Source organism: Nicotiana sylvestris, chromosome 3 (genome assembly GCF_000393655.2).
Source record: "Nicotiana sylvestris chromosome 3, ASM39365v2, whole genome shotgun sequence".
In the NCBI taxonomy this organism is placed as follows: Eukaryota; Viridiplantae; Streptophyta; class Magnoliopsida; order Solanales; family Solanaceae; genus Nicotiana; species Nicotiana sylvestris.
This window is the reverse complement of record NC_091059.1, coordinates 113,425,175-113,497,263: the sequence shown is the minus strand read 5'-3', so window position 1 is coordinate 113,497,263 and position 72,089 is coordinate 113,425,175. Positions and strand designations below refer to the sequence as shown.

The 72,089-nt window shown below is 38.0% G+C and overlaps 2 protein-coding genes across 3 annotated transcripts; one reads left to right on the top strand and one right to left on the bottom strand.

The window, feature by feature from the left end:
- The first annotated feature begins 19,407 nt into the window (after nucleotides 1-19,407).
- LOC104222066 (protein ORANGE, chloroplastic) lies at nucleotides 19,408-27,087 on the top strand. 2 transcript variants are annotated; one of them, XM_009773246.2, is made up of 8 exons: nucleotides 19,408-19,745; nucleotides 19,875-19,989; nucleotides 20,781-20,897; nucleotides 21,059-21,145; nucleotides 21,331-21,407; nucleotides 25,579-25,706; nucleotides 26,144-26,280; nucleotides 26,834-27,087. In XM_009773246.2, the coding sequence occupies exons 1-8, from the start codon at nucleotides 19,549-19,551 to the stop codon at nucleotides 26,909-26,911; spliced, it is 936 nt and encodes a 311-aa protein (XP_009771548.1). In that variant the 5' UTR covers nucleotides 19,408-19,548; the 3' UTR covers nucleotides 26,912-27,087. The 2 variants fall into 2 exon arrangements, with proteins under 2 accessions (XP_009771548.1, XP_070027051.1); XM_070170950.1 differs by having other exon boundaries at nucleotides 19,420-19,561; nucleotides 19,889-19,989.
- A 114-nt stretch (nucleotides 27,088-27,201) lies between these two features.
- On the bottom strand, nucleotides 27,202-43,375 carry LOC104222067 (ATP-dependent DNA helicase SRS2-like protein At4g25120). Its single transcript, XM_009773247.2, has 29 exons — nucleotides 43,114-43,375; nucleotides 41,489-42,365; nucleotides 41,367-41,408; nucleotides 41,071-41,234; nucleotides 38,949-39,135; nucleotides 38,419-38,472; nucleotides 38,239-38,344; nucleotides 38,011-38,144; nucleotides 37,811-37,885; nucleotides 37,581-37,706; nucleotides 37,371-37,502; nucleotides 37,190-37,273; nucleotides 36,993-37,106; nucleotides 36,799-36,899; nucleotides 36,357-36,423; nucleotides 35,928-35,978; nucleotides 35,381-35,458; nucleotides 34,978-35,187; nucleotides 34,823-34,861; nucleotides 34,534-34,605; nucleotides 34,342-34,428; nucleotides 34,209-34,265; nucleotides 31,291-31,472; nucleotides 30,299-30,392; nucleotides 30,025-30,075; nucleotides 29,112-29,174; nucleotides 28,561-28,620; nucleotides 28,063-28,125; nucleotides 27,202-27,481 (listed from the first exon to the last, which is right to left on the bottom strand). The coding sequence occupies exons 1-29, from the start codon at nucleotides 43,278-43,280 to the stop codon at nucleotides 27,392-27,394; spliced, it is 3,627 nt and encodes a 1,208-aa protein (XP_009771549.1). The 5' UTR covers nucleotides 43,281-43,375; the 3' UTR covers nucleotides 27,202-27,391.
- Between the last annotated feature and the right edge of the window lie 28,714 nt (nucleotides 43,376-72,089).

Genomic DNA, 72,089 nt, shown 5'->3' with positions numbered 1-72,089 from the left:
GTCTTATAATTTGTTATGTCATATGGCTCTTTTTGAGCATTTGCCTCCATATTATGATCTCCTAGATCATTTGCTCCTTTTTCGCTTTCGAGGATTTTTATCTTTGGAACCAATTGGTCTACCACATTTCAAGCGTGGACTAGACTCATTTGCATTTATAGATTGTCCAACCGGGACATCAATTTGAATAGGAGCATTAGCAACTGGAATATGTGACTTAGCCACTCTTGGTAGGTTAGTAAATGCATCTGACAGTTGATTTGCAATGTTTTGCAAATAAATTATCTTTTGAACCTCGTGTTCACATTGATTTGTTCGAGGATCTAAATGAGATAGTGATAATGCATTCCAATCTATCTCCTTTTGCAGCTGCTTATATTCTCCCCCTAATATTGGGTATAATGATTCATCAAAATGACAATCAGCAAATTTTACGGTAAATAAATCTCCAGTTATAGGTTCCAAATATTTTATAATAGAAAGAGATTCATACCCAACATATATCCCCAATCTTCTTTGGGGTTCCATCTTTGTGTGTTGTGGTGGAGTAATTGGAACATATACTGCACATCCAAATATTCTAAGATGGAAAATATTTGGCCCCTGACCAAAAACCAATTGTATTTGGGTGACTTTATGATAACTCGTGGGTCTGATCCGCACAAGAGCTGTTGCATGCAAAATAGCATGGCCACATGCCGAAATGAGAAATTTTGTTCTCATAAGCATTGGTCTAGCAATTAATTGGAGGCGCTTGATCAATGATTCCGCTAGGCGATTTTGAGTATGAACATGAGCAACTGGATGCTCAATTGTTATCCTAGTTGATATGCAATAATTATTAAAGGCCTGGGACGTAAATTCACCAACATTATCAAGACGAAGTGTCTTAATAGCATAATCTAAAAACTATGCTCTTAATCTTATTAATTGAGCTAGTAACCTCGCAAAGGCCAAATTGCGGGTTGATAACAAACACACATGTGACCATCTTGTAGATACATCTATCAAAATCATATAATATCTGAATGGTTCACATGGAGGGCGTATGGGCCCACATATATCACCCTGTATACGTTCCAAAAATGTAGGAGATTCAACTCCAACTTTAATTACTGACGGTCTAATAATCAGTTTTTCTTGAGAACATGCAACATAAGAGAATTTTTTAGTTTGAATAATCTTCTGGTTCTTCAATGAATGACCATATGAATTCTCAATTATTTTGCGTATCATATTATAACCAGGATGGACCAACCGGTCTGCCAAATAATAAAATCATTAGTAAACTCCTTGTTTACTATGGCATGTGATTCAACTACACTAATATTAGTGTAGTATAATTATTACGACCCCGGTTCGCCCTCCGTAAACCATCGTGACAGCACCTAGTCTCTACGACTAAGTAAGCCTAACTTTGCGGAAGATAACCAAACTTGCGGAAGTAAAACAATTTAAAAACAGAAATAAAGCAATAACAGTGTGTAAATGTGCCGCTCGACATACACCATGTTTAACTCTCAACACCAAACATAAATCCAAGACCTGGAAACCCATGAATCACAAGCTAAGAAAGAAATACTACATAGCTCTAACTCTGGAATTTCTAATAAAGAACAGAAAAGTACAGAAGGGCTAAATACTAAAGGTAGGAATAGAATGGGACTCCTTGGTTTACGGACGTGACATATGTACCTCGGAGTCTCTACGCAATCGCCTCCCTCAATGATAGTAGGCCTGATCAGCGGTACCTGGGTCTGCACATGAAAAACATGCGCAGAAGAGGCATGAGTACACCACAGCGGTACTAAGTAAGTGCGAAGACTAACCTCGGTTGGGTAGTGACGAGGAAGGTCAGTGCCCTACTGAGATTAAATAAAATGTAAAGGTTAACAATATAGAACGGAACAATATAATGAGTACAACAGTAAAATAACACAAGGTGACCAGAACAACAACAACTATACAGAATCAGGTAAGCATGGAAAGGAAATACAACTCAGCACCGATAGTAGCAATCGGGGACCTACTAGGATACCGTCTTGTAGTCTCATCTTTACATATCCAGTGGATCTCCCGGGATATCGTCCCGTAGTCCATCATATAAATATATATATATATATATATCCGAAGGATCTCCCAGAATACCGTCCCGTAGTCCAACTTATAGTGCACGGGGATTTACCGGAATCCCGTTCCGTAGTCCCAAATGTAAATACCCAGTACTAGGGGAATCTACCGGGTGCATTCTCGTAGTTCCATAAAACTGTGCAGAGGGATCTACCGGGAATCTAACCCGTAGTACCAAAGTAAATATGTAGGGGGATCTACCGGGAATCTAACCCATAGTCCCAAAGTAAATATGCAGGGGGATCTATCGGGAATTTAACCCGTAGACCCAAAATAAATACACAGCAACAACAAGAAGATATACAGAAATGGCAAGATTTTATATTAAGGCAACAAGTGATTCTAGCGTAGCATGCTGCACAGAATCCAAGTAAGGCAGGTTAAATCAAATAAAGCAAATTAAGTCACTTAGACATGCTTTCCTAAACAGGCTCAATAGTGCAAGAAATAGAAACAGGAAGAAACATACTAGTAATTACATAAGAAAAAATGGATTTCCAGCAATTAGCTCAAGTACGCACTCGTCACCTCACATACAAGGCATTTCAATTACCAAGTATACCAATCCTAAGGGGAAGGTCCCCCACACAAGGTTAGACAAGCCACTTACCTTGAACCGGCTCAAAATCAACTTGAAACCACACCTTTGCCACAAGTATCCGACTTCAAATGGCTCAAATCTATTCAATTCAATTGCATATTGTAAATAACACTTCACGTAACTGATTCTACAATTAAATTCTAAGCTAATACGCGAAATCATGTAAAATGACCAAAACGCCCCTCAGGCCAACGTCTCAGAATCGGGTGAAATTTATATTTTCAGAAACCTCGTATTCTCACGAGTCCATACATAACAAGAACACTAAAATCGGAGTCCAAATGGCCCCTCAAATCCTCAATTAAAGGTCTCTTAAACTCAAGCCCTAATTAACCATCTTTCCCAAATTTCTCACCATTAATTAGGTCTTTAATCACATAGAAACGAGTTGTGAAGTCGAGGACATTACCTCCAAGTGATTTCCCTTTGATTTCCTCAAAAACCCTCTTAGAAGCTTCAAACCCGGACAAAAATGGTGGAAGAATAGCCAATTTTCGCAAAGGCAACTATTTATATGTTCTGCCCAGGCATTCTCGCATTTGCGGCTATGGGACCGCATCTGCGGTCCCGCTTTTGTGGATCACTTGTCGCATCTGCGACTTTCATTAAACAACCCAGGAGCCACATCTGCGATACTTCTTTCGCATATGCGAAAAACCGCATCTGCGGTGAACCTTCTGCATCTGCGGAACCTGAAGGAGAATCGAGAATCCGCTTCTGCGGCTCATACGCCGCTTCTGCGGCTCCGCACCTGCAGATCTCAACCGCAGGTGCGGTTATGACAGACACCAGCAATTTTTTCTGAAATCTCTAACTTCAAAATCTTTCCGTCAACCATCCAAAATTATCCCAAGACCCCCGGGGCCTCAACCAAAAACACCAACGTCACCTAATACCTTATTCAAACTTGTACCAATCCTTAAAACACCTAAAACAACATCGGAAACTCGAATTAATCAAGGATTTAAGACTAAGAACTCCAAATTTCCTCAAATATACGCTTTCGATAAAAAACCCAACCAAACCACGTTCGAATGACCTGAAATTTTGCACACACATTCAAAATGACTTAACAGAACTACTGCAACTCTCGGAATTCCATTCCGACCCTCGGATCAAAATCTCACTATCGAACCGGAAACTTCTAAAATTCAACTTTCGGCATTTCAAGCCTAATTTAGCTACGGACCTCCAAGACACAATTCTAACACGCTCCTAACCCTAAAATCACCCAATGGAGCTAACAGAACCATCGGATTTCCATTACGAGGCCGTCTTCACATTGTTCCGACTATGGTCAATTTTCCAACACTTAAGCTCTCATTTAGGGTCTAAGTGTCCCAAAACTCTCCGAAACTCACAACCGAACATCCCGGCGAATCAAATTAGCAGAATTAAACTTGGGGAAAGTAGTTAATAGGGGATCGGGGCGTTACTTCTTAAGACGACCGGCCGGGTCATCACATCCTCCTACACTTAAACATTCGTTCGTCCTCGAACGAGCATAGAGACATACCTGAAGTAGTGAAAAGGTGGGGGTAGCAGTTGCGCATATCTTGCTCAGTCTCCCAGGTCGCCTCCTTGGCCGGCTGGCCCCGCCACTGAACCTTTACTAACGCAATGTTCTTTGACCTCAGTTTTCTGACCTGCCTATCCAATATCGCCACTGGCTCCTCAACATAAGATAGATCCTTGTCAAACTGGACTGAACTGAAATCCAACACGTGCGACGGGTCGCCATGATACCTCCAGAGCATCGAAACATGAAATACCGGATGAACTCTTGCCAAGATGGGAGGTAAGGCCAGCTCATAAGCAACCTCCCCAACACGTCTCAATATCTCAAAAGGGCCAATAAACCTCGGACTCAACTTCCCTTTCTTCCTGAATCTCATAACGCCCTTCATAGGTGAAACCCGAAGCAGAACTCGCTCTTCAACCATATAGGAAGCATCACGAACCTTCCGATCCGCGTAACTCTTCTGTCTGGATTGGGTTGTGCGGAGTCTATCCTGAATCACCTTAACCTTCTCCAAAGCATCCTGAACTAAGTCTGTGCCCAATAGTCTGGCCTCACCCAGCTCAAACCAACCTACCAGAGATCTGCACCACCTACCATATAAAGCCTAATACGGTCCATCTGAATGCTAGACTGATAGCTATTGTTGTAAGCAAACTCTGCCAATGGAAAGAACTGATCCCAAGACCCTCCAAACTCAATCACACACGCACAGAGCATACCCTCAAGAATCTGAATAGTGCTCTCGGACTGTCCGTCCGTCTGAGGGTGAAATGTCATGCTCAACTCCACCCGAGTGCCTAACTCTTGCTGAACGACCCTCCAGAACCGTGATGTGAACTGGGTACCTCTATCTGAAATGATGGAAACTGGAATACCATGCAGACGAACAATCTCCCGGATATAAATCTCTGCCAACCGCTCCGAAGAATAAGTAGTACACACCGGAATGAAATGAGTGGACTTGGTCAGCCGATCCACAATCACCCAAATAGCATCAAACTTCTTCAAAATCCATGGGAGCCCAACTACAAAGTCCATGGTGATCCACTCCTACTTCCACTCCGGAATCTCTATCTGCTGAAGCAACCCACCCGGTCTCTGGTGCTTATACTTCACCTGCTGGCAGTTGAGACACCGAGCTACGAATCCAACTATGTCTTTTTTCATCCGCCTCCACCAATAGTGTTGCCTCAAATCCTGATACATCTTCGCGGCACCCGGATGAATGGAATACCGCGAGCTATGTGCCTCCTCTAGAATCAACTCCCGCAACCTATAAACATTGGGTACACAAATCCGACCTTGCATCCTCAATACCCCATCATCTCCAATAGTCACATCTTTGGCATCACTGTGATAAACCTTGTCCTTGAGGACAAGCAAACAAGGGTCATCATACTGCCATTCCCTGATACGATCAAATAAGAAAGACCGAGAAACCACGCAAGTTAGAACCCGACTGGGCTCCGAAAGATCCAATCTCACAAACTAACCGGCTAAGGCCTGAACATCCATCGCTATAGGCCTCTCTGATGTTGGTAAATATGCCAAACTCCCCAAACTCTCCGCCCGGCGACTCAAGGCATCAGCCACTACATTGGCCTTGCCCGGGTGATACAAAATAGTGATGTCATAGTCCTTCAGCAACTCTAAGTACCTTCTCTGGCTCAAATTTAGGTCCTTTTGTTTGAACAAATGCTGCAAGCTCCGATGATCAGTATAAATATCACAGGGAACCCCGTATAAATAATGGCGCCAAATCTTCAGGGCGTGAACGATGGCAGCTAACTCAAGGTCGTGAACATGGTAGTTCTTCTCATGTATCTTCAACTGTCTAGATGCGTAGGCAATCACCCTACCGTCCTGCATCAACACTACTCTGAGGCCAACCCTCGAGGTATCACAATAGACTATATAAGACCATGAACCAGTAGGCAATATCAAAACTGGGGCTGTAGTCAAAGCTATCTTGAGCTTCTGAAAGCTTGCCTCATACTCCTTTGTCCACTAAAATGGAGCACCCTTCTGGGTCAATCTAGTCATAGGGGCTGCAATCGATGAAAATCCCTCCACAAAATGACGATAGTAGCCAGCCAAACCAAGGAAATTGCGGATCTCGGTAGCTGAGGATGGTCTGGGCCAACTCTGCACAACCTCTATCTTCTTCGGATCTACCTGAATACCCTCACTCGATACCACGTGGCCTAAGAATGCCACTGAATCCAACCAAAACTCACATTTCGAGAATTTAACATATAACTTCTTCTCTCTCAGAGTCTAAAGCATAGTCCTCAGGTGCTGCTCATGATCTTCCCAACTTCGGGAATACACCAGAATATCATCAATAAAGACAATGACGAATGAGTCAAGATACGGCTAAAACACATTGTGCATCAAATGCATAAAGGTTGCTGGGGCATTGGTCAGCCCAAATGACATAACAAGGAACTCGTAATGACCATACCGAGTCCTGAAAGCAGTCTTCGGGATATCTGGCTCCCGAATCTTTAACTGATGGTAACCTGGGCACAAATCAATCTTAGAAAACACCTGTGCGCCCTGAAGCTGGTCAAACAGATCATCAATACGCGGCAAAAGATAATAGTTCTTCACTGTAACCTTGTTCAACTGTCGATAATCAATACACATACGCATAGAACCATCCTTTTTCTTCACAAACAAGATAGGAGCACCCCAAGGTGATACACTGGGCCGAATAAAACCCCTATCAAGCAATTCCTACAATTGATCCTTCAACTCCTTCAACTCAGGAGGAGCCATACGATACGGAGGAATAGAAATGGGCTGGGTGCCCGGCAACAGATCAATGCCAAAATCAATATCTCTATCAGGCGGCATGCCTGGAAGGTCAGATGGGAACACATCGGGATAATCCCGTACTACAGGGACTGAATCAACAGAAGGGGTATCAACTCTGACATCTCGCACATAAGCTAAATACGCGTCACACCCCTTCTCAACCATATGCGAAGCTTTAAGAAAATAAATAACTCTACTGGGGGTGTAATCTAAGGTACCTCTCCACTCAACACGCGGTACACCTGGCATAGCCAGCGTCACGGTTTTGGCGTGACAATCAAGAATAGCATAATGGGGCGACAACCAATCCATGCCCAAGATAATATCAAAATCAACCATACTGAGTAACAATAAATTGGCTCTAGTCTCAAAACCACTGAGAGCAACCAAACACGACCGATAAACACGGTCCACAACTAGAGAATCTCTCACAGGAGTAGAAACATAAATAGGGGAAACTCAAAGAATCCCGAGGTACACCCAAATGCGGAGCAAAATAAGAAGATACATAAGAGTAGGTAGAGCCTAGATCGAATAGAACCGATGCATCTCTGTGACAAACTAATATAATACTTGTAATGATAGAATCGGAGGCAACAACCTCGGTACGGGTAGGAAGGGCATAGTATCTGGCCTGGCCTCCTCTTCTAGGGTGACCTCTACCTCCCCGACCTCCACCTATAGCTGGCTCAGCAGGTGGGGTAGCAACTAGAGCTGTAACCATAGCCTGAGAACTCTGCGGGGCACGATGTGGCTGAGAAGTCTATGGAGGTGCACCCCTCCCAAGTCTGGGGAAATCCCTCACCATATGGCGTGTGTCACCATACTCAAAACAAGCTCTGGGAAGACGTGGTGGCTGTGACTAACTCGGGCCAGGTCGGCTGGACTAACCTTTAAAAGCACCCCGCGTAGGAGGCGCGCTAGACACCGGTGGTGCATAATAAGGCTCATGAGGTCTAGGAGGAGCTGGAATACCACTGGCTGCTGGAAGAGCTGAATGAACAGGGCGACTCATATAACCCCTACCATAACGACCTGCAGCTAGGGTAGATCACCAAAGTAATGGCCCGACTCTCGAGACCTCTTGGCCTCTCTCTCCCTAGCATGCATACCCACAATCCTCCTAGTGATGCTCAACACATGCTGATAAGAAATATCCATCTCCAACTCATGAGCCATGCTAGATCTGATGGGAGGAATAAGCCCCTCAATAAATCGGCGAACTCTCTCGCGAACAGTAGCAACCAAGGTTGGTGCATGCCTAGCCAAACTGGTGTAACGGACAACATACTCTGAAATAGTCATAGCACCTTGGCGTAAATGCTCAAACTCTACACGCCATGCGTCCCTAAGGCTCTGAGGAACATACTCCCTCAGGAACAGATCTGAAAACCGAGTCCAAGTTAGTGAAGCAGCCTCATCTGGACTGTCTAGCTCATAGGTATGCCACCACTCATAAGCGGCTCCTCAAAGCTGGAAGGCGATGAAAGAAACCCCACTCAATCTTGAGACACCCATGGTGTGGAGAATGTAGTAACACTCATCAAGGAACCCCAGAGCATCCTCTGATGCTAAACCGCTAAATACAGGAGGCTTGTACTTCTTGAACCTCTCAAGCCTCAATTGCTCATCCTCGGAAGCAGCTGCCCTATCCTCGGGCTGAGCTGGCACTGCAGGCGGTACAAGAATAATCTCAAGGACTTGCTCGACATGCACTCGCTGCTCAGGAGTATGGGCGGCGGGAGTCTGTGCTCCTCCCCCCGCCTAGGATGTAGCTGCAGCAAGGGGAAGCAACCTTGCCTGAGCCAGAGTGGTGTACATGCTCATAAACTGTGCCGGAGTCTCCTGAAGTGCTGGCGTGGTAGTAGTAGTAGGTGTGTCAGGTGCCTGGACTCCGGTTGGATCTGCTGGTGGTACCTTGGCGGCAGCTCGCACAGGTGCTCTAGCTGCACCACGTGCGCATCCTCGGCCTCTACCTCGGCCCCGGCCTCTGACGGCTACAGTAGGGTGTGCGGGTGCCTGATCATCTTGGGTAGCACGTGTCCTCACCATCTGTGAGAGAATAGAAGACAAAAGTTTAGAATGGTGATCTCAAAATATCATACGACAAGGAAACCAAATGAAGTAGAATTTTCCTAATAGTTACATAGCCTCTCGTAGATAAGTAGAGACGTCTCCGTACCGATCAATGAGACTCTAATAAACCAGCTTGTGATCCATGACTCCTATGAACCTAGAGCTCTGATACCAACTTGTCACAACCCCGGTTCACCCTCCGTAAACCATCGTGATGGCACCTAGTCTCTACGACTAGGTAAGCCTAACTTTGCGAAAGATAACCAAACTTGCGGAAGTAAAACAATTTAAAAACAGAAATAAAGCAATAACAATGTGTAAATGTGTTGCTCGGTATACACCATGTTTAACTCTCAACACCAAACATAAATCCAAGACCCGAAAACCCATGAATCACAAGCTAAGAAAGAAATACTACATAGCTTTAACTCCGGAATTTCTAATAAAGAATAGAAAAGTACAGAAGGGCTAAATACTAAAGGCAAGAATAGAAAGGGACTCCTTGGTCTGCGGACGCGGCAGATGTACCTCGGAGTCTCTACGCAATCGCCTCCCTCAACGATAGTAGGCCTGATCAGCGGTACCTGGGTCTACTCAGGAAAAACATGCGCAGAAGAGGCATGAGTACACCACAACGGTACTCAGTAAGTGCCAAGCCTAACCTTGGTTGGGTAGTGACGAGGAAGGTCAGGGCCTTATTGAGATTAAATAAAATGTAAAGGTTAACAGTATAGAACAAAACAGTATAATGAGTACAACAGTAAAATAACACAGGGTGAACAGAACAACAACAACAACTATACAGAACCAGGTAAGCATGGAAAGGAAATACAACTCAGCACCGATAGTAACAATCGGGGACCTACCAGGATACTGTCCTGTAGTCCCATCTTTACATATCCAGTGGATCTCCCGGGATGCCGTCCCGTAGTCCATCATATATATATATATTCAACGGATCTCTCGGGATACCGTCCCGTAGTCCAACTCATAGTGTGCGGGGATCTACCGAAATCCCGTTCCGTAGTCCCAAATGTAAATACCCAGTACTGGAGAATCTACCGGGTGCATTCCCGTAGTTCCATATAACTGTGCAAGGGGATCTGCCGGAAATCTAACTCGTAGTCCAAAAGTAAATATGCAGGGGGATCTACCGGGAATCTAACCCATAGTCCCAAAGTAAATATGCAGGGAGATCTACCGGGAATCTAACCCGTAGTCCCAAAATAAATACACAACAACAACAGGAAGATATACAGAAATGGCAAGATTTCATATTAAGGCAACAAGTGATTCTAGCGTAGCATGCTGCACAGAATCCAAGTAAGGCAGGTTAAATCAAATAAATCAAATTAAGTCACTTAGACATGCTTTTCTAAGCTAACAACAGACTCTATAGTGCAAGAAATAGAAACGGGAACAGAAACATACTAGTAATTACTTAAGAAAAACTGAATTTCCAATAATTAGCTCAAGTACACACTCGTCACCTCACGTACAAGGCATTTCAATTACCAAGTATACCAATCTTAAGGGGAAGGTCCCCTACACAAGGTTAGACAAGCCACTTACCTCGAACCGGCTCAAAATCAACTTGAAACCACACTTTTTTCACGAGTATCCGACTTCAAGTGGCCCAAATCTATTCAATTTAATTGCATATTGTAAATAACACTTCAAGTAACTGATTCTACAATTAAATTCTAAGTTAATACGCGAAATCATGTAAAATGACCAAAATGCCCCTCAAGCCAACGTCTCAGAATCGGGTGAAATTTATATTTTCAGAAACCTCATACTCTCACGAGTCTATACATAACAAGAACACCAAAATCGGAGTCCAAATGACCCCTCAAATCCTCAATTAAAGGTCTCTTAAACTCAAACCCTAATTAACCATCTTTCCCAAAATTTTCACCATTAATTAGGTCTTTAATCACATAGAAATGCGTTATGAAGTCGAGGACATTACCTCCAAGTGATTTTACTTTGATTTCCTCAAAAACCCCTCTTAGAAGCTTCAAACCCGGACAAAAATGGTGGAAGAATAGCCAATTTTCGCAAAGGCAACTATTTATATGTTGTGCCCAGACATTCTCGCATTTGCGGCTATAGGACCGCATCTGCGGTCCCGCTTCTGCAGATCACTTGTAGTATCTGTGACTTTCATTAAACAACCCAGGAGCCGCATCTGCGATACTTCTTGTCACACCTCCATTTTACCTGCGCCCGCAGGGGCGTAAGGGGTAAGTGGAGTTTTTCCAATTGAAGGACAATCGAAACGGGATTTATTATTTAAGAATTAGAGTCGCCACTTGGGAGATTTATGGTGTCCCAAGTCACCGGTTTTAATCCCGAATCGAGGAAAAGAATGACTCTGTATTACAGTCCGCGAACCAGAAATCCGGATAATGAATTATGTTAACCCGGGAGAAGGTGTTAGGCATTCCCGAAATCCGTGGTTCTAGCACGGTCGCTCAACTGTCGTATTTAGCTTAATTATCTCATTTTAACAATTATGAACTTATGTGCCAATTTTAACTTTGAATCGCTTTTATTATTTATTTTTTTTAAAAAAAAACTTACAACGTCGTGAAAACGGGTCTCGAACCACGTCACATCAATGCACCCGTGGTTATTGACACGTTTCGACGACGTTGAGATTTGGATTTGGGCCACATAAATGTGCACCCGAATTTAGGGAGATAACATTATTAAAATACGCGCCTAAAGAGACTAACACATTGTTATTTTTGGGAAAAGCCGTGAAATTCAGTAAGTGGCCGATCCCGAAGTCTATACAATTATTAACCAATTATTGAGGGCCCCGCAGCTCATGCGTTTTATTTGGTGAGGCTCATCTCGTTTATTTTAAAAGGATAATCCTAAAGTGACTACATTTTTTCTATTTAAGTTAGTCTCTAAAAAAGAGAAAAATCCTAGTTAGTTACATGCTTGAAAAGGCCGCTACTTATTTATCGGATTAAGACAAATGCAAACTGAAAATTGCAATCGAGACAAAGGGAGATTGTTTCATGTCTTATTCTATAATTGAATATTACTAAAATTGAAATTATAAATAGAATACAGAATTTACAAATAATATTACCAAAATAAACTAATTATCCTCTAACTAATTTAAACCCACATTGTTAGATGAATTGAACCGTTGGAATTAATTGTTTACAACTATTTGAAACTAGAATTAACCTTAATCACTAATGTTTATTCGAAAGTTTGTTAAACTTAATCGTTAACTCGTCTTGTTTGAACTCAACTCATGCCTATTGGATTAATGATCTTAGCAATTACTACTACGATCCTAACTTAAAATATAGTGGGCCTACTGATTCTACGAAATTACTGGCCATTTTTGATTCTGCCTAATATTTACAGATCTCCATTACTAACACGATTTAAAATTCACAAGCTTTGACTCATTTCTATTCCAGTTTGCATGAATTCAGAATTATACTTCACTAATTAAACTAAATCAAATAATTTCCAGTAATGACTATCTATCAATTCATGTACCCATAGGCATATAGAAAATAGTTCAAACTACTTAGAATAGTTCTAGGTACAGTCCAATTTTTAGTATAGTTGTACATTGTAAATACATATCTAAGACGAGCATAAACATATACAATATTTCCTAATGTACATTCTAATACATTAATTGAACACACTTTAATAGGCAATCTGTTAAGCATTTTAATTCAGCATTTTTGCAGTTTGAAGTCACATCAGAACTAATCTCAGAAATGTGTACCTGGAAAGGGACCACAAGGAAAAGGAAGAAAAGGATCAGCAGGAGCAGTAGCAACAACAACAGTAACGGAAATAGAACAGCCCAGTAACAGTGTTTAATAAAACTAGCAGAATTCCAGCAACACCCCAATGAAACAATAACAAATAACCAACCAAACTCAAGGAACAAACCAAATGAAAGCCTAGAAACACCAACAACAATCAACGGGCAGAAACAAAGTGAACCAGAAATGCAATAGGACAATCGATTTCTGACTCTCTGTCTTTCAGACTCTTAAGGAAAGAAACTCATAACTTCAATTCAACAAAAAAACCAACACTAATTCTGATTTTTTAGTAGTCAAAGCAAAACCTCACTCTTTCAGTTTTTAGTTCTTAAATTACTCACCTTTTTTAGATTGAAAGACCAGTTAGTGTTTAACCCTTAAATTCTGACTCCCCTCCCTTCAAGTCTATCTCTGTCCCCTTTTTATGGTCGAATGTCTAACCCCCCCTTTTTTTATTCTCTAAGTCTTTCAATCCTCTTATCTTTGCAGAATCTTTAGGCTCTGATGGATAGTCAAAACTTAAAAAGTGGTCTTCCACTATTAGTGGTCTATTAACTATTCAATCCCACTTGAAATTGTCCCCTCTCTTTTTTATATCCACTAACTTTTTTCTCAATTAAGCCCTTAGCAGCCTGTCTATTGATTATTGAGGGTCCCACATTCCTAAATTACTCCTTAAATTATGCCTGAAACTACTACCCATCAGTTGTACCAACTCACCTAAGGAGGAAAGCTAAGCATTGACTAAACTAATTCCCAGATGATCACCTAAATTACTACAGCTATAAACCAATTCCAGCTAGTAATTTAAGACAGAAAAATACATCAAATACAAGAGTTTCAGTAATTCAGAACAATGCTTATAATCAAACAAAATCTTAATTAATCAGACAACTAACAATTGAAAAACTATAAACGACAGAATGCCAAATGATTCAAACTATACGAACGACCTAATCAACGAAGCTTAATTAATCGATTACATATTACAATTGACACTAAACAATCAGAAATAAAGAATCAGGCAATTCACGGGTAATTTCAGTGGTATTGACAGAAACAGGGACTAACAAGAAACTAATTGTCGACGGAACTTATTAATCGATTATACATACACAATTGGTAACAACAAACACAATCAAACATACAAACAGGGTGATTCATGGCTTTGGACAAAATAGGGGACTTATGAAACTAATTATTCGACGACATTAATCAAATCGAATGTGTAGTTTATAACAGGTACAATTAATCAACAAACAGAAAAATCGACCAAATAAAAAGGTTACTGGGGATGAGAAGATGAATTGATAAAGAATGGAAAAATCAACAAAACTAAACTAAACAGATACACAGATAAAAAAAACATGAACACAGAATAAGGGAAAAAGAAAAATACCTCAGAACATCAGAACTATACGGACCCAGGCTCGAACTCGGACTCGGACACTTTGAGGTCGAACAGACCTTAGAGAACACTTCGATTAAGGTCGATTAGACCCCAAATCCTCACTTAATTTGGACGGATTCCATGATTTGGAATTTCTAGGGTTCCTGGTTTTCGATTTAGGGTTCGAACGTTTCTAGGCAGATTTGAACGGAACCAAAGTCATTTATGGTATGAGGGAGGTCTGGGGGTTGCCTGGTATGAATTTGGAGTGGATTGGGGTAGGTTCATGTTTGGCTCGAATCTTCAAATGAAGATTCGAGGAGTTTCAGGAAGATTCGAGCCAGATTGTTAACATATTTGGAGCGAGGGTGGTCTGATGGTCTTATGGTGTTGATTTGGTGACCGGCGGCGTTGTTGCCGCCATGTTTTAGGCGGTGGGGTGTCATGGCGGCTAGGGTTTCGGTGAGGGGTGTTTGGTTCAGTCTCTGAGTTGAGACGATGAACAGGAAGACGAGGGAGGGTGTTTGGTTAGGGGGCTGGGGTAGGAGGTTGAGTTTATATAGGGGCGGGGTTGTTTGATCCTGGCCGTTCGATCAAGCACGATCGACGGCCTGGATCGTTTCATTTAATGGCACGACGCCATTTGGTCTCTATACGAAATTGGGCCGACCTTGGGTGAAAATGGGTCGGGTATAGAGGAGGCCTTGAGGCCGTTGGATCAAGATAGATGAACGGCTCAGATCTGATCACCTAAAACGGCGTCGTTTCAATTATGCAGGGGCTGAACTGGACCGTTTGATTGAAACAAATCAACGGCGCAGATTTGAGACTCAGAAACGACGTCGTTCGAGTCTTCTGAGGGACTGGCTGAAATGGACCGGGTCTTTTGAATGTTTGGGCCTGATTTTTGGTCTAAAATTTTGGCCCAAATCCGATTTGCCTTATATTTTCAACTCTTTTCATTTTCTTCTTTTAATTAATAATTAACAAAAATTCTAAAAATAAATTGTAAAACCAAAATTAAACTACAAAATATTAATTAACTCTTAACAACAATTAGCACACAAGTTAAAACATTTAATTAAAATAAAATCACACAATGACACACTTTAAATGACATAAAATAGACTAAATGCATATTTTTGTGATTTTCTTCTTTTAAAACCAAATTATGGTTCGATTAGTTCCTAAATGCACAATCAAATCCTAAATATGCATGCAACATATTTTTGTTTTTGTATTTTAATTAATTAAAACAGGATAAACATTCACAGATAAAAACACAAATAATTATCCAAAAATACCACGCAAATTCTAAAAATTGTACACCAAGGAAATTTGTTTTAATTTCGATTTCTTTTGGAGTAGTTTTTCGTGAAGCAAAAATCACGTGCTCACACTTCTTTCACATATGCGAAACCGTATCTGCGGAACCTGAAGGAGAATCGAGAATCCGCTTCTACGGCTCATACACCGCTTCTGCGGCTCCGCACCTGCGGAACCCAAACCGCAGGTGCGGTTATGACAGACACCAGCAATTTTTTCTGAAATCTCTAACTTCAAAATCTTTCCGTCAACCATCCAAAATCATCCTAAGGCCTCCGGGACCTCAACCAAAAACACCAACGTCACATAATACCTTGTTCAAACTTGTACCAATCCTTAAAACACCTAAAACAACATCGAAAACTCGAATTAATCAAGGATTTAAGCCTAAGAACTCCAAATTTCCTCAAATATACGCTTTCGATCAAAAACCCAACCAAACCACCTCCAAATGACCTGAAATTTTGCACACACATCCAAAATGAATTAATGGAACTACTGCAACTCTCGGAATTCCATTCCGACCCTCGGATCAAAATCTCACTATCGAACCGGAAACTTCCAAAATTCAACTTTCAGCATTTCAAGCCTAATTTAGCTACGGACCTCCAAAACACAATCCGAACACGCTCCTAACCCCAAAATCACCCAATGGAGCTAACGGAACCATCAGATTTCCATTATGAGGCCGTCTTCACACTGTTCCGGCTACGGTCAATTTTCCAACACTTAAGCTCTCATTCAGGGGCTAAGTGTCCCAAAACTCTCCGAAACTCACAACTGAACATCCCAACAAATCAAATTAGCAGAATTAAACTTGGGGAAAACAGTTAATAGGGGATCGGGGTGTTACTTCTTAAGACGACCGGCCTGGTCGTCACAATAATCCGGAGGAAAATGCGGTAAGCTTTTCAAGCACATACTTATTTTTCGCTTTTATTATAGTAATATAAAGGTATTCAACCTTTCCTATGGTGGTCTCAATATGATAGCTATTTTGGCGAATATCTTTGAAACTCAACAAGTTTCTTTAAGGCCTACTATAATATAATGCATCATTAACAACCAATATAGTTTCTCCTGGTAGTAATACAGTCGCTCTTCCAGAGCCCTCAATTAATTTTGTACTACCAAATATTGTTATGATATTGGCTTCCTTCATAATCAAATAAGAGAAATATCTCTTATCTTTTAATATGATGTGTGTCGTAGCACTATCCAGAAGACATATTTCTTCTTTATTATTCATACGGCCAACTGAAGACCGGGAAGTTTTCATATTCTTCAAGAAGAAGAAAAAATACATCATAAGTAATATTGAAAAATTTAAGAACAAAAGAAACTACATTTATGAAATTAAATACTGACAACATAAAAAGTTTTATTCAAAATATGAACTTCATAAAAAAAATACATTTATTCTTATAATTTTTCCCAATAATAAGTCTTCAATTATGATGCTCAAAGAAGTCTCCATTTTCTAAATGAGTAATATATGCAAGGCCTTCAAAAATATCATTTTTATAGGCAAGGTTTGCTTCAACTTTATCATGATTATTCATAGGGCCCGCCTCAACTTAATTTTGAAAAGTCAAGTGAGTCTCAACTTTATTTTGTTTCCTTTTTATAGATGCTTGATAAAGTTTGATAAAATGTTCAAGTGTACGACAAATTCGTGCCCAATAATTTTTCATACCACATCGGTGACAAACATCACCTTTGCCTTTTGAAGAATTTTTCTGAGAACCCTTTCTTGTTTATAACAACCACTACTATGACGATTATTATTTCGCCCCTTGCCACGCCCATGTATATTTATACGGTCACGATAATTATTTTGTCTTTTTTTAGTGGATCTATCGTTCCCAGATTCGCTTCTGGAAATGGAGCTGATCTAGTGGGGCGGGATTCATGATTTTTTATTAAAAGGGCATTATGTTGTTCAGCCACCAAAAGGCATGAAATTAACTCAGAATATTTCTTAAAGTCCTTTTCACGGTATTGCTGCTGTAACACCATATTTGAGGCATGAAAAATGGAAAGAGTCTTTTCCAGCATGTCCTCATCATTCATAGGTTCCCCACATAATTTTAGTTGGGAAATTATTATATATACAACAGAATTATATTCACTTATGGTCTTATAATCTTATAGCCGTAAGTGCATCCACTCACGACGAGCTCTTGGCAATACCGTGGCCTTTAGGTGGTCATATCGTTCCTTCAAACTAGTCCATAATTGAAATGGATCTTTCAAGGTTAAATATTCACTTTTTAACCCTTCATCGATATGATGGCGAAGGAAAATCATGGCTTTCGCCTTATCCTGACTTGATGCTTCATTTCCTTCTTTAATAGTGTCACCAAGACCTTTAGCGTCAAGGTGAATTTCAGCATCAAGTACCTATGGCAAATAGTTATTTCCAGAGATGTCAAGTGCCATAAGTTCAAGTTTTGACAAATTCGACATAGTGAAACTATCATAGAAATAAGTGAATTAGAATGACAAGAATTATTATCAATGAAAAATTCAGTGCAGTACATAATCGTGTATTAATATTCTATATGTATAATTATCAAACAAACAATTATGTGCAGTGCGATGATAAATTAATGTTTAATATTACCCACAAAAACTTTAGGCATGTAAGTATATTTTTATAGAATAAATAAGTTGAATTAATATGTACTAGTATAATTTTGTTCTACTTAGAATACGTTTCAATAAGCTAAGTAGGCATAAAACTAGATGATATCAATTCTGACAAGTTTTAACATTCAACACGATTCATCTAATAGTTAAGTCGTTAAAGTCATTAATTAGTTTGTACACTTAGGTGATAAATTTATTGAAGACACATTTAAATCTTTTGAAAATTTTGCAAGAATTCCTTCTAAATGCATATTCTTTAGAATATTTGGATGTGGGCTTAATTACTCTAATTATTGTAATTCAATTTTAATACTTATTTATTTATGTGTCGGATTAAACATCTTCGTAGTTTATATAATGAAAATAATTTAACTGAAACTTATTACTTTCATACCAATGCAATTATTATAATCATATTCAAAACAAGTTATGCATATGGTAATTAAATTGCAGGTTAAAGAAGATCCTAATAGAAATGTTATAAATATATGAATGTATACCTGAATCGGAAAAGAAACTGACTACCTCTTTTTGGAAGAAGATAAAATTCGGATGAAGCAGATAACCTCAGTTGGTTAGAACCTCGTGCTGATAACGTGTTAAGAAATGAGAGCAAAATAGAACAATATAGTAATAGAGACAAGATGTATAGGAGGAGAATGTACAAGTTATCTTATTCAAATGTGTTTCTTGTATGTTCTTTCATAGACAAAGAATATACTATTTATACCATACAAGATACACTCAAAACTCACTAGATACATCCTAGAAATTAATAGATGCATCTATCCAAATAGTACATTATATAGAATGTATGGATGGATTAAATGAACATCCATATACATTCACTTTATTTATAACAAAAAGAAAAAGAGTTACAACTAGCTATTTTTCGCCATAAATTATCCAAACAATAGAAATTTCCAGAAAAGAACAAAAAACAAAAATTATCTAATCCATCCCATTAATAACGTGGGTCCAGCATAACAAAAACAAGAATGACCCAGTGACACGTATAACCACCCAAATTTGTGTTATATAATTTCTTTTCCTTGTTTACGTTTTTTGGGTATATAACAAAAAAAAATACCTACCACTGGAGCATACACTCTCTTTTGTTTTGCTCAGCTTCTTCCTATGAGCTAGCCGGCCATTAGCTCCCTCTTCGCTAATCACAAAGAATTCATGATCTGATTTTTATCGAGTCTCAGAAATGGTGTGTTCAGGTAGGATACTGTGTTTATCTTGCTCAACGACGCCGTTTTGTCCTTCTACTTCCAGATATCTCTATAGAAGGAACCTTAGAAATAATACTAATAATATTAAATGGCGATCCATGGCCTCCGATGCTGATGCCTCTGCATTTACTACTTCTTTTGATTCTGAATCCTCCGATATAACTGCCCCCGGGTAATTCATCTTCTAATTTCAGGAATCAATTTGTTCTTTGAATATTTTGATGTTTTGAAGGGACTTATGAGTAACTATTAGAAAGTTATAAAGGAAGACAATTGATCGTTTTGGGATTTATTTTGACAGGTTTTGTATAATAGAAGGGCCAGAGACAGTAGAGGACTTTGCCAAAATGGAGTTGCAAGAAATTCGAGATAATATTAGAAGTCGGAGAAACAAGATATTTTTGCATATGGAGGAGGTCTGTTTTTCTCCCTCTGTTATTTATTTATTCAATTTAATGTTTCAAAGAATAGCTCTATATTAAGCTATAGTCTATAGAACATAGCAAACATTTTCTATGATAATTATTCTCTTTGGATGACGGTGGTGTTCAAGTCAGCTTGCGCGCACCTTTTGTATCATAATTATTGATCGGACGTAATTCATATTATTGACTGGAGAAATAGAAGGTCAATCATAATGTTTATAATTGACATAAAGGGCAGCCCGGTGCACTAAGCTCTCGCTATGCCTGGGGTCCGGGAAAGGGCTGAATCACAAGGGTCTATTGTACGCAGCCTTACCCTGCATTTCTGCATCTCTATTATATAATAGAAAGGAAAAAAAACTTATAGACATCCGGTGTTTGCATAAAACTGAAGAATGGAAGACGTGTCAATAATATAAACTTTTATCACTTAGCTACGACTAAGGTTAAATTACTTGATTTGGTACCTGTATTTTTCAAATAGAAATTGATGATGTGGGAGACATGTCAGTGCATGACATTTATGACCTCGGGAAATTGACATGTATAGCAGAGAAGCTGGTTTGTTGATTAACTCTCATTTTCACTTTTGCCTAAAATATTGGAGTATCTTCTTATTAACTTTTGCTGATATGAAGCACAATATGCCTTTGAATGTTGTCCTCATTATTTCTTGTTATGGTTGAGATACATAGGGGTTTGATTGCTATAGTTGCATAATTAGATGTTCATATTCTTCCAGTGTCAAAATTGTTATTCCTCGTATCTTCAAACTCGAGCAGGTACGGCGGCTAAGAATACAACAAAGGCTAAAAAGTGCTGAGCTTGGGATACTAACGGATGAACAAGAAAATGAGCTTCCTAATTTCCCATCATTTATTCCCTTTTTGCCTCCCCTTGTAAGTATTCTTGGCTGTTGCAGAATGTTTATGTAGTGATTAGACTCTTATAATAACCTAAAGTTCCAGTTCTCGTAAAGTAAGGAGATCCTTTCTTTTTCTTTTGCATTGAAGGATATGCAGTATTTTGAATGACATTTTTATGTTTTTTTTTTTTGCAGACATCAGCAAATCTTAAGCAATATTATGCTACCTGTTTCTCACTCATTGCCGGAATTATGCTTTTTGGTGGACTTCTAGCGCCTACTGTAAGTTTTTCTTTTAATGTTTTTATTTTTCTTATTATTGTTGTCATTTGGCCAATTGACTTTAGGTGAAACTGTGATTAATTTCTGAGAAATCCTCAGATGCTAACAATCAGTTCAAACTCCTATATATGCCTTGTGAGGCCTACTATTCTTAACATCCAAAGCCTGTTCATTTATTGCTATAGTTGGAGCTGAAATTGGGATTAGGAGGCACATCGTATGCTGATTTCATCCAAAGCATGCATCTCCCAATGCAACTGAGGTACGTACATGATATAGTAAATTTTTATTCTATAAGGTTAAGTACTTTATTGATGATTAGTACCAAGAAGGTACTTCAAAAGTACAAAGATAGCAACGAGTTCATTGCTATAGTTACAGCATATTAGACTTCAAAAACTCCAAGAGAAGCGTTCAATTTTCCAGTAGACTACTCCTACACCATAAATATAGTATCTGTGAACTTTTATGTTTTGCAAAAGATAAATCCAATTTCTTTCCTTCAAAGCGTCTATTATTTCTATCCAACCATAGTGTCCGGATGATGCATATTGGGGCAGTCTTCCAAGTCCTTCTTCCTCTTTTCAATCCTGTCCTTGTCAGTAAGATAATAGGCATCGTCGTCCTGGGGCATCAACTGACTCCAAAAATGCTAATCATACATGACTATATCGGCTAGGGGAATTTACAGTGAAGTAGAAGATGATTGTTTGTATGAGGCTTCACATAAAAGCATCTACTGCAGAGAGATAGGCCTCTTTTTTTGAGAGCAGCTTGAGTTAGACAAGCCTCTTTTGCAGCTAATCCATCGGGGTGCACTTGTTCTCCAAAGCATTTTCCAAAGCCATTGAATTCCCAGTTCTCTCCTTGCTGCTGTAGAAGGGTGTAGTAACTCTTTGTTACATTCTCAGAAAAAAAGGGTGTAGTAACTCTTCACTGCGAAGTATTCGTTCTTGTTAGTTTGCCAAACGTGTGAGTCCTTTATGTTAACATCAAGGGAAATAGGTTGCAGAAAAATTAAAAAAATGAGTAATTCACCTAGCTCCCGGTCATTGGAAGAGAATATCTTCTGAATTGTATAAGCCATCTGAAGGATTGCATATAGATGTTCGTAACACGCAGCGGAAGACAATAACAATCCTAGGCAGATCTTTTCGTGTTTAAAATTTATTTACATGTCAAAGATCGGATCTGAGACGTACCTGGTGCAAAGAGTCTCGTTTCAAAATTTCTTCGATAATGCGAAGACTCTATGCGTATCCACACCGAGACCGATCCTTGCTATCAACTCTTTGATCAGTGAAACCCGCGAACAAATTGAATGAAAAATTACTATGCTGAAATTTTCTCAAAACCTTCAGCTAATAACAAGAAAATATCTCCCTTCGTTTGTGGCTCCTTTTAAGAGAATTGTCTCATAACCCCGTTATTTGTTTGTTATATGTATATATATAATAAACACCAATTCTTTCCCTATTTGGTTATGGAAAACCAAAGGCGGTGATTTATGAGACCAATTCTCAAGTGAACCTTTCCATAAATTGTTTATTTAAAAACATAAATCCTATTCTCAATAGGATGAGGCGGCAGACATGTCCTTTAAGGACTTCCCTGATGATCCAATTTTGGATCTTTACAAACGAATCTTTGTTAATATTTACATATATCTTTATATAAATAAATATATTAATTATAAGCACCAAATATATATATCACATATACATATTTCAAACCAAGAGATATATTCATTCTATTCTAAATAGAAAACTTCAATTTATTCACAATATTAATTATATTCCTTGTGCTAGCAAAGAGTATAATAATATTTCATTTGGACTAATAACTAAATTTATTTGACTAATTGAATTCTTTAATTTAATTATCAAATAATAAAGTAATTAATCCTTTAGCAAAGACCAGAACACTCGTTAGTGTGCGACCCCATAGGTTCAATACTAAACCGGTAGTAAATTGACCACATCAATATACTAATCAAGGGTGGCGTCTAGCAACAATCCTTAATGACCGGATAGCATGAAGTATACAATTTACTCTCAAGAACCAGTAGAAGAATAATGTAGTAATTACTTCTGTCCTTATAGTTCTGGGTCACCCTAGGATATGGTTCAACTGTCAAATCCAAATAGGTGACCAACTATGTGTTCATGTCAAATATAATCGACCATTGAATGACCTAAGAAACTCATTTCTTCTTTCATTCAATTGCCCTGGCCAAGGTCTTAATTTGGGCGTTTAGAATTCATTACAACATGGAGCTTAAACTCATTACCAAGAGTTGACAGATTCTATCTTGATCAATCACTAATTCTACAATTATTCAATCATACCCAATATCCTTTCAACTATCGCCATAGGGCCATAGGTGTCTAGTATTAAAACACAACAAATAACTTGTCAATTACTATGACGATCTCAGGTCAAAGGAAAATCTTACATCACATTCTTCAAGAGAATATCCTATTGACAGTTTATGGTAATTCTAACTTAGGAATTATCCAATGAGTCGGTTCAATGATCACTATATGCATCATCTATCTATGTGATTTAGTTAATGAGATCAACTAATCTTTATCCCATAAAGAAGATCACATAAATATTGATCTAACCGGATTACTAATGTCCAAATTAATAATCTTACGATCAAGAACAAATTTAGATTACATTATAAGAAACTTTACTCTCATTATCATGATCTCCATCACGATGACAAGTCTCAAAATTTAATCAAGGACCTTATCAAGTTAATCAAACAATTAAAAATAACTATGATAAAAGAATATCAAATGCCATATATTTTTATATCAAATAACGTTCACAAAAATATGTTCAAATCATCAAATATGATATTGGATCTAGGGCATATCTACTATATGTGTGTCTGTAAAGCAATCAGCCACCATGATTTCTTTGTTCAAGCACATATTCAATAAGGTGGGAAAGATACTCATCAGTCTTCCATTGTCATGCATTTAATGCTTCTCCCATTTCCCAGCTTAAGTGTGGCATTCTTTTGAAAGTCCAACCATAGAGTCCGCATGATGCAGATTGAGGCAGTCTTCCAAGTCTTCTTCTTCCTCTTTCCAATTCCCTGTCCTTTCCAGCAAGATAATATGCTTCTCATATGATAATTTGTGTTTGCTTTGGAATGAAGTATATTCACTTCTGACACCAACAGCAATGGCTTCATAACACTAAGGTTCACCAAAACAGAAGGTCCAAAACCATAGGTGAAAAAGTTATGTTCTCACTGCTAGTAATCCGTATAGGTGTCTGTTGTTGAATTTAGGTCACTTATGTTAAAAGTCACGTAATATAGGATGCTAAAATGACAATTTAAAAGGTGCTTATATTTGTGCAAAACATAGTATTCCTGTTGGTTTAGCAGATTAGCCAAGGTACCTACTTCATAAGCACAATTTTAAATTGCTAGAATTCTTGATAATTTTTTTTATTTTTTTGAACAAATTTGCCACCCTCTTCACAACCATAGTTACCCTACAAAGACTTTTTTCTTTTAGTAATGAGTTGTAATAGTACGTGGAAGCACTTATGATATATGAAGACATTATCTATGATAGAAATTACATGCTTGTTGAGTTTTTCCTAAAATAACTTCCAGTGAAGAACAGAAAGAAGTAGTTTTTTATTGGAAAATTTCTTCCTCCACTCTAAAGGAAAAACTCAAAAATCTTCAAAAAAAAAAGCTATACAAACATGTTAGCACACACTTTTTTCTCCCAAAACTTTCTCAAAGAAAATTTTCCAATAATTGTCCCAATAAAATTTCACAGGAGCACATTAAATGCTTCTCAAACTTTTGGTGTGCAATTGACTAATTATTGAGAAACTCATCTTATCTCAAAAAGAAGTCAGAAGTTCTCTTTGAACTCTTTCATACAAGTCGCCTGTGCAAAGAAACAAAAAAACTAAACAAAAAAAAAAAGAGTTGCATCCTTTGAAAACCATTCTCCAACACAGGAGACAAATAGGAAATGGATCAAGTAATTATGCAATATCTGCAGCTTTTTCTTCCTTCATTTTTGCTTCTACTGTTTGTTGAGGGAAGACATATGTAAGATATTAAGATCAGCAGTTCTGGGAGCAAAGCAAATGCTGGACTAAACTTCAGTGATCCATTATTAGCCATTATTAGAGAACCCTGTACAAGTCATTGCTCACTAGTTTTTTAATTTATGTCGGATAGATGTGGAACGTGATGACACTTGCTAATCACTTTGAAACAGAAAATGATATTAAGTCAATGAACTCATCATTTTTAAGTACTACTATCAAAATTTCAGTTTTTTGGGTTATATATCATATACTTGAAAGATCTAATTCTTTGATAGGGTAATGCTATGTGGGTCTATCTGTTTGCAACAACTTCATAGTTACTTGAATGTACTTTGCAGTCAGGTTGATCCAATTGTGGCATCATTCTCTGGGGGTGCGGTTGGGGTGATCTCTGCATTGATGGTTGTTGAAATCAATAATGTGAAACAGCAGGAGCATAAGAGATGCAAGTACTGTCTTGGAACTGGTATGTAATCGGTTAATAATTCGAAACTTAAAAGTCTATTTACTTTGGAAATTGGTTCAACCTATTAGAAGTAGTTCTACAACATTTTGAGGAGATCACGATGTTGTCATACTCAAGTCCTATGCTCCTGGTGACTTTTTTTTCCCTTTTTAAATACTTCTTTTTCAAGTTATTTGTAATTGAGTTCTTCAAACAGTTCAGCCATCACAGAAAGTGCTGCGACTTTCTTGCTACCATTAATCGCCACTAATTGGGAATATGTAAAGTTAGGGTTCTGGAAGTAACTTTGTTTTGACTCTTTGGATTCTGGAAGGAATTTCTTTTTAGCTTTTCGAAGGGTGTAACACTAAATAGAAGTCTAGTGCATTCAACTGGCGAGAAATTAGAATGCAGGTGATTCTTATGATTATTGCTTCTGCTGGAAAATGTATATGCAGGATACCTTGCTTGTGCTCGATGTTCTAGCACTGGAGCTCTTGTTCTTATCGAGCCTGTTTCAAAATTTAATGGAGCGGACAAGCCTCTGTCACCACCTAATACAGAAAGGTGTCCCAACTGTTCAGGCGCAGGAAAGGTAAGTGTAACACAACATTTCGAATTTATTGGCTCCAAATTGTCCACTCTCTGCGGTAACAAATCAATTAGACTGGGTAAACTGAATTTCTCTACTTTCCTGCCCAATTGTCAAGTGACGTGGTCCACCAATTTAATATGATATGGATATCTTTGCAGAATGTCATGAAATTTTAAATATTGTGATCCGGAAGGGGAAGGGGTAGGGGATAGTTCTAAACAATTGACATCACTGTCAGGTTAGATTATAAATTGACCTTGGTTAAGGTTGGCTTCTTTTCCTCTTTCATCAGCGCTCAAGTTTTTATGCCTTGAAAATGGAAAGAAAACATGACCGTGAGGGGGGTTGACTTCTATGATTGGCCGTTCGTGGACAATGGAAACATCACTTTTCTACTAACTAGCCAATGTTATATCATATAGATCTCCTATCAATATTGCAACACTTAGCAATTTTTTTTGTTTTGCTGGATTTATCATTCTTTAGATTTTCAGCTCTAATTTATGAGTTTATCGAATTACATGAAATTAAGATGAGCTTCCATTATTGGCAGGTCATGTGTCCAACGTGTCTTTGTACTGGGATGGCTATGGCAAGTGAACATGATCCACGTATTGATCCCTTCGATTAAATAGCAGATAGATTTCCTTACTTGAACTTTTAACTTTGAAGCTGTAAAGTTTAGATGAAGCATCATCAGTAAACGAACTACACCTATTTAAAAAGAGTCAGTTTATGAGAAAATCCTAGTCATCGTAAGGACGAATGATGCTAAACCTCTAAATACATGATTTGCTTTTTATGCAAGTCTAGTCACCATCTCCACTAATCTAGGGTTTGAAAATTTGTATATACAAGTATCTTCCAGATCTTAAAAGTAACCTGGAATAAATAGATTTCACTCATTCAAACAACCCCCCCGCAAAAAAAAAAAAAAAACAAGTAAAACTCTAACAAGGCTCTAAAAAACTTCGAGATAACAGCACAGCACTCTAATAACCCGTAGGCATGGAACCTTGATTCCCTGCCAACCTGCTGATGATGGTGCTACCAACGATGACACTGCTGTAGTATCTCAGGAAGGAATTTTCTCTTCAAGTCTCAATCTCATTTACAGCGATTTATATTCCTCAATCAGTCGGGACGCATGGAGACGGGATGTAGGAACCATAGTGCATCCTAGACTCTGAAGATATGCGAGCTGCCACAAGGTAACAAAGCAACTGAATGAGCTATCCCGAGCTCCAAGAATATGTCATTAGTTACAGGCAGTATTGCTGTGTGCATGTGTACTGTCTATAGTTAAAACTCGTGGCCATTATAAAATCTGAAGCAGCAGATTATTGCGTGATTATGATCTTTTACCAAGTATTTAATCTATAAGATCAAACCGAAACAAGTGAACTCCAGCCTTCAAGTCTTACCTATTATAAATTCCTAAAAAAGTCCAAAGAGATGGTTCGAATGCCCAAGATATAAGATGATTATATAGAACTAGCAACAATATGTGGCGAATAAGTACTTTAAACAGTACGTAGCAAAGATATTTAAACTGTGCCACATTATTTGATACAAACTTATGGCTGGCCTGCAAAGTCCACATTTGCCCACTAGGTGTTAAAAGAGAACATACAGCACTGCTTACGGATCTTCAGATTAGGTTCATCTATTTATCTCTTTGAAAATGTGGTTAAAGTCGGTTAAACTTGCAACTCCTTTATTTTTCCAGTAAATGCAAAGAGTAGAACACAGAACAAGAAGGGAACAACAAATTATGCTTACCTGTTTGGGAGTTGGTTCTGATGAACCCATTGCACTTTCAATCCGCAGTTTCTGAAAGTACTCCTACAACAGAAAAGGTCCAATTAATAAGTAAAGAAGAATAATAATCTTCCGGAAACAGGACGAATTGCATACTAAACTTTTTTCTTTTTTCACTCCTGAGCTTCTTTAGATGCTATCTCAGTCTCCTACAAATAACTTCATATGTGAAAGTGTACAATGAATAGGGAAAGGATCATAAACAGGAAATAAAAAAGGAAAGGGATGAATTGTTGATTGCGTCATCCATCCGCATTGTGCTTATGAAATCAGAATAACTCTCGAACTTAACTACTATTTCATATGCCTGAAGCACTTTAATAGCGGAATGACCATAATCCAAGAGGTAATGTGCAAATATGTCCACCACAAATTTCCAGGTCCCGGCGTGGCCTTTCACTTGTTCATGTATTTGATACTTGTATGAGAACTAAAAAGATATTGGGTTTAGGATGATACCTGTTTCTCTCTCATCAAGTAAGCACGCTTCTCAGCAGGAATTTTCTCCCAGTTCAACACCTAACCGAACAAGAAATATTTGATCATTATGACTAGAATGAATCAGAGTTATCAAAGGCGAAAGCGCAAAAACACCTGTTGGGGCTTTAAGCGCAAATAAAGCGTGGGCTTTAATGAAGAAAGGCGCAACTGGAGAAAAAGCTACAAATATGTAATTATGGATGCGTAGTCCAAGACTAATATCTTTATACATGAATACCAAATATATGGACAAAGAAATTGAAGAAAATTTACGATAGAGTGAAATATCAATTGTTTAGTATCGCCTCTTCCGGATTACACTTATTAGCAAGGAAAAGTATGCCTTAGAGCCTTGATGACATTACTGAAGCGCCCGCTAAGCGAAACGAAGCACTCAACATGCTTTGAACCTCACTTCAGGGCTTAAGCGCGCCTTTGATAAAACAGGAATGAATAGTAATTGTTGGGGTTCTTTAGAATAAATTTATGGTTGAAGTACTTAAAAACTACGGATAGAGATGCTAACTTACAGATTCAGCATAATGTAGAGCTTCCTCACAAGTTAATGAGGACTTTAAGGCACGTAAAACATCCTGGAAAATCGTCAAAAGACATGTCAGGACATTCAACACGTTGAAATAAATTTTACAGTATTAGAGGTATGACTTAATTATAAATATTCTTTAACTAGTAATGGCCTGCTTCACTTCCTGAAATTCTATCATTACTAACCATGCTAGCCTAACTACAAGTCAGTTTTAGTTTCTTCCTTTTCTGCACCAATAGCACTTGACGAAGAACAAGCATGTATGAGTAAGGGGCTAGTGCAGCTGTGCTTTCGTCTAGGATTGTCGTTTTAGGCGTGGAATGTGATGATAGAACCCTTAAGGTGGCAGATACTTAAGTTTCTCTGACGAAGCTGTTTTGTTTAAAGGTGGCAGATATTCTTTTTCATATGTTTATTGATTTCTCTGAAGATAGAGATTTGAAAAGAGGAGAAATGGAGAGTTTGGTACCAAAGGAAACAGAAAACATCATGCTTCTGGGGACTGGAGGTACCAGTTTTTCTTTATCCTTCCAATAGCCCACCTCCAGCCCCAGCGACTAGTAGATGGCAAAGGATGGAAGAAGGATGGAGGCACAAGGTGGCTACTGATGTCAAAGACGGGAAGAATTTGGTGGAGAAGAGGTGCAACTGGTGGTGGGATTCCTAAAACGAGAAATAGACCATGAGCTTTGGTTATCTAGTTTTACTTTGGCATTTAGGTCACTTTGGTGCTGGCACCAGATATAAGCTTTGGGCAAGGGCATGTGCTGCCCAAAAATAAAAATAAAATAAATATTAGGGAATGAATTACCATAATGTTGAGTCATGTAATTAATTTATCAGAACTAATGCATTCAAATTGAGATGAAGAAATGGGAGAAAACCAGGGCCAAGACCTTGTGAGTGCTCTTCTTGACTCTAAGGCGCTCATCAATGACAAAACCTACCTGAAGATACCAAAAACAGCTACATTAAGATCCAACCTTTTGTTAAAGAACAAACTGTTTTTAGAAATTCAATCTGGCATGATTCTCGCCATCCAGAAGCAGGTTTTTGCCTGTTTTGGCTAAAGGATACATTGAATACATGAAGTTAAACATTAATTGCTCTGCTTACCTAAGAAATATACCCCAATCATAAAGAAAATAAAACAGATAAACAAACTTTTACCTTCTTAAGCAACCTCTGTGGTTCCTGAAATGCAGGCTTTTTGGCCCATTGATGGAACAAATGAGATACAACTGCTCGGTCTTCCGCATTAAATCTGGGTAGATCAGTTCAGAAAGTTAATCAAAGTTACGCTCGAAAGGATGGAAACAGGAGTATCTTATATCTCTTTGTCCAATCATAAGTGTCCTAATTTACGCGTATTAAGACAAAATAATTCCATGTTACATTTCTCTTTTTTGATGACGATCCGGGCCATCTTGTGCCCAGCTCGATATTCCACCGAGTACCTGCTACCTCCCATCAACACATGTGGTGTGTACCGAGTAGCTCTATCCACCAAGGTTTAGGCAGATGGGAAGAAATCAACTAGTATTTTTTGCTTCTACCGGGATTTGTAATTCCATGTTATCTAACAAACTCATGTCACCTTTTACATAATAAGCTATTGAAAATATTGCAGGCTCTATTTGTTATAAATAAAACATATTGTAGGCTCTATTTTACTAACCAAGAAGTACGACCAAAGTTATAATGAGCTGATATGTCATGAGTAAACCTTGAACACTCGCTTATTTAAATAAAAAACAGAGATTGAGCCCACTGTCAAACTGATTTATTACATGAGTCAAGCTTGTGAAAGATTGAATTCACTCGTTTACTGTTCACAAAAGCTCAGGTAACTGGGAACTTTTATATATAATTTTTTTTTAGAAATTCCCATTTACCATGTATTTAGCATGTAATGCTAGTCTTGCTTCCATTCAAAATTTTCTTTATTGGCTCATTAACTTAGAGAATAAGAAAACTCTACATCAACCAACTACACAAACGGGCCTAAGTTCGAGCTAGTAGAAACTTGCCTGAGCGAAGTCGCCTCGTTAAAGCTCAGTCCAATTCAGCCCACTTACAGCTCTAAGTATGATAATCAATTTGGGAAAGGGGAACTAAACTAATATTTATTCTACCCAGCAAAGTAATTAAATGACGAAAACCTTTTCAGGAAGCTTTTGGAATTGTACAGCTCCATTGTGTCAATTGACTCTTTGGACATTCCGTCAACCGGATCAATGAGAGGATCATCTAGCGTTATTTTATGATCAAGGGATTCCACCTTTTCAGCTGAACCACTCTGAGGAGTTTCCTCCTGGAGCTTTAGGTGATTGGTCAGCTCTTCCTATTAGAAAAGACTGTTAGCAAGAAGGTATTTGTTTGACCAGAAAAAACATGAAATGCTATACAATGACAGGTGATCTACTTTACTCATAAGAAAATTGGCAAAAGTAAGGTAGTGATTGAAAAACCATTCCCTCCAGATGTCTTTATTTACTGTCTGTTTAGATATCAAATAGTAAGCAAGTGAAACAAACAAAATCATCTCTAAATAGGTGACAGAAATGGTAAGTTGCAATCTCTGCAGAAAGTCAAGGGTCATCTTGCCCACGAAAATAATATAGTGGATTGGATAAGTCACCATAGACTAGGTGGCGTTTGTTTTGAAGTTTCAAAAAATGAGTCTCCAAACTCAATTTTGAGTTTTTGGAGAAAATGTTTATTGAGTTGTGTTTGCCAAAAAAAGTACCGACATTTTTTGACGATCTCCAAACTCAGCTTTTCAACTTTTTTAAGAACTCAAAAGTTCTAAAAACTAGTTTTTGAGGTTTAAAGATTTAAAACCTGAGTTTGACATTCTTCAGGAATACTTTAATTATTTCAGAAAAACAACTCCAACAACCAAATTTTGGAAAAACTCAAGCAAACTCAGATTTTGGAAACTTCAAACAAACGCCCGCATAAAAGGTTTCATGAGCATTGAGGCAACTTATTTTAGTCAATAATAATCTTATGTGGATGCTTATTTATCAATAAAGAACTTAATCAGACCACAAAATTTCGTCGAAAAGAATAGGATCTTTTTCAGCTTCCAGCACATACAGAATTATCTAAATAAAGCAATTCAATTTAAGAAGTATTTTACTTCAATCTTTTGGGATAACAGCCAAAAAAATGAGTTTATTAACTTGCAAATTAGAAGCTTATGTGGATTAATTAAGTTGATTCATTAATCTCACTTCCTCAGATGTTTCATAGGCACATAAAAAATAATTGAGCTGGAGTTTGAAAAAAATGGTATTTGAAGTTGAAGTTGAAGTTGAAAAAGAGTTTGTGGTTTCATTTGTGTCTAGACATGAACTTCACTTGGAAAATTGAAGAGCGAAAACCAGTATTTCACTTTAGATACACCTTGAAACTAGTTTCAGTATCAAAAACTGAAGTTCAGTATTTTCAAATACTCGTGACCAAACTGATATGCAAATATTAAAGACAAGCCCCCTAACCATTCCGCTATTCCTGCCTTAAAGCAAGGGAATCTGCTCTGACCCACCACCCTGGTAGGAATTGCCAGATTTGGAGTTACTGTTCTTCCCTCGAATGTTGGCTACGAACTATGCGAACTGAATTGTCAAGGCTTTCAAACCAACACTGAGAAAGCTCAATCAATAAAGAGCGGTATTTCAAAATACTGAAATAGTATTTATGCCCAAACAGGCGCTTTTCAAAAATCTACTTCAAAATGCTTTCATGATCCACCACTTGCAATGCTATCGATGTATTTTGCTACCAAGTTATGTCTCACATTTACAGAGAGTAACAGTAAGATGATGTGCAATCGTGCTCTATTACAAAACTCTCATATTTTCTGTGTAAAATCATTGGCTAAAAAAAGTCACTGAATGAATTATAACTAGTGTTTTAAAAGGCATGGGTGCGAGGCGTAGCGAGGCGTTTTACTTGATACGGGGCTAGGCGCAAGCCTCGAGGCGCCGGGCGTAAGCCCCCTGGATCTTTAATTTTTAATATTTTATAAAATAATATATAAACTAAATATTAAAAGAAGGTAAAATTACATAATTTCAAGAAAATATAAAGTAAGTGGAAATGTGTATAAAACTGCTTCATCTTAAAATGCTAATCAGAAGCTGCAATTGACTAAAAAACTAATAAGAATTGCTTCATCTAAAAAACTAATCAGACTTTGAAAAGATTGAGTAGAAATTTATAAACTAACTTGAAAGAGCAAAAGAACTTGAAAAGAAAGAAAAGCGAAGGAGGAAACTACAATCAAAATCGTCAAACAAGAGGAAGTGATTAAGGATGATGGTTTTTTGCTTTGTAGTTTGCAAATTGATCATTTTTTCCCTTATCCGTAATAACATTTAGGGCTAAGAATAAAAAAATCTTTTGATTTCTAGATCTTTTAATCTTTTAGAATTTAATAACAAGCTGACTTTTGTGTTTTCCGCTCTGGTGCGTTTTTAATACGCTCCACCTCGGGCCTCACTCCAGAAACACCTTTTAAAACACTTATTAGACCAATAGGATGGAGGCCTTCAAATCATTGCCTAGATTTGGAGGAATTACATTTTGAAGAGTCATGTAAACTATAGAAATATGCTCCTGAAGGTAGAGACTCACAGGTCATAAGAAACGGTTAGTGGAGGAAATTTGTCTGAACTATTCAACAAACTAATTTACCAAAAAGCTTGTTTCTTCAACCTTCAGTTATCCTTTTCGTTCACAGATCCAAGAATTCTTAAGGCTTGTAGGCAGTGAAAGAGCAGGGCAAGAATTGAATACATCTGCTTGTTTTGACAGTTTCAGTACAAAGAAATCTCATCCTCAACCTAACAATATTAGGCAACTTAACCAAACAGCTTTATGATTCCTCACCCTGGGTACCATGGCTATTTTCTCATTAACAAAATCTTTACTAACTCACAAGAAATGGAACAAACAACTAGCATTAGAGCACCAAGCAAGTCAGCGAGCCCGGCAGATTGAGAAAAGTTGCAGAGTGTTCGGCCACAAAGAATATTTATAACAGACATATTTTAACCAAGACACATCTTACCTGGGTCTCTTGAAGATGACGAGGAATTTCTCTCAGAAAACGTGAAGGTTGAAGAACCTGAAAGCAAGTGTGTCTAGACTTGAGAAAGAAACAATAAAGACATATATCAACCAGAGCAAGCTGTTCATCACACCTGCCAATTTGAATCCATAATTACATACAAAATGAAAAGCTTTTTCCGTGCACGAGTCATTGCCACATATAGTAAGCGTCTCTCCTCCTAAAGTTGCAGAACAAAAGAATTCTGTTAGAAGTGGATAAAAAGATATCTTTATTATAGAAGGGACAAATTAATCTAATGGTAAAATTTCAAAAACATAAATACCTCAATTGAGTTACTCCTTTCATTTGTGATGCCATTAAATTCGTGTAACAAGGGAATATCTGATTCATTTGCCTGACCAATCGATGCAACCATTAGCTCCAGATTATCCCGTTCCAGATAATAATGGTGTTATAGAGAATAAAAGATCTCCTATGAATAAAAGGGTGGGAAGGGGGGAGGAGGGTCCACTATCCCTCTCCTTGCTCGTCCAATTAGTGCAATGTAACATTTGATATATGTAGAATATAATAAATAAATAAAAACTGAAAGCATGGATCTCATATCATACCTTCACTATGAAAACTGTATCCCACTCTAAGCCTTTTGACTACAAAATCAAACGGAAGATATGAAAAAGGAAATCCAATCAATTCAAAATATGGAAATTGTAAAGAAGTAGCAGGAAGCAAAGTGAAAGAGCACATTTCTAGAGGATTCAGAAACCTGATGAATTGTCGTGAGTGTAACAGAGTCTTTGTTATCATGTCTCCTTGTACGAAAATTTTCATTCTCCCGTTCAGATATATGATCGATAAAAGCTTTCAGTATGTTGGCGCAACCTTGTCCTTCTGTTTTGCACTCAGTTTCTCCTTTTATGGGGTTGTTATGAGTTTTTAGAAAATCAGACACATCATCCAGTAGATATTGAAGAACCTGCAGCATTAAACAAACAGCTTCAAATGTATATGCTTATTTCACTTGCTGCAACAATTTTTATACAGGGGAAAACTAATGAAAAAGAATCAAACAGAAAAGACGAGAAGATTAGGTTCATCCAGTAGAAGTCATGCATTAGCAATGAAGGGACTAAAAAGAACAAGACCACAAAGGAACATGTTACACTTACAGATCTAACATCATGATCTTCATTAAGCAACTTCCCTCCATCATTATCATGAACTGCCCGTTGTTCAAGAAGGTACTTCTACAGAATAGAAGTCACATGTGAAGAGATTAAGGTGCTTATAGTATAAAAGCTGTAATCTGAAAAGAAACTTTCATTAGCTTGAAAGAAATTAAATTGACAGAAGCTGCAGGTACCGCTATGATGTGAGATTCTCATAGAGATTTTAAACTCCTAATCATATACACCGTCCTTTTCTATTTATGTGGCGTAGTTTGACTGGGAACAGAGTTTAAGAAAGAAAGGAAGACTTTTGAGACTTGTGGTCTTAAACATGCCATAACATTTGTGTGGTTATAAAAGCTTGTCATTAAGAGTAAAATGAGAAGTTTAAGTTAAATTATTTGCAAATTTAGAAAGTTGTATTCTTTTTGGAACGGGCTAAAAAGGAAATGCTGCCACATAAACGGAACGGAGGGAGTATATCTTTCTTTTTCTCCATACAAATATAACAGTTTAGAGTTTGTGCTTTTATAATACAAGGACCAACCTGGGGTATCATGTTAGCCACTGAAGTAATGACAGCTGAAATTGACTCTTCCTGCAAGTATAACAAGTAATATTACCCAAATATTAGGTCTGGCCAAACCACATATGACCCTTAAAGTATGAGATATTTCTCTACACACACAGATAAATTATCATTTACATCCAATACTTTGTCCAAGAAAGTTTATCTCTAGTAATGAGCAAAAGCTCAGCACCAAATTGCACAAATGAAACCCTATATCATGTAAACTCACATCAGCTCCATCATCAAATAATTAATCAATGCCCTTGAAAATGCCTTTTCAGTTGTCCAGACAGATAATCAATTTTGGCAATCCAGCACACATGATCATTCAGACAGAACTAAGTAAAGCTTCACATGATTTACGCCTACATAGAACAGAATTATCCATAAGATTCAAAGATTTACCCGGTTGACGAGTTTCGAGATCATGTCTATCATGAGCAACACCTTCCGTCCTTGGGTGAGTTGACTCCTGCAAATCAATAGACACAAATTAAGAATCTCATTTGAGACTAAATACAGTCAGAGACTAATTCACAGTAAATAGAAATGAAATGAGCAACTAGGTATTTCAGGGCTAGTTGCTTGTGCTGAATTCAATATCAGGACATATCAGAGGACCAAAAGCTTTTTCTTTGTTTCCAGAAGACAAGAAAAAGAAACAGAATAAGTGTAGGGATGTGAAGCAGAATACGAAAAATCAGATAGTATTTGAGACCACATAGATAAATACATAATATTGTCCGATGAAGTAGTCAAAAAGTGTACTGCCTAGGTCATAACTATTACAGCTAATAAGATCATAAATCTATCATCGCCGCTTTACAGCAAGGAGTTTAGAACAAACCTCTTGAATGTCCCAGATACTTTAGCACTGAATATGTCTTGTGCTGCTGAAATGAAACTACTTTTCCTTATGGTAGAAACTTTATCAATGTGTTCAATTACCTAGGAGAGAAAATGTCAAAAGAAGCTTTAATAAATAGACATTGAACAGCCATAGTGCCCCACAAGTGAAGCAAAATAGATAGGATGGACAACCTTCTTTTTTTCTTCTTTCTCTGAAGGCAGTAGGGCCTTCAATACTCTTCGAAATGAACCATCATCAGAACCAGGCAAAGTTGTTCTAAGCATAGAAATGATGGCCCTGACCACCTATGCATGAAAATACGGGGTGAATGACTATTTATAATTAAAAGCATATGCACCTATCGGCAGTGATGGGAGGTGTGAGATACCTTTTTCCTATAGAAGGCCACACCATGAACATTGAATTGGATTTTTCTATTACGAAATGCCTCCTGAAAGATTTTTCCTGACACCTGTTGCACAACTTGAAGCCACAGGAAGAAATTATTCAGCCAAAAACCCGCAAAAAACTTTTAAACAAGTTTACTTTATCGAAAGGCCAAGCTTGACCTGCCTCCGGAATAGAACTGCTATGTCGCCGAAAGAGGACTTGCCAGTTGTGCTATTAGAAGTAATTTCTAATATTTTATCAACAACAAACGAACATTGTGCATCCTCATTGCAGCATTCTTTGATAGTTATCTGTGACGTATCATATGTAAAAAAAAAAAAAAACCTATAGAAGATGTTTATCTTTTTAAACATGCTAAAATGATTTACCTTAGACCCAACAGGATTATCAGTAAGAACACGCTTTGATTGGCACCTTTTTGAATTATTTTGTATGAGATATGATGCAGCTTCAACAATGCAACGTGTGGACCGGTAATTTTTACTTAGTCTGACCTGAATAGAGATTGATATACATAACAAGGAGACTATCAGAACCGTGTTTGAAGTTTTATATAGACAAAAGGCCTAAAAAGACAACTGTAAAAAGTTTGCCAAACCTCTTTGTGCAAAGGAAAATCTTTCCGAAATGAATCAAATCCAGAGGCATCAGCACCACTAAAACCAAAAATGGACTGCAAAATGATGCTGAAAACTCTGAGCAGCGAGGTACTTGAAAGGGAAAAGAAGTAAAGAACTTGTCCCAGCAAGCTGATAAGAAAGTGTTTAACTGGGTAAAGTAAGAAAAGACTAGCTTCACCTGATCTTCGTCACCAACAATAGTTATGCGTTTATGCGATGCAAGGGTACGTAAAAGTCCATATTGCATGGCACTTGTGTCTTGAAACTCATCAATCACTATTGCTTTCCATATTTCCTGGCACTCTTCAAAAACTTCATTTGAACAAAACCAAAATCAAACAGATTCAGACAACTGGGATATCACAATGCACTAGGTTTCAGTCTATTATGAAACGCTTATGTCAACCTTCTGGAAAATCAGTCAAGAGCTTGACAGAACAACTGATCAAGTCATGGTAATCCAAAGCATTGCATGATTTTAATATATCGTTGTAGTTTTGAAGAACTGCAGCCTGATTAATATTCCAAGATCAGAATAAGGAAACATGAATGATAAAATACCAAAAAGCCCTGATTATCGGCTTACTCCAGTTTCATTGCCAATTTTGTAGTCTTCAGGCGTCCGTCCTGCAGCCTTAGCCTGTATTTCAGTGAAAGTGATGTAAGTGCAAGTATAACAACCATTAAATATGCGACAACACTGTCCTAATTGAATATGAACGGAAAAGCAATACAGAGGAGAGAGTTTCAGTTTTGACACATAACAGTATTTATTAATATGCCAAGACGAAGAAGATAAAATATATGGTTTATACATATTCAGATAGTCCACTTATATGTTATAGACATAAACTTGATCTTTTCCAATTCAGCATATCCAAATGTTGTCACTCTTACAGAGGAGAGTCAGCAGACACTGCATTCTCTAATGGAAAGAATGGCTACTCTTCATGTACTCGGCGTAAGTGTGAAACATTAAAGGGTTGTTCAATTGACAGTTCAGATAAAACTAGTCAAAGTTATGTTATATGAAGTTGACTAATGTAAACTTTAAAAAAGCAAGATTTGATGCTCAAACATAATTGGAACACTATCTTTAATCCAGAAACTACTTACTTGAGTTACAAATTTTAACCATTTCTTTGATTTCTCCTTAAAATGTTGAGGAGAATTCATGTCATTAAGCTGGTGAAGCTCGTCACGAGGTTCCTTTTTCTTATCATCCAGTAAGCGAACTGCTTCAATGACAGCTCTTCTCTGCTGCCCATGTCCATATATGAGAAACTCAGGTGTTCGGCCTAACCTATTAATAAATTAACGTGTCTATTTAGACAAATTTTCACCGTAAGAAACTGATACATTCCAATGAACTACCTTCTACGTTACAGATACAGATAGGTATGAAGGTGAAGGAGAAATTGGATAAAGTGCATGAGTTGTGTAGAGAGAGAGCTTCCAACCAATACTTTAAAAGGCTAAGATGAAGGCCCTCATATGCCTTGAGCAAAAAGTTTAAGCTTTTTGAACTTTCATCTTTTTAACTTCTAAATAATACATTATTATACCTATATATATATATATAGAGAGAGAGAGAGAGGTTCCAACCAATACTTTAAAAGGCTAAGATGAAGGCCCTCGTATGCCTTGAGCAAAAAGTTTAAGCTTTTTGAACTTTCATCTTTTTAACTTCTAAATAATACATTACTATACCTATTGAGAGAGAGAGAGAGAGAGAGCGCTTCCAACTAATACTTTAAAAGGCTAAGATGAAGGCCCTCGTGTGCCTTGAGCAAAAAGTTTAAGCTTTTTGAACTTTCATCTTTTTAACTTCTAAATAATACATTATTATACCTATTGAGAGAGAGAGAGAGAGAGCTAACATTGAGGTGGTATTGTAATTAACTGAGACTTAAAAAGCTCATGTCGTTGATAATTAATTTAGATCCTAATCTTCCGATCCAATTAGCAGGAATACAGTCTGATTTAAGTATATAGCGCTATTTGGCCATTTAAATCAGTTAGCCTACTAACATCTGAAAAAATACAAGAAATCCTGAACCTAAGATCTTTTCACATGCTCTCCCTTTCTCTCTAGTCTCCCCTTTCAGCCACCATATGGGGCTTCTGTTCGTTATTGCTATTGCTACTAATCTTTCCAACCATGGTTTTTCCATCACAAGGAAGAGGGATAACACTAGACATCAATGTTTTTGTCATGAAATATTAAAAATAAGTATAAATTTAACTCCAATTCTTCTCCTTCTCTCCTAAAAGAAACCCCAAGGAAAGCAGATTTCCAATAAAGCACACTCCTTAGACACAAAATGAGTTGAATGTGTGCCACAAACCTAAGGTGGACCCCTCATCCACAAAGGCACACACATTTTTGACTAAAGCCTTTCCCTGGACGCATCAGGGCAATTTTTCTTTGCCTTGCTCGTGCACCTTGAAAACACCTTTAAGAACATTCTTTTGACAGCAAAGACAAATGCTAATTTCATGAAAAAACTGCGCAAAGTGGCCATCAATCCCAACATAAACCTTTCTACCATAATAGCATTGCACTCTAAGCATAATTAATAGCAGTATTTAGCAACATAAGCATGATATTAGGCAAACCAACATGCTTCAGCAAATATCATGATTAGGATCGTGTGAAAATTTTGGGTAATACACATAACAATGGAAAACTAGATTCTTACGCCAACTGGAACAACTTGAAAGTCTAATCAATTGTTCAAAATGAAGCAGGGCTAAAATGATTTGACCACTGATATTAACATACTACTAGTCCGCTGAGTGGCAACTATAGTATACCAGGTAAAATGATTTGACCCACTGATATTAACATAATGCACAGCTTACTGCAGGAACCCCACTCCTGAACCATGCAAAAGAAAAAAGCCATAGCTCATTCTGCACTAGTCTATAATATCAATAAAGAAACATGGATTGCGGAATTCACTAGCAATAACTTGATTTTAGCATATGATAAACTAACTCGACAATTTTCATAGCCCACATTACCCTGTACTTTCCTGTTCATTAGGATATTACTCAATCAATTAACTTTAATAAATCTAAAACAGTGGCAGTAATTGTGTTTCAGAAAGTTCAATTATGGAACTCTCCGGTTAGATTTTCTATTCTGCCATATTTTCAAAAAATGTTAAGCAAGAGATTACTTCTTTCACTGTTACTGCTTAGATATTTAGGAACCAAGTCAAGATATCCATACTTCTCAGCATGTGTGCGGCAGAGCTGCAAAGAAAACGAGTGAAACGTGCTGATTGTGAGCTCTTTTGCTGCTGTCTTCCCTGCAACTCTTCCAATTCTCTCCCTCATTTCAGAAGCCGCCGCTGTCGTAAAAGTCATAGCAAGAATGTTTGACGGACCAATACCCTATAACAAAAGGCAAAAGGAAAAGGGAGGAAGAAAAGTCAGTCAGTAAATACTTGACCAGATCCCTCACTTGCCAGACATGGTATTGACAAAAGTATGACAATATAATATCACTTATAGTCATCGCACTACCTTGTGCAGTAGCATCAGGACTCGCCCAACCATTGTAGATGTCTGACATCCAAATAGAAGAGATCAAACAAATATTGATAAGACATACAAATTTCACTGTTAAACAATGAGGAAGTACATACCTTGCCACTTCCTGGTCCAGCGACAATGATTAAAGGAATTGAAATGTCACTACAAGCGGCTTCCTGCTGTCTGTCATTTAGGGACTCTACATACTTTATATAATCCTCAGGCATGTTCCTGATATCTGTTGCCTCTAGCTTGCTCTCAGTATCTGCAGCCTTGGAACTCTTTGGCTCCTCTATTTCACATTCTTGATTACCAGTTGAATTCAGAGCGCACTCAAGTTTAAGTGTTTCATCTGAGCTAACAAGATTTAAATCATCAGGTTCGCTGCTCTTTGATATCTCTGCTTCACTTTCTTGATTGCATTCATGACCTGAACTGTCACTAGAAACAACGGGATTGAAGTTATCCTCCTCATCCAAGTTGTTTATGTGTTGGTTTCCAATTGGCTCATTGTTGAACCTGTTCATTTCAGGCTTTCCTTTTGACTTTTGCTCACATAAAGCATCTATTTTGTCCAAAATGTGTTCATCAAAATCATCATCTAGAACAGTAGATGACAAAGATGACTCACTCAACCCACAAAATCCAGGTTGCCTCACTGGAGTTTTATACATATCTAACCCAACCATGGTCTCCACTTGAACACTATCTACATTTTCACTTAGTCTAGCTTTGACTGATCCACTTCTGTCACTAGAAAACGTGAAAGTTTCAATTGACTGAAATGGTGTCCCACACTTGGTTCTTCCATTGATGTTTTTATCAAGTTCACTGACTAGTGAGCCCTTTACACTGGTACAACCACTGAGCTTTTTTTTAGAATCCTTCTCGGAGATGGGTGATGGAGTGTTCATCCGAATCTCAGTAAGAGGAAACCTTTCATCACCATCAATCCGATGCAAGGATTCAGTTCTCTGAGACTTCCCAAATCTAGGACAACAATAACCACCATGATTATCAGATACATCAAAACACTAGAATAAATAAGAAAGATTATGAAAAACATCATAAGTGCTCTCGAAGCATGTAATGAACAATAAATAAACATACAAGAAAAAGAAAACAATTTCCAGATCAAGTTAAATTGTTGGTACCTTTATTTTCCAAGGATAAATGATTTACCACAAATTTCAAAATTAGAAGAAATCAATGCATTGGCATTGAATAAGTAATGAAGGAGCTATTAAATGATTTCATAACTAAGGAGAGGAATAGGACTCTTTATCAATATCGTAACATCTCGATGGGTAATGGAACTTAGATCACGACCTGAGCATACTTGTGAGGTGGAATTTGTCGACTAGCAAATTACTAGGGGGAAACTAACTTCTTTCCAATTGAGATGTTGTGGATTCTAATGCACAAAATATAGTCAGACAAAATTGTGATCCTAGCTTAAAAAGAAGAGCTACATCGTTAGAACATAGAATTGGATATAGGTAATCATGTGCTCCGAAGTTTTAAACTCCAACTATCAATCTGCAAAGAGCTAATTGCGGGCTTAGCTTGCGGGAAGATAACCTACACAAAAGAGAAAAACTTGCATTTTTTCTTGGTTCCCCTTTCTGATTGGAACCCTAACAAATAAGGATAGGTAATGTGTCTATTTATAGAGGTGGAGAAATTAACAAGAATAACCAAAACACAATCAATTTGAAATTAAAGAGGGAAAACGTACTTATTGAGGGATTGAAGGGAAGTGGTGGAGGAATCATTGAGTGGCCTTTTGCGAGCAAGAAGTGCCTTAGCAGCTCTGAACTTAGAAGAAATTCGAGCTTTCTGTTCCGCCGTTAATCCGCCTCCACTAGTCACCACGTTCTCCTTGTTGTTTACTTCTTCACTCATTTTTCTACCTCTGGGTGTGTGTGTCTCTCTCGCGTGGAAGGAGCAAGAAGAATTTTGAACGTTTTTCTTGACTGTGTTGCGCTGTTATTTTCCCTCCGATAATCAGAATGGATGATTTTTCAAATTATGGGCTGGTGACCGAGCCTTTAGTGGCCGATTCTTTTGCATTATCGGTGGGTTTTCTTTTGGGCCTGCAATGCTTTGGGCGGTAATTGTATGGAAATGACACTAGCTAGCCACTTTTAAGTATGCTATTTAAAATATATCCATAGTTTACGATGTATTTAAAAATTAGCCAATTCACTCAAACCTCAGGATACGACGTCCTCAAATTTAAACCTCAAGGTTCAAACTTCAGGATACCGTATCCTGAATTTGAAAATTATATTCAAAAATTCAAATCTTATGTCCTGAATTTAAAATTAGCAGTTCAAAATTCAGGACACTTATTTATCCTGAATTTCAATTAGCAATTCAGAAATTTAGGACACGTATAGCCTGTTTGGCCAAGCTTCAGTTGAAAAGTACTTTTTTTCTAAAGAAGTATTTTTTTCTCTTTAAAGTTGAAGTGTTTGGTCAGCTTTTAGAAGAAAAAAATGCTTTTGATTAGAAGCAGAAGTAGTTTTGGAGAAGCAGAAAAAAGTAGCTTCTTCCCAAAAATATTTTTTTGAGAAGTACTTTTGAGAAAAATACTGTGATGACCCAAAAGGTCATCACTTGTTTTAAAACAAAACTTCCGTGTTCTGAGGCCTTGAAAATCTCATTTAGAGTCACCTCGATTTGTGTGCGCAGTCCGGGCGCGTAGCTGGAAAGCTTAAACATGATAATCTGTGAAAAATGATAAGTTTTGATTATAAAATGAGTTAATTTGACTTTGAACAACGTTTTGGGTAAACGGACCCGGACTCGTGATTTGATGGTCCCGGAGGGTCCATAGGAAAATGTGGGACTTGGGCGTATGCTCGAAATCGAATTCCGAGGTCTCAAGCCCGAGAAATAAATTTTTAAAGTAAATTATTTTCTGGAATTTGTTTAAAGAATTTTGAAGAAATTTGATTAGAATATGATGGTATCGGGCCCGTATTTTGGTTCTGGCGCCCGGTACAGGTCTTATATATGATTTAAGATATTTCTGTGGAATTTGGTAAAAACGGATGTCATGTGACGTGATTCGGACTTAAATTGCAAAATTTATGTTTAAAGAAGTTTTGAGAAAATTTCGTTGATCTAGAGATTTAATTTGATGTTCATGAGGTTATTTTGATGATTTGATTACACGAGTAAGTCCATATGATGTTTTTGAGTTAGTATGACGTTTGGTTTGGAGCCCCGAGGGCTCGGGTGGGTTTTGGGATGTTTTTACACTTAGGAAAAAGTTGTAGATTCATAGAAGTTGCAAGTCTCTGAAGCCAAGTCTTGCGATCCGCGATGGAAGCTTCGCGGCCGCGGTGGGGACTCCGTGACCAAGGTGGGATTTGTGCGGTCCGCGGTGAGCAAGGCCAAGCCTTCGCAGCCGCGCTTGATTTCTTGCGATCCACGGTGGAGACCTGTGCGGCCGCGGTCCATTTCGTGCGGTCCGCACAGGGCACTGGACCGCATTACCTCAAGAAGGCCTGTGCGGCCGCAGTCCATTTTGTGCAGTCCGCACAGGGGGTCTGAGAGGGGTATAAATAGACGGGATTTCCAGTTATTTTCATTTTCCAAAACCCCAAAAACATAAGAGGCGGTTTTTAAACAACCTTTTTTCTCCAAATCAATTGTTAGTCAATTTTAACTAGTTTTCTTCAATCATTAACATCTTTAATATGATTTTAATTTCAAATCAATTATTTTCATGGTGAAATTGGAAATTTTGGGTAAAACCTAAGAATATTAAAATTTAGGGATTTAGACCTCAAATTGAAGTCGGATTCCAAAACCAATTATATATCCAGGCTTGGGGGTAAATGGGTAATCAGGTTTTGGTCCGAATTTCGGGTTTGAACCAAGCGAGCCCAGGGTCAATTTTGACTTTTTGGAGAAATCTTTATAAAACCTATTTTCATGCATTAGAATTGATTCATTTGGCATTTATTGATATCGTTAAGCAAATTGTGGCTAGATACAAGCGAGTTGGTGGTGGAAACAAGAGGTAAAACGGTGTCACACCTCCTTTTTTCCTACACCCCGGAAAGGGTATAAGGGAGTTTTTTCCAACTTAAAGTGACAATCAAAATGGGATTCATTTATTATTAAAAATTCAGAGTCGCCACTTGGGATAATTTATGGTGTCCCAAGTCACCGGTTCAAATCCCGAATCGAGGAAAAGATTGACTCTGTTTTACAGTCCGCGAACACAGAAATTCGGGTAAGAAATTATGTTAACCCGGGAGAAGGTGTTAGGCATTCCCGGGTTCCGTGGTTCTAGCACGGTCGCTCAACTGTTATAATTGGCCTATTATCTGATTTTAATACATGTTTTAGCCTATGGTTCAATTTTAACTTATTAACCGCTCTTATTCATTTTTAGGAAGATTGCAACGTCATTTAAAATATGTCTTGAACCACGTCACATAAATGCACCCGCGGTCCACGACACATTTTATTTAACGTTGTTGGGATTTGGATTTGGGTCACATGAAATGCACACCCGAGTTTAGGAAGGTAATTTCAAATTACGCGCCTAAAGCAACTACGCATTTTTCAACTTTGCGAGGGCCATAGAAAATTCGCTAAATGGCATGCCTCGAATTCTAAGGATTTAAAATTAATTAAATGAGGGCCATGAGTTTTGATGTTTTATTGTGGATGGAGTGGTATAAATTGATAAGTACAAAAGGCCTAAAGAAATGGGTTAGCTACATGTATATCACTGGAGCCTTTTGTTATAGCATACTACAATTCACAAAGGTGAAGTTGACATTTATGTGAAAATAACAAAAGACAGGTGTCAGCTTTGGGTTCATCTCCATATCATCTTCAAAAGACTGACTTTCGTTTTCAAATTCTAGAAATAAACTAACAAAATTTTATAACAAAATAATGAATCTTAAATGACCATATGAGTACAAAAAAAAAAACATGCGGAGAACTATTCGGATGAACCAGAAGGAACAAAACAAACATGGACTTACAAAAATGCATTTTAAACTTGATTATAACAAAGAACACTTAAAGTAATTAATTTATTTAAAACTATGCTAAAGAGAAAGTTGTAGTATCACCACTATAACTTCTACAATACCATTTTGAAGTAGAGGAAGTTGAATCTTCACATGGTTAATTTAAGAAAATATGCAGCCAATAACATAAACTGAAGATAAGATCCTTCCACTAACGCAATCTATTTTTTTTACATCTTAATGTTGACAAATTGTTCACCTTCACATACTTCTTTAAATTTCAAAATATGAATATGGTGCTACATGAGCTTGAAATCTAAATGTAAACAAAACAATACTTGCTGGTTACAAGTCATGAGCCAAGAAAAAGAAAAAAGAAAAAAAAACGAGACAGAGTCATGAACATACTAAAATAACGTTAACATTTGCAAATCTCAATTCACTCAATCAAAGAAACATCATTCATGCGAACAGATTAAATACGAAAGAAACTTTATCAAAAGAATCAAATCAATTTGTTTCTGCTTCAATAAAGATGCTCCGACATTTTTTAACTCAAGAGCTTGAATTACATACCTATAAGAGAGTGAATTCAAATGAATAAAACCTAAAAGTTGTAGAGTCAATACAACAGCAACAACAAAATCTCTATCAACTCTTCTTCAAACCCAAGATTCAAGACCCGAAATATTGAAAGAAAAATTTAATGAAAATTTTCAACCTAAATTTCTCTCCTCCCCCTCTCTTTTTTTTTTTTCTTCTTTCTTCTCAAATTTTCTCTTCTATTTATAGCAAAATTTTTGAGATTTTTGAGATTTTTTTTAAAAATATTTTATTATTTTATTATTTTTTAATTAAAAGAAATCCCACTTACAAATTGCTTTTATTTTTTTATAAAAGGAAATCCCACCTTTCTTTACTTTTATTTTTTAAATTCCAACTTTAATTACTTTTATCTTATTTAAAATCCCACTTTTTTTTACTTTTTAAAAGAGAATTCCACTTATTTTACTTTTCTTAAAAAAACAATCCACTTTCTTTTGCTTTTCTTTTAAAAATGCTACTTTCTTTTACTTTAAATTTTTTTAATTTTTAGATACCTTTATTTTTGTTTTTTAATTCCAACTTTCTTTTACTTTTTACTTTTTTAAAATTTCCACAAAACTTTACTTTTATTTTTTAAATTTTCTACTTTCTTTTACTTTCTAAAAGAGAATTCCACATACTTTTACTTTTTTTTATATTCAATACTTCCATTTTTCTTATTTTTTAAATCACTCCTGAAAATTAAAAAAAATTAATATTTTTTCGGATTTTTTTATTATTTTAAAATAAAAATAAAAATAAAATAATATTAATAGTAATAATTCACCTTTTAAATTTTGTATTTTTACCCTATAATAAAAAGTGTAACAAAGCTAAAAATTATAGGTTAAAACCCCTAAAATATTTACATAGAAGAAGTGATAAAAAATTAAATATTATCAAAAATTATGTGCTCACAGTTGCCCCTCTTTGTTTGGAAACATGAAGAGTTTTCAAGCAAAGATAAGGTGAGTCATGTGACTAATTTTTGAACATATTTTTATTCAAAAGGGAAGAAATAAGGATAAGAGAAAAGAGAAAGGGTGCAACCGAGTCTTGGTTTTGGACAGCCTACATATCCCGGGTTATAGGAGAATTAGGTTGCGTGTAGTTCAAGAAGTTTTGGTAGCTGGTACTACCGAAGAGCTGTGATTTTGCTGCTATTGCTGTTGTTTCTGCTTACTGAACTCCTTATTACACCGTGACAAAATAAAAGAAGCCAGACTAAACTATGATATACGAATTACAAGAATCCTATCTATATCTTGAACTTGCAGTTTCTGCTGCCCTGCTGACTTGTACTCTCTGAGTGAGATTCCTTTGTTGCTGACTTGAATTGCATTCTGAGATGTTTTCCCTTCGTTTTTCAGGTGGTTTCCTGATTGCTGAACTCCTTTGAACCTTGTTGCTTCCCTTCGTTCTCCAGGTGGGCTCCTGATTACCAACACTTGCGCTGCTTTTCCTCGAAACTTGAACTGTTTCCCTTCGTTCTTCAGGTGGGCTCCTGATTACCAACACTTGACTTGCTACTTCCCTTCGTTCTTCAGGTGGGCTCCTGATTACCAATACTTGAATTGTATTCCCTTTCTCTCCAGGTGGGCGCCTGATTGCCAAAACTTGAATTGTATTCCCTAGCTCTCCATGTGGGCGCCTGATTGCCAAAACTTAAATTGTATTCCCTTGCTCTCCAGGTGGGTGCCTGATTGCCAAAAATGGAATTGTATTCCCTTGCTCTCTAGGTGGGCTCCTGACTGCTAAAACTCGAATGTATTCCCTTGTTCTCTAGGTGGGCTCTCGACTGGTGAAACTTGAAATGTATTCTCTTGTTCTCCAGGTAGGTTCCTGATTGTTGAACTCGAAATGTATTCCCTTGCTCTCCAGGTGGGCTCCTGACTGCTAAAACTCGAATGAATTCCCTTGTTCTCCAGGTGGGCTCCTGACTGCTGAAATTTCAATCAGCTTTCCTTGTTCTCCAGGTGGACGCCTGATTTCTGAAACTTGGTCCATCTTCTTCTTGAAACTGCTTTTCTTTGACTTGTTCTCCCTCGTTCCTCCAGGTGGGCGCCTGATTACCAATACTTGTGCCAATCTTCCTTGAAACCTGATTTGTTTTCCCTTGTTCTCCAGGTGGGCTCCTGATTGTCGAAACTCGAACTGTTGTTCCTTGTTCTCCAGGTGAACGCCTGATTGCTGATACTTCAACTGTTGTTCCTTGTTCTCCAGGTGGACGCCTGGTTGCTAGTACTTGGTCACACTCTTATCTTTGATATCCGTGTTGTTCTCTCTATTCTTCAGATGGGCACATGACTTCAACAAAAATAGACAAAATAAAAGAAAATTTTCTGCCCCAGTTTGGTAGCTGGGCGCATCTGTGAGTTTAAACTGAATCACATCACCAAATATTACTAAGAATTTGAAAGCTAGGTCCCATTATCCAGGGGGTCCTGACAACTCTTAACTAAACGACGATTTTAAATCTAAGCTATATCTTGTTATCTAAGGAGGTCTTAAACTACTCCCCATTATCCAGGAGGGTCCTGACAATTCTTAATTAAACGACAATTTTAGAGCTAAATTATATCTACTGAAGGGTATGTCTTATGCTAAATCTTGTTATCCAAACCAGTTTTAAACTACGTCCCATTATCCAAGCGGGCCCTGACAACGCTTAAATCAAGTCTTATCTTAAGAGTGACAATTCTACGCCTAAATTATATTACCCTACAACAAGAACTTATGCTAAACCTTGTTATCTAATGGAGATCTCAAAGCTAGGTCCCATTATCCATGAGGGTCCTGAAAACTCCTAATTGAATCATATCTTAAACATGCGAACTTTAAAACCATCTTATTCCTTGGGATACATTTATGCTAGATTTTACTACTCATAACTATTTTAAATTTTAAACTAGGTCCTATTTTCCAGGAGGGTCCTGACAACTCCTAACTAAATTCTATCTCCAGAATGAAAATTTTGAAACCAACTTATATTCTTTTGGGGTACATTTATGCCAGATCTTGCTACTCAGTCGTGTATTTTGAATTTTAAACTAAGTCCCATTTTCCAGGAGGGTCCTGAGAATTCTGCGATTAAACCTGCATGGTACTTGTCTTCCTTACAGGGTGTTTCCTGAAACAAATGCCATCTTTGCCCCTGTTTCAAATCAAAGAAAATCTTGTCGGTTTAAACGTGGCGGTTAGTTGTGGCATTCTTGCTGGGGGTGGTTTTATCTTTGCTAGGCTCTGCTTCGTTTCGACTGCCTTGAACATGGTCGAAGGATTGTTTTGACCTTCTGACTGATCCTTAACTGCAAGATCCCCAACTGTTGTTCTCCATTTCTGACTTTCTGTCTGAACTCGTATATCTCCCACGACATTGTGAGCACGTGATTTTTGCCTCGCGAAAACTACTCCAAAATAAATCAAAAAATAAAGTTAATTTCTTTAGTGTGCAATTTTGAAAATTGTGTTATGTTTATTAATTGTTTGTGTTTTATCCGTAAATGTTTGCCCTATTATAATTAAACAAAATTAAAATAAAAATATATGTTTCATGCATATCTAGGATTTAATTATGCATTTAATAATTGATTTTTAAAAAATAAAATCACAAAAAATATGCATTTGTTCTATTTTAAATGTTCCACTGTGTGATTAATGTTTTGTTTATGTGTTAAATAGTTGTTAAAAGGTAATTAATATCTTTGTAAGGATAATTTTTGTTTTTATAATTTTAATTAAGATTTTAATGATTAAGAATAAAATTAGAAAATAAAAAATATAAGTTGTAAAAAGAAAAATCGGACCTGGACCTAAATCCAGGCCCAAACAAAGTAAGCCCCATAAGCCCAGTCCAAACAAACCTGTCTGGTCCAATTTAAACGAGCCAAAACGACAGCGTTTGGTCACGCTTCATCAAGGACCGTTGGATTGAATCAATCCAACGGCGGAGATCTCACCCCCTTACCCGTAACCCTTTACCGGACCCTTTGACCCGATCCAGCCTGACCCCGACTTTCAACCAAACGACAATGTTTGGTTAAGTGAATTGATCTCAACCGTGCATCTTAATTGATCCAACGGATGAGATCAATCCACCCCACTCGTATATAAATCCAATCCACACCCCAGCCCCCAGACCAAACACCCCCTCTTCCTCTCCTGTTCATCATCGTCTTCAGACGATGCCCCTAACCCTAGACGCCCTAATTCCCCATCGCCTGAAACCCGGCGGCAACAACGCCGCCGGTCACCACCTTAACACCCCAGAACCCCCTGAACATCCTCTATCCAGATATGTTAGCCACTTGGCTCGAATCTTCCTGAAGGTTCTCGAATCTTCATTTGAAGATTCGAACCAAACTCAGATCTAAACCAAACAGCCCCTAGTTAACACCATAGCATCCCCTATCCATCCTCATCACGGATCTGTTAGTAGCATGGTTCGAATCTTCATGGAAATACTCGGATCTTCATTTGAAGATTCGAGTGAAACCTAACCATACTCAGATTCCCTCCAAATTAACACCAAATGACCCCTAGGCCTCCCTCACCCTTGTGTCATCTTTAGTTTCCCGCGAATCTGCCCAGAAATGCTCGGATTTAAGATCCAAAAATCTGAAACCCTAAAAATTTCCAATCGTGGAATTTTTTCAATTCAAGCAAGGGATTGAAGTTTAATCGACCTTAGTCGAAGTATTTCCAGTTGAAAATATTTCGACTAAGGTCTGTTTGATTTCAAAAAAGTCCGAATCCAAGTTGAGTTTGAGTCTGAATAAATTTGAAGATTCAGAGGTATTTTTCTATTTCTTTTGTGTATTCTACGTGTAAAATTGTTTGTTTTAATAACCTGTGTAATTTTTCATATGTTTTGTTTATTTGTTCTATGGATTCTGTCTCCTACCCGTCTACTTAATCCAAATATGAATTGTTTCTGTTGGTTGTGATTATTTACAATGTGTGTAATCGACTCGATTAAGTTCGTCGATTAGTTGTATTATAAATCCTGCTTCTGAAAATGTTGACTGAAACAACCTATTTTGGATGGATTATTTTGCTATAATCAGTTAATTAGTTATTGTTAATCAGTTGGTTCTTGTTTAATAAATCAGTAAATTCAAATGAATGTTGTGTGTATGTTGATTTCTGAACCAGTAAGTTTCCAGGCATTGTCAGTATATTGACAATGCTCCTGTGTTTGCCTGATTCTAGTTCAAAGTTGAAGTTCAGTATAATTTGTTATGTTGAAATTCAGTATAATGTTGTTGAGATGTTAGGTAAATTCAATTTCACAATTGTTGGGTAGATACAACTATGTTAGGAACTTAAGAGAATTGGTATTAGCTATTTTAAATCAGGTTGATAATTAGGTTTGAACAGATTTTTAAATCTGTTTCATAATAGATTCTGATCTTGTATTAATGGGCAGTAAAAACAGTAGGTCAGGGGCATTTCTGGGAATGAAACAGTAAAAACAGTGTGTTAGTGCTAGTGTATTATAATGGAATGTTAGTGGCTATAGTTTAAGATAATAATGGGGAACAAGGGATAATGGGGCTGCTGAAAATCAGGATAAGATCACTTAATAGGATTTAAAGTATTCAAAAGCAGATTTTAATGGAACTTTCTGATTTTTAAAAAGAGAAAAGGATCCAAGCAGCACTAAAAGAAAAGGGGCAGACCTGTATAAATACAGGATCTGATTCACAGATTAAAGGGGACTCAAGATCAGTTTTCAAAGAGAGTTTTTAAGAGAGGGGCAGATTTTTAGGAAACAGATTTGAAACTCAGATTTTTGAAGAGAAAGAATACACCTAGAGTGAGATAAAAAGAAAGAGAATTAAGCAGAAAAATCAGAAATGAAAATCTGAAGAGGAAGAAGAAAGCAGAAAAAGAAACAAAAAGAGAATATTCACACACACACACAATCTGAAACAGATACAAAAGCAGAAACAGAAAAATCAGAAATATGAATTTGAAATAGGAAAGAAACTGAAATCTGAAAAATGTTATTCTAGAATCTGTCCGTTGTTTGTTTGTGGATATTGTTCAGTTTGAATCTGAAATTTTTTCTCAAGTTTTTGTCACTGTTCATCTGGGTTAACGGGTCTTGTTCAGACTTGCTGTGTTATTGGTATATTCTGCCGGTGTTTCGTTGCTGCTATTATTGCTGAAATTTACTCCTTCTACCTTTATTTCCAGGTACATATCTTTTAAACTCACGTTATGAAGAGCTTCAACATGACAAATAAATGAAGCTTGGAAATTATAATTCTGTTTTCCATTCGTCCGAGTTCATTAGTTTAAATTTCAGTTTTGTTTCATGTTAGTTAACTAGTAGTGAATTCAATACGATGGCTATAAGTTAATTGTCTTATTTTGAAATTCGTATAAAAGCTTTGTAATAATGTTAGCCATTCCGAAATCTCATTAGTTTAGTCATATTTGAACTGTCAAAATAAGGAACATGGCCGAAAGTTGGCTATTATTTGAACTTTATGGTATTGTTAGTTAGGTGCAACATAATATGAAAATATCAAGGAAAAATACATTATTGGATTATTTGGTTAGTAGTTAATTATTGTTTAAAGCTAGGAGATGTTGGTTGCATTTTGCTATATTATGGCATAACAATGGTTATGTTTATAATCAATAGTTGAAAGTTACCTTAGTAAAATCTGCTATGTTCACAATGTCAAAGATATGGCAAATAATGTTGTATGCAATATCACTTTATTAAGTCAACAAGTAGACTTATTCTCTTTCTTAATAACAAAGGGCCTAGGAATTTATAAAATGCGATAGTAGTGTTTAGCAATAATTCACATAGATTGAGAATCAATAATTCTCTTTCGGGCAAATATATATATATATATTGTATTTACGAAAAAATGGTATTCTTAATCACACTTTGTTTATTTTACTCCTAAAATTTGAATGGCTCGAAAGAATATAATTCATATGTGGAAATATAATCAGCTGTAAACATTTAATAGATTGTGAATTCTTTTCAAAGAATTTAAGGGCCTCTGAAATGGGATTTTCTTATGATTTTCACATAAAAACGTATGAATATAATAAACAATTTGTGAAAAATCCATAATACCATTACAAATATTTTGCGCAATTAGGGATGCGTTCGTGTACCCTGATTATATTTTTAAAAGCAAATTCGGATTATGCGTACGCGCAATTTCGAGCGAATATTTAATAAAAAGGATTTCTCCAAAGATGTTAAAATAATTTCATATAACCCGAGATGTGCAGTTCATTGTCTAAATACAAGGGTGATGATGTTCTTGATTTTATTATCAATTTTGAACATATGATTTTTAATAATAACTATAATATGGTCAATTTTATTGTGTACACGTATGCGTGGCACGATCCCCTGTAATTATAAAAGGTATATAATACGAATATACGTACGCGTAATTCGTTTATATAATTGTAAACAATAAATAAAAGCGGTAGTAAAATCATGCAATAAAAACGTATTTAGTAAAATCAAGATAATTAAGCCAATAATAAAAACAGTTGAGCGACCGTGCTAGAACCACGGAATTCGGAAATGTCTAACACCTTCTTCCGGATTAACAGAATTCCTTACTCAGGATTTCTGGTTCGCAGAATAACAAACAGAGTCATATTCTCCTCGATTCAGGGATTAAAACCGGTGACTTGGGACGCCTTAAAATTCCCAGGTGGCGACTCTGAAATAATTAAATAAATCCCGTTTCGACTGTCCTTCAATTGGAGAAAACTCCCTACGCGCCCCACGGGTGCGGAAAAAGGAGGTGTGACAGCTCTGGCGACTCTGCTGGGGACAAAAGCGTAACCCAGAACCACTGGTTCAGGGTTTAAAGAATTCGAGCTTAAAATAACTGCGATAATTGGCTTTATTTACTATATGATTTTCAACTGTTTATATGCTTAATATGCTAAATGTTGCTTTTTACCGCTTTAATATTATTTGAATTGTGAATATATACAACTGCTACGAAACCCCCTTCTTTCTGAGTCTTCTGAATTTATGGTGTACACGTGCGCGTGACCCACCTTTCTGTTAAAGTCATACCAAATAAGACGAAGTTGGGACAAGTAACTAGGCCGGGTAGACTTTCGTGCTCCCGGTACGTTGCCCCCGCTTCGGCTCAAACTGTCCGTTTGGGTAAGCCAGGTTTAGAACAATCAACCTCAGGTTTTTCACCTAGAATAACTCAGCCATGTACCGGATCCCTAGTAGGAACGTCTATTTGCATCATGTACATTTGGCCTTGGAGACTCAACACAGGGGTTGGGTCTGTCTAGGACAGGTGAACCCGAAATAAAAAGACCATCCTGATGCATCCTACTTGCTACCTGTGCATTCATTTGCCTCGAACATGCTTGTTGACCAGCTTAAATGAAATCATGATGAGAACCGAGGAATAAAATGGGTTGTTTTAAAAAAAAATTCCCAAAAAATAGTTTTAAATCTTGAAATAAAGGTATTTAATAAATAAAAAATTGAAAATGATTTTTTTAGTGTATATTTTCAAAATGAGTCTTGACTTTATTAAAATTAAATTTCAGATACAAAATGAGCACCACACAAAACCCCCATCCACGAATACAGAAGAGTTTCTATTTCAGCTTCAAATGTGGTGGTATGAATTAGGCGAAGATGGTCAAAAATGGGTCGTCAAGCATTTGGGAAATCTCACGGATATCATGAAAGTTAAACCCCGTGATGATCTGATTGCAGCGTTAGTAACTTTTTGGGACCCTGTTCACAATGTCTTTCGTTTCTCTGACTTCGAGCTTACTCCTACATTAGAGGAGATAGCTGGATATGCTGGTTTTGACGGAAGTCTAAGAAATCAAAGCCTGATATTCACAAAGGCTCCCTCGGTACATCGATTCTTCGGTCTTCTGAACATCAGCAGTCAAATCAGGAAAAGCAATGTCATCAATGGATGTTGTTCTTTCAACTTCTTGTATTCAAGGTTCGGAAAGCCAGATGGATTTAAAATTCATGAGAAAGGCCTTACTAACAAGCAAAACAAAGACACCTGGCAGATTCACCGTCGCTTCGCCTTCATGGTGGCTTTTCTAGGAATCATGGTCTTCCCAAACAAAGAGTTAACAATTGATATTCGCACGGCAAAAGTTGTACAAGTCCTCACCACCAAGAAAAATCACACCCTTGTCCCCATCATTCTCTCAGACATTTATCGGGCGTTGACTTTATGTAAATCAGGAGCAAAAGTCTTCGAAGGATGCAAACTTTTGTTGCAAATGTGGGTGATTGGACATCTTCAACAATAGCCCAAGATCATACAGTATGGGCCAACCAATGATAATTTCATCGAGATTTATGAGGAGAGAATGAAAGATTATAAGTCCCCATAAGGGATAGAAGCCTGGGTATCTCATCTAAGGGCTTTAACGTCAAATCAAATTGAGTGGACTTTGGGATGGCTCCCGATGAGGGAAGTGATACACATGTCAACCTCAAATAGTTATTTGCTATTATTGGGATTGAGAAGCATCCAGCCATATGCGCCACTAAGAGTTCTAAGACAACTAGGGAGATACCAAGTAGTTCCTGATGATGAAGATTTGAGTATGCAAGTAATCGAATTACACCCTGAAGCCACTATTCCCGAGGCTTTAATTCAGCAAATGTGGAATGGATGTCGATACTTGAAAAGTGATACTCAAGTCCCAGACACTACAAGGGGTGAAATAAATCCCGGGTATGCAAGGTGGTTCGAGAAACGGTCTCGCGTGGATGATGTACCAGAAACCGAGCTAAGTAGACCAACAAAAAGACCCCATGTTCAAAGCTTTAATGATAAAATCCAAGAGCGGTTAATCTGGGGAGAAAAGGAAAAAGGGTACAAAGCAACTATCCATGCCCTAAAGGAAAATCTGAGGAGCCTCAGTCTGGAGAAAGCTTTGCAAGCACAAGAAGCCGAAGGCGAGAAGAAGAGTCTAGCTTGTGAGAATGAAAATCTTCACGCTCGATTCCAAAAAATGAAAAGAGTTTCTGAAACACCAAAGAGGAGTTGGAAGGATCAAAAAACCATCGCCAATCTTTTTGAAAGAATGCAAGATTATGATTTCATTCTTGCGGAAAACGAAAGGGCGTTGAGCAAAGCTAAAGAAAGAATCCAACAATTAAACGAAGAGGCCAGATCTAATAAGGAACGCCAAGTAAGGCAATCCGAAGAAGACAGGGCACAATTCAAGAAGGAAAAAGACCATTGGATACGATCAGAAGACCAACTTCGTGCACAACTAGAAGAGGCAAGAAGATGCAACAGAGAACATCAACAAGCAGACATCAACAAGGAAAGAGCGCAGGCAAGATTAGAGCAAGCCAGACTCCGAGCTCTATTAGAGTCAGCTCTAGATCGTGAAAACCGTGTCAGAGATATAGCCACCACTCGCCAGCAACAATTGCAGAACCAAGACCAACATCTCCAGGATTTCAGGGCACAAATTCACGACCTGGCGGTCTACACCTCTCAAAGTTATGTAAACTGCCAAGGAATGGATTATGAAAGGTTTACAGAGCATGCACCCATTTTTGCCCGCCATCTAGCAACGGAGTTGGAAAGGATGTATCGTACGCTGGGAGGTCATCCAGGTCAAGCCCCACATTGAGCAGATAATCCAATAATTGACAACAAAAGTGGAAAGTGGGGCATGTTGTGAGATGTTAAGAATTGTATCTTTATTTTTATTTAAGTGTGTGTGTTTCAAACCATTTTCTTAAAGTTTTCAAATGTAATTCCATCTTTGTATAATGAATAAAAGTGTTTGCCTTATGTCCGAACTACGCAAGGTCTGATTCATGCGGGGGCATGATACGTAGGCAATCTTTATAAGATTCGACCACCACAATAAAAGATATATATAATAAATAAAATTAAAAGTGAATAACAATAAAAATTTCAAGAAAGCTGGGACGACACAAGCAGCCGAGCAAATGCATAATAGAAAGGGATTACTTGTCTAGGAGCATTGCATCTCAACGTGTAATTATATATGTGTTAAACTCTCAAAACTAACAAGTTTGTTCATTTCCAGAATTCAAGCAGTTAGTTTCTCTAAAGAGTATACTGGCATATTATCATTATCACACGAGATCAAAAGGACCAATACCCGAAAGTATGTCTATCCCAGATGTTGACACAGGTATTGAGCTAGAGGAGATGGATGTCGGGAAAATGAAAGAAGAGATGTTTAAACTCAAGCAGCAAATGGCTGAGATGTACCAAGCCTGGTCTACAGGACAGTTACCCCCATCTTACCCAAATAACCCTGCTCCATCAATGACCCAAACTCAGGATAATATTACCACTGAATTATCCCCAAATTTCCCCATTTACCAGCACTACCGAGGCACCACCTCTCAGACACCACAGTCTCCACCTCCGAAACCAGTTCCATACTTTCCTCCACCTATGACTCCTGTTTTCGTAGCACCTCCCCGGCTACATTCCACAAATCTCCTAGTGAGCCTACATTCCAGGCCCAGGACAACCAATATTACCCCCGGAGCCCACCCTCAAAGCCTCCGAAATCCATTCAACTGCTCCTCGTTTTGATCTCCCAACCGAAATTGACAAGCCAGCCAAAAATGCTGAACAAGAAGAGATGTTCAGGAAGGTCAAAAGTCTAGAACAATCGTTCAGAGACATGCGAGGATTAGGCGGGCAAGTCAGTGTAGCATACAAGGATTTGTGCTTATTCCCAAATGTACAATTACCAGTTGGTTTCAAGATGCCTAAATTTGACCTATACAATGGGCACGGCGACCCAGTAGCCCACTTAAGGGGTTTCTGCAGCAAGATGCGAGGGGCTGGGGGAAATGACGAATTATTGATGGCTTACTTCAGTCAAAGTTTAAGCGGATCAGCTTTGGAGTGGTATACACGCCAAGACCATGGGAGATGGTACACCTGGGATGACCTGGCACAGGCATTCGCATACCATTTCCAATACAATCTGGAAATCATCCCAGATCGACTATCTTTAACAAAATTTGAGAAGAAACACAATGAAAGTTTCAGAGAGTATGGCTTCCGGTGGAGAGAACAGGCAGCAAGAGTGGATCCTCCTATGAAGGAGAGTGAAATGGTAGACTACTTCCTCCAAGCTTTGGAACCAACTTACTATGCCCATTTGGTTTCAGCGGTTGGGAAATCATTCAACGAAGTAGTGAAGATGGGAGGTATGGTGGAAGAAGGCCTCAAGACAAATAAAATCATGAGCTATTCAGCAATTAAGGCAACTACTCAAGCTATTCAAGGCGGGGTAGGAGGAATCGGAAGAAAGAAGAGGGAGGAAGCAGCGGTAGTAGATTCAGGAATTTGGTCGGGACCCAGAGGTTCACCGCTTTACTACAATCAACAACGACCTCGCCAATCAACTTACCACCACGATTCATCCCAACACTACTATCACCCTTCGGAGCCTCATTTTTCCATTAACCATGCACAAGCATACAATCAGCCACCGGTTCACGCTAATTGGCGTGCTCCTGCCATACCAAGTACTTACCCACGAGCCTATCCCGGACCAGGTTTCAGGCCTAGGCCAGCATTCAGGGGAGAAAGGGAACAGAAAAAGAAAACCTACACTCCATTGGGAGAGTCTTACACTACTTTGTTCCACAGGCTGAGACAGCTGGACATGCTAAGACCAATACAATCCAAGCTACCCAATCCTCCTCCAAAGAATCTGGACTACACCATTAGCTGTGAGTATTTCCGGTACACCAGGCCATGATACGGAAAAATGCTGGCATTTGAAAAATACAATACAAGAGCTGATTGACACTAATAAAATCGAGGTTCAAACCCCCGAAGCTCCCAATATCAACAGAAATCCAATGCCAGCCCATCAGGAGGCCAATATGATAGAAATCATACAAACTGATGAGGAGACAAAGAAGCCGTCACAAACTGTCATGATGATCAGGTCTCATGAAGCCAAGTCAGATAAGAAGTTAACAGAGGAGAAGCCGACACATAAGCAGAACAGAAATGGTGATGAACCATCTGTGGTAGTCGAGAAGGGGTCTCCGAGCAAAGTTGACACAAAGCAAAAAAGGCCGAAAGTGATAGTACCAGGGGTTGCCTACAAACCCATTGTAGTCGTGGAAGGAGTCCATATAGATCGGGTTATTATCAAACCTGTAACCCAGCTACCAGTGATCAACAACAAGGCCATTCCATGGAACTATGAACGGGTGACGGTAATGTACAAGGGAAAAGAAGTCAAGGAAGAAGTCTGTGAGGTGCAAGGCTTGACTCGTTCGGGAAGATGTTTTACTCCCGAAGAGTTAAGAAAAACTAAAAATAATCCAACACCAATAAAGAAAGCTGTGACGGAAGAAGAAGCGGAAGAGTTTTTAAGAAAAATGAAGCTCCATGACTATTCTGTTGTGGATCAACTGAAGAAGACGCCCGCTCAAATTTCATTATTGTCATTACTGATCCATTCAGAGGAGCACCGTCTGGCTTTGATGAAAATCCTGAATGAGGCTCATGTTCCTGAAAAAATCTCTGTAAATCATTTGGGAAGAATAGCCAACAGAATCTTTGAGGCAAACAGAATTACATTTTCTGATGATGAATTGCCTGTGGAAGGTACCGAGCACAACAGAGCTCTTTACCTCACCGTGAAATGTGAAAACTCCGTAGTAACCCGGGTATTGGTTGACAACGGGTCAAGTGCAAACATCTGCCCTCTCTCTACTCTAAGCAAATTGAAAATCAAAAGGGAGAGGATCCAGAAGAATAGTATTTGCGTACGGGGGTTTGACGGTGGAAACAGAGATTCATGTGGCGACATAGTGTTGGAACTAACAATAGGGCCAGTTGAATTCACAATGGAATTTCAAGTGTTGGACATAACTGTTTCTTACAACTTATTGTTGGGTCGACCATGGATCCATGCTGCTAAAGCAGTCCCGTCAACACTACACCAGGTGGTCAAGTTTGAATGGGATCATCAAGAAATAGTTGTGCATGAGGAAGAAAGTTTAAATGCTCACAACAGTGCCATTGTACCGGTCGAGGGAATAGAAAATGACCAGGGACCATGGGTGTACCAAGTGTCCGATACAGTGTCGGTAGAGAAAATTCCAGAGGGAAAGTACCTTCCGAATCCAAGGATAACCTCTGCATCAGTCATGGTAGCCTATGAAATGTTAAAAAATGGTTTTATACCCGGCAAAGGTCTGGGCTCATCTTTGCAAGGAATTATACAACCAGTATCTCTCCTCGAGAACTGGGGAACATTTGGTTTGGGGTTCATACCCACTGTCAACGACGTGATAAAGGCCAGAAAGTTGAAACAAAAGGCATGGGTTCTTCCAAAACCAGTCCCACATCTATCAAAGTCTTTTGTCAAGATCGGTGCTAAAAATCGCCCGATAACAACAATTCCTAAATCCCGGGTCAATCCTGAGGAGGAATTAATTGAAAGATTCGAGAAATTGTTTAATGATGTGAATATGTTGGAAAGCGGAGAAGGGTGTAGCAACGCAGAAGTTCAATTCGTTGGGCCAGAAACAAAGCTTAATAATTGGAAAGCCACTCCTCTCCCCATTCGAAAGGAGTCTTGGTAGTTTATTTTGATTTTCTTTCAGTTTGTTTGGGTTACCTCAGGGTTGTAATCCCAATGCTTATCTTACAGTTTGTTTGAAGTGTGCAAACCTTGTTATCTTTCAGCATCCAATAAAATACAGTTTCCTTTATCATTCCTAATAGTTTTCTTTTTCCCTTTCTTCTTTTTCTATACAATTCTTTTTACGCTGGCTCTAGTGATATGGCATGCATGAGGAATCCTCAGCCCAGTCTTAAAAATCAATCTGGTTCCGAAGTAATAATTCAAGAAATATATTGTGATTATGAATCAGAATATGATGAAGATGAGGTTTTTGAAGAGATTAGTAAAGAGTTAATTCACTTTGAGGAAAAAATCAAACCTAACTTGAGTGATACCGAGGACATCAATATAGGGGACACGAGTAATATCCGGGAAACTAAAATAAGTGTCCATCTCGAACCAAAGATCCGAGAAGAGTTAATTAAAGCACTCATAGAATTCAAAGATGTTTTTGCATGGTCATATGACGACATGCCGGGCCTGAGCACTGATTTAGTGGTTCACAAATTGCCCACCGATCCAACGGTGCCTCCTGTCAAGCAGAGGCTGAGAAAATTCAAGCCTGATATGAGTGTGAGAATTAAGGAAGAAATCACCAAACAGTTGGAAGCAAAGGTCATTCGAGTCACTCGATATCCTGTTTGGTTAGCTAATATCGTTCCTGTGCCAAAGAAAGACGGCAAAATTAGAGTATGCGTCGATTACCGCAATCTCAACAAAGCAAGTCCGAAGGATAATTTCTCATTACCCAATATCCATATTTTGATCGATAATTGTGCCAAGCATGATATAGGATCTTTCGTGGATTGTTATGCCGGGTATCATCAAATTCTAATGGATGAAGAAGACGCAGAAAAGACGACATTCATCACACCATGGGGAACTTATTGCTACCGGGTAATGCCATTCGGTATGAAGAACGCTGGAGCAACCTACATGAGAGCGATGACCACAGTGTTTCATGATATGATACACAAGGAGATTGAGGTATACGTGGGCGATGTGATCATAAAATCAAAGCATCAGGCCGACCACGTTGGGGATTTGAGGAAATTCTTCTTAAGACTTCGCAGATACAACCTCAAGCTTAACCCTGCCAAATGCGCATTTGGAGTTCCATCTGGAAAGTTGCTGGGATTCATAGTCAGTCGACAAGGCATCGAGCTAGACCCGTCAAAAATCAAAGCCATCCAAGAATTGCCACCTCCAAGGAACAAAACTGAAGTAATGAGTTTGTTGGGAAGGTTAAATTACATCAGCAGGTTTATTGCTCAGCTCACAACAACCTGTGAGCCAATTTTCAAATTGTTGAAAAAGGATGCTGCGGTCAAATGGACCGATGAGTGTCAAGAAGCATTCGATAAGATAAAAGGGTACTTGTCAAACCCACCCGTGTTGGTCCCGCCAGAGCCAGGAAGACTTCTGATTCTTTACTTGACGGTCTTGGAAAATTCATTTGGTTGTGTATTGGGGCAACATGACCTCACCGGCAGAAAAGAACAGGCCATCTACTACCTTAGCAAGAAGTTCACAACTTATGAGGTTAAGTATACTCATCTGGAAAAGACATGTTGCGCCCTAACATGGGTAGCTCAGAAGTTGAAACACTATTTGTCGTCCTACACTACTTACCTCATTTCGCGTTTGGATCCATTGAAATATATTTTTCAAAAGCCTATGCCAACGGGAAGACTTGCAAAGTGGCAGATATTGCTCACAGAATTTGACATCATCTATGTGACTCGGACTGCAATGAAAGCCCAAGCACTGGCTGATCATTTAGCCGAAAACCCGGTCGATGAGGAATACGAGCCGTTGAAAACCTATTTTCCTGATGAAGAAATAATGCATATCGATGAGATGGAGCAAATTGAAAAACCTGGTTGGAAACTTTTCTTCGATGGGGATGCTAACATGAAAGGAGTCGGAATAGGAGCTGTAATCATTTCTGAAACAGGGCATCACTATCCTGTTACGGCTCAACTGCGATTTTATTGCACCAATAATATGGCTGAATATGAAGCTTGTATTATGGGGTTAAGGCTAGCCGCAGACATGGGTATCCAAGAAATCTTAGTCATGGGAGATTCGGATCTTCTGGTACATCAAATTCAAGGAGAATGGGAAACCCGAGACTTAAAGCTCATACCATACCGACAATGTCTACATGATCTTTGTCAGCGGTTTCAATCAGTGGAATTCCGGCATATTCCAAGGATTCATAATGAGGTTGCCGATGCATTGGCTACTTTGGCATCAATGTTGCACCATCCAGACAAAGCTTATGTGGATCCACTACATATTCGAGTCCATGATCAGCACGCTTATTGCAATATGGTTGAAGAAGAATTTGATGGTGAACCATGGTTCCACGACATCAAGGAGTATATCAGGATGGGGATATATCCCGCACAAGCCACAAGAGATCAAAAAAGGACCATTAGGCGATTGGCAAATGGATTCTTCTTAAGCGGAGGAGTTTTGTATAAAAGAACACCAGATCTTGGATTATTAAGATGCATAGATGCCAGACAAGCTACGGCTGTCATGTCTGAAGTACATTCGGGAGTTTGTGGACCCCACATGAGCGGATATGTATTAGCAAAGAAATCCTCCGAGCTGGTTACTACTAGCTTACCATGGAGCGAGATTGTATCAGTTTTGTGCGCAAGTGTCATCAATGCCAGATACACGGAGATTTGATTCATTCTCCACCATCCGAGTTGCACACAATGTCGGCACCATGGCCCTTCGTTGCCTGGGGCATGGATGTGATTGGACCAATTGAGCCGGCAGCATCCAATGGGCACAGGTTCATTCTGGTAGCTATTGATTATTTTACCAAATGGGTTGAGGCCAAGACATTCAAATCAGTGACCAAGAAAGCTGTGGTCGATTTTGTCCACTCAAATATCATATGTCGATTCGGAATCCCAAAGGTGATCATCACAGATAACGGTGCTAATCTTAACAGCAACTTAATGAAGGAAGTATGTCAACAGTTTAAGATTACACATCGCAACTCTACCCCATATCGGCCCAAGGCGAATGGAGCAGTCGAGGCAGCCAACAAAAACATAAAGAAGATACTTCGGAAAATGGTAGAAGGTTCAAGACAATGGCATGAAAAATTACCATTTGCATTATTGGGATACCGCACTACTGTTCGCACTTCAGTAGGAGCAACTCCTTATTTGTTGGTATATGGCACTGAAGCAGTAATTCCTGCAGAAGTTGAGATTCCTTCCCTTCGGATCATCGCCGAAGCAAAGATTGATGATGATGAATGGGTCAAAACCCGTTAGCAAGAGCATACAACAAAAAGGTGCGTCCACGGAAGTTTGAAGTGGGTCAACATGTGCTGAAACGTATTCTTCCACATCAGGTTGAGGCAAAAGGCAAATTTGCCCCGAATTGGCAAGGACCATTCATTGTGACCAGAGTATTATCGAATGGTGCACTATGCTTAACAGATATTGAAGGCAAATGCATAGACATGACGATCAATTCTGACGCGGTAAAGAGATATTATGCATAATTTTTTGAATGTTTGTATTTAGCATTATTTCGAAGATTGGAATGACAAAGACAATCTATTCTGCTATCCAAACACTATACCCTTTGCTTCCCCTTTTGAGACATATTTGTTTCTTTCTTACCCTCTCTTGGAATCAATGAAAATCAAATATGAAATAATAATTAAAAAAAAAGAAAAAAAAAGAAAATCACTATTATTTAGTGAACTACGTTTGACCTGATTCCTCAAAGAAGGATACGTAGACGCCTTACGGCTTGGTCATAGGGTGCACAATATGCATAATGTGCACAAAAAGAAACATCAAGAGACCCCAATCAAGAAAACTGGGGCAGGAGTTGTATTGGAAATAAGAAAAAGATTCCAAGAGTTGTAATTTTAAACCCATACCAAAACTGTTTTTGATACCTTTCCATTTCCAACCACATACCAAAAAGACCTTTCGATCAATCTTAGAAAAATGCTGAGTCAAGCAAATGAAGATGGTTCATAACACTCTGGTACAAACAAGAAAAGAAAGTAAAAATGAGAGAGTCTTATAGGTGAAAACCCACACGGGCACCATAAGGCGACGGAAGTTGAGAGAAAAGTAAAATGAGAGAGTCTTATTGGTGAAAACCTTCGTAGGCACCATAAGGCGAAAAAGAAGTAAGAAATGAACAAATGAGGAAAGTTTGTCGGTGAAAACTCTTTGAGATATTGCAAGTCAAACAGGTCTGTAAAATGAAAAATGAAGTTGGGTTATGGAAATTTTGGGGAAAACAAAAATGAGACAATTAAAAGGAGATTGATTAAAAGACTGGGTTGATTAATCCGAAATGCATACCCTGATCATTGGCGCCAGTAACTCCAATCAGATAAGTTTTTATTCCTTCTCCAACAGTCATCCAAATTTAGATTTTTCTTTTCATTCTATAATTGTCAAAATCAGCGTGTTTCATCACTAATAATCTTACTCTTCTAAAGCCTTTGTGATGAGTTTAGTTCCAAACAAATAAGAAAGAATGTCAAGGTATACTACCGAGATTCAAGGTTGCATAAGACAAAAATACGGCCATGATGGGCGGGAGGATAAAAAAATAAGATATGGGAGGAAGAAAAGTGAAATCAAAAGTGGATCAGCAATGTCAGGAGAGACATATGATTACGATTAAAAGGGTTTGAAGTAAAAACAACAGTGGTGATCCTATAGTCAAGGATCAATTACAAGGACAAAACAGTCTTTTCAACCATTCCAAGGCAATAAAACAAGACGAAGAAGAAGCCCCACCATCGGCAAGAATGCCCCAGTTAACCACCCTGCTTTAAACTAACGAAGTTTTCTTTGATTTAAAACAGGGGCAAAAACAACATTTGTGTCAGGAAACACCTGGTAAAGGATGAAAAGAAGAAGTCAGGCGTCCACCTGGAGAATGAGGATGAAGAAAGTTAAGAAGAAATCAGGCGTCCACCTAGAGAATAAGGATAAAAAAGTTAAGAAGAAGTCAGGCGTCCACCTGGAGAATGAGGATGAAAAGAATTAAAGAAGAAATCAGGCGTCCACCTGGAGAATGAGGATGAAGAATTAAAGAAGAAATCAGGTGTCCACCTGGAGAATGAGGATGAAGGATTAAAAAGAAGTCAGGCGTCCACCTGGAGAATGAGGACAAAGAATTGAAGAAGTCAGGCGTCCACCTGAAGAATGAGGATGAAGAATTAAAAAGAAGTCAGGCGTCCACCTGGAGAATGAGGATAAAGAATTAAAAATAAGTCAGGCGTCCACCTGGAGAATGAGGACAAAGAATTGAAGAAGTCAGGCATCCACCTGGAGAATGAGGATGAAGAATTAAAGAAGAAATCAGGCGTCCAGCTGGAGAATAAGGATGAGAATTGAAGAAATCAGGCGTCCACCTGGAGAATGAGGATGAAGAATTAAAGAAGAAATCAGGCGTCCACCTGGAGAATGAGGATGAAGAATTAAAGAAGAAATCAGGCGTCCACCTGGAGAATGAGGATGAAGGATTAAAAAGAAGTCAGGCGTCCACCTGGAGAATGAGGACAAAGAATTGAAGAAGTCAGGCGTCCACCTGGAGAATGAGGATGAAGAATTAAAGAAGAAATCAGGCGTCCACTTGGAGAATGAGGATGAAGAATTAAAGAAGAAATCAGGCGTCCACCTGGAGAATGAGGATGAAGAATTGAAAAAATCAGGCGTCCACCTGGAGAATGAGGATAAAGAAGTTAAGAAGAAGTCAGGCGTCCACCTGGAGAATGAGGATGAAAAGAATTAAAGAAGGAATCAGGCGTCCACCTGGAGAATGAGGATGAGAGTTTAAGAAGAAGTCAGGCGTCCACCTGGAGAATGAGGATGAAGAATTGAAGAAATCAGGCATCCTCCTGGAGAATGAGGATGAGAGTTTAAGAAGAAGTCAGACGTCCACCTGGAGAATGAGGATGAGAATTGAAGAAATCAGGCGTCCACCTGGAGAATGAGGATGAAAGTTTAAGAAGAAGTCAGGCGTCCACCTGGATAATGAGGATGAAGAATTAAAAAGAAGTCAGGCGTCCACCTGGAGAATGAGGATGAGAATTGAAGAAATCAGGCGTCCACCTGGAGAATGAGGATGAAGAATTAAAAAGAAGTCAGGCATCCACCTGGAGAATGAGGATGAGAATTTAAGAAGAAATCAGGCGTCCACCTGAAGAATGAGGATGAAGAATTAAAAAGAAGTCATGCGTCCACCTGGAGAATGAGGATAAAAAATTTAAAAAGAAATCAGGCGTCCACCTGGAGAATGAGGATGAGAATTGAAGAAGTCAGGCGTCCACCTGGAGAATAAGGACAAAGAAAAAGAAGCAGTCAGGCGCCCACCTGGAGAACAAGTGAATACAATTGAAAGCAGCAGAAGTCAGACACCCACCTGGAGAACAAGGGAATACAATTGAAGTATTGAAATCAAAAGCCCGCTCATATGAGAAAGGAGCACCCTTAGAGTCAATAAAGCAGAGGAGTCCAACAAAGTCCCCAGCAGGAAATGACAAGAGTCCCAAACAAAGAAAGAAAATACGGGACACAATGAAAGGGAATGCGGAATAAGCCAAATGCCCAAGAGTCACCAAGATATCAAGACAACAAGAAACGCAAGGGCATGATCTAGATAAGATTTTATAATTCATGTACCATAGGCTAGTTTAGCTTTTTGTATTACCTTTGAAGCAAGGTGTAATAAGGAGGTCAACAAGCAGTAAAAGCAGCATGAAACAGCAGTAACATCACAGTCCCACGGTAGTCCCAGCTACCCTAAACTTCCCGAACTACATTGACCTGATTCCTTTATAGCCAAGGATATGTAGGAAACCTTTGAAGCAGAGGTTCGGTCAAATCTTTCAAAAAAATGCTTCCCACGGAGTATTCGGACAGGCAAAAAATCGCTCGTATCCGCTCACTTTATCTTTGCACGAAAAACTCTTCGAGTTTCCGCGCAAAGAGGGGCAACTGTGAGCATGTGATTTTTGCCTCGCGAAAACTACTCCAAAATAAATCAAAAAATAAAGTTAATTTCTTTAGTGTGCAATTTTGAAAATTGTGTTATGTTTATTAATTGTTTGTGTTTTGTCCGTAAATGTTTGCCCTGTTATAATTAAACAAAATAAAAATAAAAATATATGTTTCATGCATATCTAGGATTTAATTATGCATTTAATAATTGATTTTTAAAAAATAAAATCACAAAAAATATGCATTTGTTCTATTTTAAATGTTCCACTGTGTGATTAATGTTTTGTCTATGTGTTAAAGAGTTGTTAAAAGGTAATTAATATCTTTGTAAGGGTAATTTTTGTTTTTATAATTTTAATTAAGATTTTAATGATTAAGAATAAAATTAGAAAATAAAAAATATAAGTTGTAAAAAGAAAAATCGGACCTGGACCTAAATCCAGGCCCAAACAAAGTAAGCCCAGTCCAAACAAACCTATCCGGTCCAATTTAAACGAGCCAAAACAACAGCGTTTGGTCACGCTTCATCAAGGACCGTTGGATTGAATCAATCCAACGGCGGAGATCTCACCCCCTTACCCGTAACCCTTTACCCGACCCTTTGACCCGATCCAGCCTGACCCCGATTTTCAACCAAACGACAACGTTTGGTTAAGTAAATTGATCTCAACCGTGCATCTTAATTGATCCAACGGATGAGATCAATCCACCCCACTCGTATATAAATCCAATCCACACCCCAGCCCCCCAGACTAAACACCCCCCCTTTCTCTCCTGTTCATCATCGTCTTCAGACGATGCCCCTAACCCTAGCCGCCCTAATTCCCCATCGCCTGAAACCCGGCGGCAACAACGCCGTCGGTCACCACCTTAACACCCCAAAACCCCCTGAACATCCTCTATCCAGATATGTTAGCCACTTGGCTCGAATCTTCCTGAAGGTTCTCGAATCTTCATTTGAAGATTCGAACCAAACTCAGATCTAAACCAAACAACCCCTAGTTAACACCATAGCATCCCCTATCCATCCTCATCACGGATCTGTTAGTAGCATGGTTCGAATCTTCATGGAAATACTCGGATCTTCATTTGAAGATTCGAGTGAAACCTAACCATACTCAGATTCCCTCCAAATTAACACCAAATGACCCCTAGGCCTCCCTCACCCTTGTGTCATCTTTAGTTTCCCGCGAATCTGCCCAGAAGTGCTCGGATTTAAGATCCAAAAATCTGAAACCCTAAAAAATTCCAATCGTGGAATTTTTTCAATTCAAGCAAGGGATTGAAGTTTAATCGACCTTAGTCGAAGTATTTCCAGTTGAAAATATTTCGACTAAGGTCTGTTTGATTTCAAAAAAGTCCGAATCCAAGTTGAGTTTGAGTCTGAATAAATTTGAAGATTCAGAGGTATTTTTCTATTTCTTTTGTGTATTCTACGTGTATTTTTGTTTGTTTTAATAACCTGTGTAATTTTTCATATTTTTTGTTTATTTGTTCTATGGATTCTGTCTCCTACCCGTCTACTTAATCCAAATATGAATTGTTTCTGTTGGTTGTGATTATTTACAATGTGTGTAATCGACTCGATTAAGTTCGTCGATTAGTTGTATTATAAATCCTACTTCTGAAAATGTTGACTGAAACAACCTGTTTTGGATGGATTATTTTGCTATAATCAGTTAATTAGTTATTGTTAATCAGTTGGTTCTTGTTTAATAAATCAGTAAATTCAAATGAATGTTGTGTGTATGTTGATTTCTGAACCAGTAAGTTTCCAGGCATTGTCAGTATATTGACAATGCTCCTGTGTTTGCCTGATTCTAGTTCAAAGTTGAAGTTCAGTATAATTTGTTATGTTGAAATTCAGTATAATGTTGTTGAGATGTTAGGTAAATTCAATTTCACAATTGTTTGGTAGATACAACTATGTTAGGAACTTAAGAGAATTGGTATTAGCTGTTTTAAATCAGGTTGATAATTAGGTTTGAATAGATTTTTAAATCTGTTTCATAATAGATTCTGATCTTGTATTAATGGGCAGTAAAAACAGTAGGTCAGGGGCATTTCTGGGAATGAAACAGTAAAAACAGTGTGTTCGTGCTAGTGTATTATAATGGAATGTTAGTGGCTATAGTTTAAGATAATAATGGGGAACAAGGGATAATGGGGCTGCTGAAAATCAGGATAAGATCACTTAATAGGATTTAAAGTATTCAAAAGTAGATTTTAATGGAACTTTCTGATTTTTAAAAAGAGAAAAGGGTCCAAGCAGCACTAAAAGGAAAGGGGCAGACCTGTATAAATACAGGATCTGATTCACAGATTAAAGGGGACTCAAGATCAGTTTTTAGAGAGAGTTTTTAAGAGAGGGGCAGATTTTTAGGAAACAGATTTGAAACTCAGATTTTTGAAGAGAAAGAATACACCTAGAGTGAGATAAAAAGAAAGAGAATTAAGCAGAAAAATCAGAAATGAAAATCTGAAGAAGAAGAAGAAAGCAGAAAAAGAAACAAAAAGAGAATATTCACACACACACACAATCTGAAACAGATACAAAAGCAGAAACAGAAAAATCAGAAATATGAATTTGAAATAGGAAAGAAACTGAAATCTGAAAAATGTTATTCTAGAATCTGTCCGTTGTTTGTTTGTGGATATTGTTCAGTTTGAATCTGAAATTTTTTCTCAAGTTTCTGTCACTGTTCATCTGGGTTAACGGGTCTTGTTCAGACTTGCTGTGTTATTGGTATATTCTGCCGGTGTTTCGTTGCTGCTATTATTGCTGAAATTTGCTCCTTCTACCTTTATTTCCAGGTACATATCTTTTACACTCACGTTATGAAGAGCTTCAACATGACAAATAAATGAAGCTTGGAAATTATAATTCTGTTTTCCATTCGTCCGAGTTCATTAGTTTAAATTTCAGTTTTGTTTCATGTTAGTTAACTAGTAGTGAATTCAATACGATGGCTATAAGTTAATTGTCTTATTTTGAAATTCGTATAAAAGCTTTGTAATAATGTTAGCCATTCCGAAATCTCATTAGTTTAGTCATATTTGAACTGTCAAAATAAGGAACATGGCCGAAAGTTGGCTATTATTTGAACTTTATGGTATTGTTAGTTAGGTGCAGCATAATATGAAAATATCAAGGAAAAATACATTATTGGATTATTTGGTTAGTAGTTAATTATTGTTTAAAGCTAGGAGATGTTGGTTGCATTTTGCTATATTATGGCATAACAATGGTTATGTTTATAATCAATAGTTGAAAGTTACCTTAGTAAAATCTGCTATGTTCACAATGTCAAAGATATGGCAAATAATGTTGTATGCAATATCACTTTATTAAGTCAACAAGTAGACTTATTCTCTTTCTTATTAACAAAGAGCCTAGGAATTTATAAAATGCGATAGTAGTGTTTAGCAATAATTCACAT

Excerpts from the sequence above, each read along its gene's own strand:
- LOC104222067 (XM_009773247.2), bottom strand. The coding sequence starts at position 43,280 with ATGAGTGAAGAAGTAAACAACAAGGAGAACGTGGTGACTAGTGGAGGC. Across the intron at positions 42,366-43,113 it reads TCCCTTCAATCCCTCAATAA|ATTTGGGAAGTCTCAGAGAA; the intron begins GTACGTTTTCCC and ends TTGTTGTCCTAG. Across the intron at positions 38,145-38,238 it reads CTTGACTGATTTTCCAGAAG|TTTTTGAAGAGTGCCAGGAA; the intron begins GTTGACATAAGC and ends GTTCAAATGAAG.
- LOC104222066 (XM_009773246.2), top strand. The coding sequence starts at position 19,549 with ATGGTGTGTTCAGGTAGGATACTGTGTTTATCTTGCTCAACGACGCCG. Across the intron at positions 19,990-20,780 it reads TATTTTTGCATATGGAGGAG|GTACGGCGGCTAAGAATACA; the intron begins GTCTGTTTTTCT and ends AAACTCGAGCAG. Across the intron at positions 26,281-26,833 it reads ACTGTTCAGGCGCAGGAAAG|GTCATGTGTCCAACGTGTCT; the intron begins GTAAGTGTAACA and ends CATTATTGGCAG.